This window comes from Coregonus lavaretus, assembly GCF_964263955.1.
Source record: "Coregonus lavaretus genome assembly, chromosome: 17".
Classification (NCBI taxonomy): Eukaryota; Metazoa; Chordata; class Actinopteri; order Salmoniformes; family Salmonidae; genus Coregonus; species Coregonus lavaretus.
The window spans coordinates 21,424,053-21,495,872 of NC_140004.1; the positions used below are offsets into that span (position 1 = coordinate 21,424,053).

The 71,820-nt window shown below is 42.7% G+C and overlaps 3 protein-coding genes and 1 long non-coding RNA gene across 4 annotated transcripts; all 4 read left to right on the forward strand.

Annotated features, from left to right (window-relative positions):
- Window positions 1-18,985: 18,985 nt before the first annotated feature.
- Window positions 18,986-23,150, forward strand: LOC311144478 (beta-centractin-like). The gene is made up of 11 exons (XM_084180502.1): window positions 18,986-19,154; window positions 20,045-20,109; window positions 20,229-20,304; window positions 20,469-20,594; window positions 20,771-20,895; window positions 21,162-21,378; window positions 21,517-21,609; window positions 21,746-21,920; window positions 22,053-22,114; window positions 22,251-22,291; window positions 22,397-23,150. Exons 1-11 carry the CDS (start codon window positions 19,107-19,109, stop codon window positions 22,497-22,499), a joined length of 1,131 nt encoding a protein of 376 aa, XP_084036628.1. The 5' UTR covers window positions 18,986-19,106; the 3' UTR covers window positions 22,500-23,150.
- A 5,741-nt stretch (window positions 23,151-28,891) lies between these two features.
- On the forward strand, window positions 28,892-35,877 carry LOC311145108 (BTB/POZ domain-containing protein KCTD9-like). Its single transcript, XM_084181294.1, has 12 exons — window positions 28,892-29,031; window positions 31,915-32,036; window positions 32,140-32,183; window positions 32,275-32,371; window positions 32,503-32,561; window positions 32,660-32,788; window positions 32,952-33,019; window positions 33,096-33,191; window positions 33,297-33,446; window positions 33,556-33,661; window positions 33,765-33,898; window positions 34,133-35,877. Exons 1-12 carry the CDS (start codon window positions 28,984-28,986, stop codon window positions 34,247-34,249), a joined length of 1,170 nt encoding a protein of 389 aa, XP_084037420.1. The 5' UTR covers window positions 28,892-28,983; the 3' UTR covers window positions 34,250-35,877.
- A 325-nt stretch (window positions 35,878-36,202) lies between these two features.
- LOC311144704 lies at window positions 36,203-36,927 on the forward strand. Its single transcript, XR_014614524.1, has 3 exons — window positions 36,203-36,342; window positions 36,484-36,579; window positions 36,762-36,927. It is a non-coding gene; the product is annotated as an uncharacterized lncRNA (long non-coding RNA).
- A 412-nt stretch (window positions 36,928-37,339) lies between these two features.
- ankrd39 (ankyrin repeat domain 39) lies at window positions 37,340-53,402 on the forward strand. Its single transcript, XM_084180196.1, has 4 exons — window positions 37,340-37,522; window positions 37,640-37,743; window positions 37,856-38,059; window positions 52,309-53,402. Exons 1-4 carry the CDS (start codon window positions 37,429-37,431, stop codon window positions 52,453-52,455), a joined length of 549 nt encoding a protein of 182 aa, XP_084036322.1. The 5' UTR covers window positions 37,340-37,428; the 3' UTR covers window positions 52,456-53,402.
- The last annotated feature ends 18,418 nt before the right edge of the window (window positions 53,403-71,820 follow it).

The following is a 71,820-nucleotide window of genomic DNA, read 5'->3' on the forward strand; positions in this document are numbered from 1 at the left end:
TTTTGTACATAGTCCCACCATTTTAGGGGACCAAACGTATTGGGCCCAAATTCACTTATTTGTGTATTAAAGTCATAAAAAGTTAAGCATTTGGTCCCATATCCATAGCACGCAATGACTACATCAAGCTTGTGACTCTACACAGTTGATGGATGCATTTGCTGTTTGTTTTGGTTGTGTTTCATCTTACTTAGTGCCCAATAGAAACAAATGGTAAATAATGTATTGCTTCATTTTGGAGTCACTTTTACTGTAAATAAGAATATAATGTTTCTAAACACTTCATTAATGTGGATGCTACCATAATTTCGGATCATTCTGAATTAATCATGAATAATGAAGAGTGAGAAAGTTGCAGAGACAACTTCTCACCCCCCCCCCCCCCCCACAGTTTGTGACAAAACTATCTCTAGAGTTGAAAATGTGATGGAAACACATTGAACATAAGATTTTTTATTCGGCCTACATCATCATGCACTGATTTTTATCCACAACAAGTCAGTTTGGTGGAAACACACCAGTAGCTAGGTTTACATCCAATTTGCAACAGATTTTCATGTGAGTATTCTAAAACTCTGCATAAAACAGTATGTGCATTTCTCCACCAGAGATGTGTTTCCATTAAACTGACTTTTATGGGGATAAAAGGCTGTGCGTGATTACATAGTGCACACAAAAATAACTTTTGCCATTAAATTCCCATGTACTGAATGAAAAATACAAGTTAAATCGGTTTCCATCGCATTTTCAACTCTACTGATGGTTTTGACACAGAAACTGTTGCGTTATATAGCAAACGTGCCCACTCTGGTCTTGAGACATGCACTGTAGCAACAGCTCACAGATACACTGCGCGTAGGCTACCTACAGTATATTATGAGATTATTATGGATAAGAGCAATATTATTTGTATTTGTCAAATGGCAGCCAAGCATCGATCATCATGTCACCAGAATAAGACCCTTGATATGTATTGGAAAGGCACCCTGTGAAGTTAATCATAATTTATTTAATCTGTAGGCTAATAAACTGCATGCTTTCCCGAGTCATAGTGGGAGGACTACACAACATATAATCACGTGACTCCTACTTCGATATGATGGTTATTATATCAATATTTGCGCATAAAGGTGTTTCCACCGCCATTTCAAATCAAATCAAATAATATTTGTCACATGCGTCGAATACAATAGGTGTAGACCTTACCGTGAAATGCTTACTTATGATCCCTTAACCAACAACGCAGAGTTTTTAAAAAGTTAGTAAGAAAAATTAGCCAAATAAACAAAAGGAAAAATAGTAACACAATAAAATAAGCCCGACAGGATGCTCTCAATTGTGCATCTGTAAAAGTTTGTGAGGGTTTTAGGTGACAGGCCAAATTTCTTCAGCCTCCTGAGGTTGAAGAGATGCTGTTGCGCCTTCTTCACCACACTGTCTGTGTGGGTGGACCATTTCAGTTTGTCAGTGATATGTACGCCGAGGAACTTACAACTTTAAACCTTCTCCACTGCTGTCCCGTCGATGTGGATAGGGGGGGTACTCCCTCTGCTCTCTCCTGAAGTCCACGATGCTCCTTTGTTTTTTTGACGTTGAGTGAGAGGTTATTTTCCTGACACCACACTCCGAGAGCCCTCACCTCCTCCGTGTAGGCTGTCTCATCATTGTTGGTAATCAAGCCTACTCCTGTTGTGTCGTCTGCAAACTTGATGATCGAGTTGGAGGCGTGCATGGCTAAGCAGTCATTGGTGAACAGGGAGTACAGGAGGGGGCTGAACACACACGCTTGTGGGGCCCCAGTGTTGAGGATCAGCGAAGTAGAGATGTTGTTTCCTACCTTCACCACCTGGGGGCGGCCCGTCAGGAAGTCCAGGACGGGGTTGACCCAGGGCCTCAAGCTTGATGATGAGCTTGGAGGGTACTATGGTGTTGAATGCTGAGCTATAGTCAATGAACAGCATTCTTACATAGGTATTCCTCTTGTCCAGATGGGATAGGGCATCTGTGGATATATTGGGGCAGTATGCAAATTGAAGTGGGTCTAGGGTGACAGGTAAGGTGGAGGTGATATGATCCTTGACTAGTCTCTCAAAGCAATTCATGATGACAGAAGTGAGTGCTACGGGGCGATAGTCATTTAGTTCAGTTACCTTTGCATTCTTGGGTACAGGAACAATGGTGGCCATCTTGAAGCATGTGGGGACAGCAGACTGGGATAGGGAGAGATTGAATATGTCCGTAAACACACCAGCCAGCTGGTCTGCGCATGCTCTGAGGACGCGGCTAGGAATGCCGTCTGGTGGGCAAAGAACTTGTTTAGCTTGTCTGGCAGCAAGACGTCGGTGTCCGCGACATGGCTGGTTTTGCTGTTGTAGTCCGTGATTGTCTGTAGACCCTGCCACATACGTCTCGTGTCTGTTTGATGAACTGTTCAGCAGTCTTATGGCTTGTTAAGGAGCCTTTTGGTCCCAGACTTGCCGCTCCGGTACCACTTGCTGTGCAGTGGCAGAGAGAACAGTCTATGACTTGGATGGCTGGAGTCTTTGACAATTTGTAGGGCCTTCCTCTGACACCGCCTGGTATAGAGGTCCTGGATGGCGGGAAGCTCCGCCCCAGTGATGTACTGGGTCGTACGCACTACCCTCTGTAGTGCCTTGCAGTCGGATGCCGAGCGGTTGCCATACCAAGCGGTGATGCAACCAGTCAGGATGCTCTCAATGGTGCAGCTGTATAACTTTTTGAGGATCTGAGGGCCCATGACAAATATTTTCAGCCTCCTGAGGGGGAATAGGAGTTGCTGTGCCCTCTTCACGACTGTCTTGGTGTGTTTGGACCATGATAGGTCCTTAGTGATGTGGACACATAATACATTTTACAGACACAAAAAGATCCCACCATGTCTAACCAGATGCGATTTTAGCATGTAAATGTTGGTGGGGCAAACATTTCTTTGGGGGGGATGCATGCCAGCAAAGCCATTACACAACACAACACAACACTAAACAATACATTAATTGCACTGTAACGGTGACAAACAGTGCCCACAAACTGAAAGTCAGAAAATACACAGCATACACTTATAGTGCCTTGCAAAAGTATTCATCCGCCTTGGCATTTTTTCCTATTTTGTTGCAGTACAACCTGTAATTTAAATTGATTTTTATTATGATTTCATGTAATGGACATACACAAAATAGTCCAAATTGTTGAAGTGAAATGAAAAAAATAACTTGTTTAAAAAAAAAAAATCAATAACAGAAATGTGGTGCGTGCATATGTATTCACCCCCTTTGCTATGAAGCCCCTAAATAAGATCTGGTGCAACCAATTACATTCAGAAGTCACATAATTAGTTAGATTGCACACAGGTGGACTTTATGTAAGTGTCACATGATCTGTCACATGATCTCAGTTCTGAAAGGCTCCAGAGTCTGCAACACCACTAAGCAAGGGGCACCACCAAGCAAGCGGAACCATGAAGACCAAGGAGCTCTCCATACAGGTTAGGGACAAAGTTGTGGAGAAGTACAGATCAGGGTTGGGTTATAAAAAAAGATCCGAAACTTGAACATCCCACGGAGCACCATTAAATCCATTATTAAAAAATTGAAAGAATATGGCACCACAACAAACCTGCCAAGAGAGGGCCGCCCACCAAAACTCACGGACCAGGCAGGGAGGGCATTAATCAGAGAGGCAACAAAGAGACCAAAGATAACCCTGAAGGAGCTGCAAATCTTCACAGCGGAGATTGGAGTATCTGTCCATAGGACCATTTTAAGCTGTACACTCCACAGAGCAGGGCTTTACGGAACAGTGGCCAGAAAAAAGCCATTGCTTAAAGAAAAAAATAAGCAAACACGTTTGGTGTTCGCCAAAAGGTACTCTGGTCAGATGAGACTAAGATTGAGCTTTTTGGCCATCAAGGAAAACGTCTGGCGCCAACCCAACACCTCTCATCGGCAGGGACTGGGAAACTCGTCAGAATTGAAGGAATGATGGATGGCGCTAAATACAGGGAAATTCTTGAGGGAAATCTGTTTCAGTCTTCCAGAGATTTGAGACTGGGACGGAGGTTCACCTTCCAGCAGGACAATGACCCTAAGCATACTGCTAAAGCAACACTTGAGTGGTTTAAGGGGAAACATTTAAATGTCTTGGAATGGCCTAGTCAAAGCCCAGACCTCAATCCAATTGAGAATCTGTGGTATGACTTAAAGATTGCTGTACACCAGCAGAACCCATCCAACTTGAAGGAGCTGGAGCAGTTTTGCCTTGAAGAATGGGAAAAAAAATCTCAGTGGCTAGATGTGCCAAGCTTATGGAGACAAGCTTATAGAGACGGGAGGCCAGTATGAAAAATAAAATAACAAATAATGTATGCACTCACTAACTGTGTGCACTCACTAACTGTAAGTCGCTCTGGATAAGAGCGTCTGCTAAATGACTAAAATGTAAATCCCAAGAGACTTGCAGCTGTAATTACTGCAAAATGTGGCTCTACAAAGTATTGACTTTGGGGGGGTGAATAGTTATGCACGCTCAGGTTTTCTGTTTTTTTTTGGTCTTATTTCTTGTTTGTTTCACACAAAAAAAGATTTTGCATCTTCAAAGTGGTAGGTATGTTGTGTAAATCAAATGATACAACCCCACCAAAAAATGCCAAGGGGGTGAATACTTTCGCAAGCCACCGTAGTACTACTTTCTTGGCTACAGTATACATATCTCCCTGGCATATTACATCATTTATGCAGCAGCATACAATACATCTTTGGACTCAACTTGTTGTGCTGTGCTCACTTGAACAGCAACGTGGCGCGGCGGTCCTTCTTGTTTGTTTCTAGAAAGAGGCCCGAAATCCCAACTTGGAATTCCGAGGTGAATTATTTCCCGTATTTTCCCAGTCGGAGCTAGTTTAATCCGAGTTCCAAGTTGTCTTGAACTCACTGAATTCTGAGATTTCCCAGTTCCGAGTTTCCAGTTGTTTTGAACGCAGCAGAAGTCATGCTGGATTGACAGCATGGCCAATGTATTCAAACTTTTCTGGCCCATGGCGTTACCCCCTTTTTCGTGATATCCAATTCGTAGTTACGATCTCGTCTCATCGCTGCAACTCCCCTAAGGACTCTGCGAAAGTCGAGAGCCAAGCCGCACTGCTTCTTGACACACTGCTCACTTAACCCGGAAGCCAAGACAGTCGTGAAGAGGGCACGACAACACCTTTCCCCCCTCAGGAGACTGAAAAGATTTGGCATGGGTCCCCAGATCCTCAAAAAGTTATACAGATGCACCATCGAGAGCATCCTGACCGGTTGCATCACCGCCTGGTATGGCAACTGCTCGGCAGCCGACCGTAAAGCGCTACAGAGGGTAATGTGTATGGCCCAGTACATCACTGGGGCCAAGCTTCCTGCCATCCAGGACCTATATGCTAGGCGGTGTCAGAAGAAGGGCCAAATAATTGTCAAAGACTTCAGTCACCCAAGTCATAGACTGTTCTCTCTGCTACCGCACGGCAAGCGGTACTGGAGCGCCAAGTCTAGGTCCAAAAGGTTCCTTAACAGCTTCTACCCCCAAGCCATAAGACTGCTGAACAAATAATCAAATGGGCACGCGGACTATTTACATTGACACCCCACCCCTCTTTTTACACATCGACTAACCTGTACCCCTGTATATAGCCTCGCTATTTTATTGTGTTATTATTTTAAAAAAATTGTACGGAAGCCACTCCTCAGTAAAATGCACATGACAGCCCGCTTGGAGTTTGCCAAAAGGCACCTAAAGGACTCTCCGACCATGAGAAACAAGGTTATCTGGTCTGATGAAACCAAGATTGAACTCTTTGGCCTGAATGCCAAGTGTCACGTCTGGAGGAAACCTGGCACCATCCCTACGGGGCGAAGACTGGGGCGAAGGTTCACCTTCCAACAGGACAACGACCCTAAGCACACAGCCAAAACAACGCATGCAGGAGCGGCATCGGGACAAGTCTCTGAATGTCCTTGAGTGGCCCAGCCAGAACCCGGTCTTGAACCCGATCTAACATCTTTGGAGAGACCTGAAAATAGCTGTGCAGCGACGCTCCCCATCCAACCTGACAGAGCTTGAGAGGATCTCCAGAGAAGAATGGGAGAAACTCCCCAAACACAGGTGTGCCAAGCTTGTAGCGTCATACCCAAGAAGACTCAAGGCTGTAATCGCTGCCATAGGTGCTTCAACAAAGTACTGAGTAAAGGGTCTGAATACTTATGTAAATGTATTATTTAAGTTTTTCTAAAAACCTGTTTTTCCTTTGTCACTATGGGGTATTGTGTATGGATTGATGAGGGGAAAAAGCAATTTAATCAATTTTAGAATAAAGCTGTAACGTAATGTCGTATATGAAGATTATGACTTTGTTAATGTTTTTAAGTGGAATCTGAGAGGATGTTTATTTGTCAGAGGGAACGTTTGTAGTGTGACACCCCAGATACAACAGACAGGAAGTGTGTGTTGTAGACAGGGGATTGGACAGTAGAGGGAGCCACCCATATCTTGGGAAGATTATATATACTGGGTAAAAAGGAAGAAGAGGTTAGAGCGGCCATTGCAATCTGGGACGCCATTCTCCGGGTGTCATGACATCTGTAAACTCATGCTGAAAGCTTGTGATATGAATAAAACTTATGATCAAGGTTCAGTATGAGCGGACTCCTTTGTTTATCAGCAATGACTAGCAACATTTACTCGATACTACAAATGGCGTCACGAAAAGGGAGGGTCTGCATCTCTTCTTTGTTCCATTCAAGCGCCAAGCTAACTCGTTCTGAAGTCATGGCCAGATAAGGGTGAGTTTTTTTTTTCTCACCGCTTTGGGAGTTTGTTAGTTTGGATGCTATTTGGGTGTGCACTGGAGAGATGTACCGTTAGGACCGATGTGGGTGGCTCGTGTTGCTTTATTGCTGAGAACTGGGGGTCTGGCTAATCATTATAAATTTCTTTGCACTGGTAGACAGTGCAAAAGGGGGGAGAGTAGGCTTGGAATTTTAAAGCAATCGATGGTAGTGAATAAGGCAGAGATGTACAAGGCAGATATAACAAGGCAGATATAACAAGGCAGATATACGTATACATTAGGGCATTGCAATCTTGTAAAGACCTCAGGGAGGCGACCTATAGGGTGGGCCTAAAATCCTGATAACGCATTCGGTGTGATTAGGTGGGTTCTGGGAACTCGAGACGATGGAATAGATTTGATTGTACGTTACTGCTCATCTTTTATCCGACGGGGTATCTGCTTGGGGGAACCTCTCGTTAGATATCCATTGAACCCACGGCAGCATAAAAGGTAGAGAATAAGACAAAAAGGGCAATGCAGGTTACATTGTTACATGTTGCACGCCACATGGTACATATATGCTAAGGCTAAATGCTAATGCTGAATGCTAATTGTGTTACATGCTACATGCTAACATGTGACCTTAGAGGGCCATTGCGATGGAATAAAGCCTCTTAAATTATGTTTGTGTGTGTAGAATTGAGGTTCTATGCGTTGTGAGCTCTGTTAAATGTTGTTTGACTATGAGGAGAGAACGGAGTTACAGCAGGACTGTTAACTGTCTGTTTGGGGTGGGGAGACAGCTGAGAATCTCCCTTCCACGGTGAAATCGTATGGTTAAATGTATTGCGCATGTGTTTGATTTTACTACACTAGGTTACGACACGTGGGATTTTACGGCACGAGATTATGACACGTTTGATTTTACGGTACTAAACTACAACACGGGGGATTTTACTAAAACTACAACACGGGGGATTTTGGGTAAATCGGTCATACTTCTGTTGGACTGTGCTGCGGGGAGAGACAGACACAGACGAACGTAGAGATTTGAAAACGAATGGAATGTTCTAGTTGTTACGTCGGCTGTTGTTTGAAAATGAAACTATTTGTTGAGATCTATTGAATTTATAAATTAGATATATGTTGATGGATTAAGATAAATAAAATAAAATGACGGATTAAAATAAATAAAAATGTTATTGAGCTATTTATTCCTGAGTTAATTCTTAGAGCGAATGTGAGTGGAGGAATATTGAATGCTGGAAATAACTCAGTGAGTGTATAAACTCTAAATTCTTGTCTGTTTCTATGCTCTTTTGTCATATGAGAGGAAATAGGAACAATGGGACGAGAGGAGAGAGAAAGAAAGAGAGGTGCTGACGTGACATCACGTGACAAGGGGTGACGCGACAGAGGAGTCAAAAGGTTTTGGTGCTGTTCTGTTTACAAAATCTTCCCCTACAGGATATTTGATGTTATGACAATTTCACAGAGACTTGGCAAAATACTGATTCATAAAAAATTGCATTTTGGAGTTTCTATGCATGAGTGGGTTTGATTACAGTTGTGTTGGGAATCGAGTACTGACATTATTCTGTAAAATTAAGATAATTGGGTGCTTATAAAGCAAGGGGGTTTATGGGTATTGTAGTGTTGTAGGATTGGAAGTCTTTATTTTTGGATTGCTCTGAAGTTGACTACTTGCATTTACTTTCCTGATGGGATGTGGTAAGATAGCCACTAATTGATAAATTGGTAAAATAGGATATAGAAATAAAAAATGGTTTTTGATTATTCATAATTTTTAATTGATTTTTAAATTGATTTTTTATTTTAATTAAAAATATTTTTTTGAATAAAAATTTTTAATTGATTTTTTTTTAAATATTCATATTTTTATTGATTGATTATATTCCTTTATTGTTTAGTTTATATTAATAATTAAAGGGGGGAAGCCATAGGCTATATAGTCTGAAATAAAATAATTCACAATAAAGGAATATAAAAGAGTTGGTACAATGGGAAAAAGATATCAGGACTATGAAGGTAATTACACCTGTTGGTATAGTACAAAATAGTAATCCTTTAACTAAAGTATTGCTAGGTTATCCGGCAAATGAAACAAAAGTTGGCCTGACATTGAACAAACCATAGCTAGTAGAGGGAATCTTAACCCTGACGTCATCAACATAATGAAAGTGCTTCTGTCAATTCATAAAGCAGCTCAAAAGAAGGGAAAAAGGGAACAACGTAAAGAAAAGAGACAGAGAACTGGGTGTTCTTAAGTTGCCCTTCATTCTCAAACAAAAACTGATAAAAGATTCCAGCGATAAGATAAACAAAGGTATAGAGAAAATTGTGAAACAAGGAAAGGCGACAGAAAAACTAATGGCAGAAGTTAGTACACCTTTCTCACATACGGATTCAGCAAAAAGACCCCCACCTTATGAGGAAGAAGTAGAGCTTAGGGACATTTATCCTCAGCTTCCGGTGATCATCCAGGAAAAAAGGCCACTAGTAAGAAGATGATGGAAGATGATATTTCGAGGACAGAACTTAGAATATAAGCTGTGGAAGAATCCTGATATGTCAACAACAAGAAAGAACAGGACGAAGAAACTCTCAGAAAACTCAATCAAATACAACTGGTGGAGAAGAAGAAGGAGAAGAGAAGCTTTGGTTATGAAGAATCAGAGTGAACCAAATCAACAATCACTGCTACAGCTTCAACTGAACAAGGTCAAATGCAATTGTACCAGCCACCAAGGGCGGTACCAGTTATTCCATATCCACAGCCAGTTTCTGGACAGACACAGAATTGGAGAGGAAGAGGACGAGAAGGCTTAGAAAGAGGAGGAAGATTTCAGCTACACTTCCAGCAACTTTCAGAAGAGTGTTATAATTGTGGACAGGTTGGTTACTTTACCTGTGAGTGCAATGCGCCAGGAGGAAACAACAGAGGAAATTTCTGAGGAAGATAAAGGAGCAAGTGAAGATCACCTGTTCTCCAGGTGAACCCTCAAAGGAGCAAGGATTCTAGAGTGCCTAGAAGATACGAAGGGGGGTGTCAGCTGATAGCACCGATCAGGGAGAAGAACAAAAATATCCAACAATTGAAGTGAAAATAAAAAGGACTAGGAGAAGGAATAGAGGAAAAGCTTTTATCTGTGTTGAGCCTAAAGAGGTTAAACATCTCACTATGTAAAATTAACTAATTAGGATAGGATTTGAGGGAGTAAAACAGCTAATTACTCTTAAGGAACCAATTGAGCTCTGCTATAAAAATCAAAGATAAATTAAAATAGACATACTAATATTAGAACATATACCTATTGCATTGTTGGGAAGAGATGCATTGTGTAAATTGAACTGTACAATAAGATGTACACTAGACGGCTGTCTGGTAGAAGATTTTAAAGAGTAGGGTTTTTGGGAATCATATTTGCTTAAAAAGATAATATCATAGGAAGGATGATAATCTATTAGACTGCCTATTAGACAATCTGTCTGAAAAATAAAGTTAAAAGGGGTGACTGTTATTCTTGGTTACATTCCTACACCAAGAGGGGAAAGAAATTTCAAACTAGGCTAAAAGGTGTTTGATCGTTTGCCAAGTCTGTGTGTAAAGAAGTCAGAAGCAGGTGGGGACTTCCCAATCACATATTCTAAAAATTGGTGGTAAAGGATTTTGTGAATAAATCAGTGGAAAAGGTTTTTAAAGGTTAGGAGAAAAGATTAGATTTTTAAAAAAAGTTAGGAGAACTAGGGTTGAAGGAACTCTAAGACAGTAAACTAAGTTTCAAAGTTAGTAGTAAGAGAGAGAGAACAGTGGTGAAGGACATTTTAGAGTTTAGTGGGAAGATATATATGGTAGGAGTTTAGATCTGTTAGGAGCAGATGCATTGAGAAAGTATGCGTTGCTGAATGATAAGAGAAGATTGAGGGTGATTGAGTATCTATATTTACAGTTCCCAGCAGGAAGATCAAGGTAATTGTAGGTGTATTTTTTTTATAATCAAAAGTTTGAAATTGAGGGATTACAGTTAGGGCTGAGAGTTGATGTAGTGACACTAGTGGTGATAGATGGAAGTACAAGTAAAGAGTTCAAAGCTTTGGGGAAACTAGATGAAACAACGACAATGACATCAACACTTCAGTCTATTATAACAACAGTAGTAAGAATAAGAACAGCAATACTTTGATGGTGGAAGATCAGATTTTGCCTGACAATGTGACTATTGGGAATTTTAGAGATATTTGGAGGGTTTGTGGTGATAAAGCGTATATATTCTTACCCTATGGATGGACAGGATGTGTTACATGTCAACGTTGAAGCTTCCATATGAGGTTTCTACCATTAAAAGAGGGGTAGCACCGGACACAGATAAATCTGAATCTAGGTTTGGAAGTAGGGTGAAAAGGGACATGGCGACATTTCATAGTCTTGAAGCCTACCATTGGAGGATAAGTCTAGGAGAGAAGTGGGGACTGGGACTTTTTCCATGGTATGGGGTAACATTTTTGGCAGATCATATTGATAATATTACCTATACTTTGCAGGGGTTTGCGAATGAAACAATAAGAGGGTTTAACCTTCTGTCAAATACTCAAAGAAGTCACAGACTGACGCTGTTGAAACATGACATGGCTCTTGACTATATTTTAGCAAAACAAGGTGGCTTATGTTTGGCTATGAATCTGACGGGGGATGATTGTTATACTTTGATCCCAGATAGTTCCGATAATATCACGAGTGTTATAGATGCGTTGAAGAATATAAGGGATGCGTTTGGTAGATCTGAAGGAGCTGGATGGTCAGCGAAGACTTGGTTGCAAGATCAGTTAGGCCCAGTAGGAGCAGTGATGGTTCAGATTTTAGTTGCAGCTCTGATAGCGCTGTGTGTGATGTTTTGCTTTTGTACTTTGTTACGGACCTTTGCGAAAGCTATGATATTAAGATGGGTTGGAGTTGTGATGCCTGGAGACAACACTCAGATGCCGTTGTTGAATGTTCCTGATCTGGAGGAAGATGGACAAGTGGGACTGGATGGAGTATTGATGGATAAATATCCTTTTTGATTATTTTTCAATTTTTTTCAATATTAGTGTGATTTTAGTATGATGTTATGAATCAAAGGGGGGAAATAGGGTAATGTGATTCATACATCATTTATATATAATTTTTATATTCTTAGTTGATATTGATGTTTAATTTGAAAGTGTTGTTTTGCAAAAGATACTGTTTGGTCTTTTCTTTTCTTCCAGAAGCATATGGGGGAATATGTAGAGATTGAAAAACGCAAACAAGGACAATATGAAGGGACAATATGAAAGGAGAATGACTGGAGGAGATGGAACAAGGAAGGTGTGGAAATGTTCCCATTCCATCATCGAAGATGCATTGGAAGTCGAGACTACGGAGGAGATGAAGTGTAGTGGACTACATTCCAGTGTCTGCAATGAAATATAGACATATTTGCATGTGTAATACATAATGTGTGTCATATTCTTAGGTATTAATTTTTGTAGAATGATATTTGATGATTATTGGATACATGTGGGGATCTTAGATGTTTTTGTTTATTTCGTGAATGATTAGGGACAGGGAGTCTAGGCAGGGATAGAGATCCACTGTAGGGTCCGATGGGTCGACCAGCCTGAGTGGACATTTTTTGGATAGTATTTTGTTTGCAGGGGCTTACATGTGTATTTAATTGCATCATAGTTTCAAATGCATTGATAAAGATTTATGAATTCATCGGGAGTACCTAGGTGGTTGCCTGGGGCAGAGGGACCGTGAGAGAATTTTACTGTCTTGATTGATGGATGGATATTTGGAACGAAGGCTGCCAGACAGTTTTTCGCTCTCACACTCCATAAAGATTTGTTCATATTTCATAGTAATGTATTCACACTTCATAAAGATTTGTTCATATTTCATAGAAAGGTATTTACACTCCAGAGGGAAATGTTTTTGGTTTAATGTTAAAGATACTCAATAAGATAAATTGTTACTTGTCATAAGCCTATTCTGTTTGTTTTCGAGACTTTTTAGTCTCGAAGGGGGGAATGTCGTATATGAAGATTATGACTTTGTTAATGTTTTTAAGTGGAATCTGAGAGGATGTTTATTTGTCAGAGGGAATGTTTGTAGTGTGACACCCCAGATACAACAGACAGGAAGTGTGTGTTGTAGACAGGGGATTGGACAGTAGAGGGAGCCACCCATATCTTGGGAAGATTATATATACTGGGTAAAAAGGAAGAAGAGGTTAGAGCGGCCATTGCAATCTGGGACGCCGTTCTCCGGGTGTCATGACATCTGTAAACTCATGCTGAAAGCTTGTGATATGAATAAAACTTATGATCAAGGTTCAGTATGAGCGGACTCCTTTGTTTATCAGCAATGACTAGCAACATTTACTCGATACTACAGTAACAATGTGGAAAAAGTCAAGGGGTCTGAATACTTCCCGAATGCACTGTACACATTGGACTGTACAGACTTACCTATAGGGTGTGCACCCATGAAATGGGGTATCAGCTAGGATTTAGCAGGAACCAGGTTACCAAGATTTACCGGGATTTCCCACGCAAACCCACCACCTTTTCCCGGTATTAATATTTGCGAGAAACCGGTAAATTATAATAAATTATTTATATGAACAGTAGTGATGGGGGGGAAGTCTATACAGATACATATCACAATATTATTTTTGGACAATATTATATCGATATTTGACTACAAATATCGGTTTGTAAAAATATATTTCAAAAATAAGGCAGAGTTCGCTAACGCTAGTTGGAGGCAACATGTTTTCAGCACTTTTATTTCCCTGACTGATCAAAACTTATTTTCTCTTGCTCTCGCTTGTCTCTCTGCAGCAGACATTTAGTTAGCAATATGTTTGGAACATCAAAACGCAGTATCGAATCGCAATATGTATAGAATCGTGAGAATCGCAATACATATCGTATCGGCACCTAAGTATCATGATAATATTGTATAGTGAGGTCCCTGGCAATTCCCGGCCGTAAGGAACAGTGTGACGTGAAATGGAACTGTTAAATTATATGCAATGTCTAAATCTGTCTCATACTTCATACTGTCTTCTCTGCTCTGCTATCTGCATGATCAATAATCAATGCTCAGGGTGTGTGTGCGTTGTTGTAGCCTACCGTATTTACTCATACAAATCGCCATAAATTCAAAGCACATGCATTGTTTATCCTGAAACTGTACATGCGACCTTGAAATGCAGTTAATAATACAGTAGAAAAAAATGGCTCCAACTTTTAAGCCACTGCTAGGCCGACCTGCTTTTATTAATTCAAACAATGTCGTCTGTGTGGCAAAGCTTTACTAAAATGAATGCCAATGAGACCGAATGCAAAACCGAACTGCTGAAAATCCTGTCTAAGGAATTAAGCCTTTTTGATGCAACAAACAGGTCACAATACTTGCAGCACCTTGTTTGAGGCGCTCGCCAAGATCCAGGTCACATCCGTGGAGGCGGAGAGTCTGTGGCCAATTTGTGAAGCATTGATGCACAGTGCTTTTTGAGAGCCCACTTCAGCAGAAAAAAAAAAACTAGTTAAACAGGTACAGCCCATAGTCTATGCAATTATTGTGTTTGTTTGTTTGCTACAGGGTAGGCCTACCAGGTGATTTGACTTAGCCTATAGCCTAAGTTTGTGTGTAGAATGTTTTTCCCCATTTGTTTGGCTGGATCTTGAGAATCAGTCAGCTACAATTACAGTTAGGCTACCTACAATTATAGTTACTCTGTTTCTGACCAAGTATGTTTTTAATGTTGAAAAATAATGCAAGAACCGGGTGTCTTTTAATTAACTCGAATTCTAGGAGTTTTATGAAAAGTTTTGTTTGTTTTTCTGACTTGAATAAAAGTAATAATGGAAAGTAAAATGCCAGAAGGCTCACGTTTAATGAATTTGATGCTGTGACTAAATAAACATTTAAAAACAAAACCTTGAGAGAGGATGCACACTATAGGTAAGGCTGTACAGTCCAATATGTATGTTCAATAAGCACAATAGGTTGACTGGTGAGCTAATGTGGCTCATTTCACAGTGGATTCAGAGTCTTGTAATAAGAGCTATGACGCTAATATGTGTGTAAACTCTACAGTGCCCTCCACTATTATTGGCACCCCTGTTTAAGATGTGGTCGAGGACTTCAAAAAATTCTCCTTTTTTTTTTTAAACCACATAGAACCCAAATGCAAAAAAAGAGAAAAATCCAACCTTTTATTTAAGTACATTACTTTGGTGGTAAAAAAAAAAAATCACACATTTAGAAAAAAAATAACTTGAAATCATGTGTCCCACAATTATTGGCACCCCTAACAATTCCGCTGAAAATTTTAATAGATTTTTTTTTTTTAATATATTTTTCTGTAGTTGCTAAAGTTGGTCAGGGTATCTAGGAACTTTTAATTAGTAATTCATGACTTCCTGTTTCCCTGGGGTATAAATATGACGTGACACAGAGGCCTAATTCTCTTACCCATTTGTCAACATGGCAAAGACAAGAGAACACACCATTCAAGTAAGGCAGATTTGTGTCGACCTTCATAAGTCAGGCAATGGCTACAAGAAAATAGCCACTCGCCTTAACTTGCCCGTATCTACAGTCAGAGGAATCATTAAGAAGTTTAAAACAACTGGAACAGTGACAAACAAGGCTGGAAGAGGTCCCAAGTTTATCTTGCCACAACGCACAGTGAGGAGGATGGTAAGAGAAGTAAAAAAAAGTCCTAAGCTCACTGTCACAGAATTGCATCAAAGAGTGGCATCTTGGGGTCACAAAGTCTCCAAAACAACCATCAGACGCTCTCTACATGCCAACAAGCTGTTTGGGAGGCATGCAAGGAAAAAGCCTTTTCTCACTAACACTCACAAACGTAAACGTCTGGAGTTTGCTAAGCGGCACTGGGACTTCAACTGGGATCGTGTGCTTTGGTCAGATGAGACTAAGATTGACCTTTTTGGCAACAAACACTCTAAGTGGGTCTGGCGTAAAACAAAAGATGAGTATGCCGAAAAGCACCTCATGCCCACCGTGAAGTATGGTGGAGGATCTGTGATGCTGTGGGCCTGTTTCTCTTCCAAAGGCCCTGGGAACCTTGTTAGGGTGCATGGCATTATGAACGCTTTGAACTACCAGGACATTTTAAATAAAAACCTGATGGCCTCTGCCAGAAAGCTGAAGATGGGTCGTCATTGGGTCTTTCAGCAGGATAATGATCCAAAACATGTGGCAAAATCTACACAAAAATGGTTCAGCAGTCACAAACTCAAGGTCCTCCCATGGCCATCTCAGTCCCCAGACCTCAACCCAATCGAAAACCTGTGGGGCGAGCTAAAGAGGAGAGTGCATAAGAGAGGACCCAGGACACTGGATGATCTAGAAAGATTGTGCAAAGAAGAATGGTCAAAGATCCCTCTCTCTGTGTTCTCCAATCTTGTGAAATGTTATAGGAGGAGATTAAGTGCTGTCTTGTTGGCAAAAGGGGGTTGTACAATGTATTAACATCAGGGGTGCCAATAATTGTGGGACACATGATTTCAAGTTATTTTTTTTCTAAATGTGTGATTTTAATTTTTTACACCAAAGTAATGTGCTTAAATAAAAGGTTGGATTTTTCTCTTTTTTTAAATTTGGGTTCTATGTTGTTTAAAAAAAAAGGAGAATTTTTGGAAGTCCTCGACCACATCTTAAACAGGGGTGCCAATAATTGTGGAGGGCACTGTACATAGTTGTGTTTTGTGGGTGCCACTGAGTAGACTGATACCCCATTTCATGGGTAAGACTGTACAGTCTAATAATATATGTTCAATACATACAGTGGGGAGAACAAGTATTTGATACACTGCCGATTTTGCAGGTTTTCCTACTTACAAAGCATGTAAAGGTCTGTCATTTCTATTATAGGTACACTTCAACTGTGAGAGACGGAATCTAAAACAAAAATCCAGAAAATCACATTATATGATTTTTTAAGTAATTAATTTGCATTTTATTGCATGACATAAGTATTTGATCACCTACCAACCAGTAATAATTCCGGCTCTCACAGACCTGTTAGTTTTTCTTTAAGAAGCCCTCCTGTTCTCCACTCATTACCTGTATTAACTGCACCTGTTTGAACTCGTTACCTGTATAAAAGACACCTGTCCACACACTCAAACAAACAGACTCCAACCTCTCCACAATGGCCAAGACCAGAGAGCTGTGTAAGGACATCAGGGATAAAATTGTAGACCTGCACAAGGCTGGGATGGGCTACAGGACAATAGGCAAGTAGCTTGGTGAGAAGGCAACAACTGTTGGCGCAATTATTAGAAAATTGAAGAAGTTCAAGATGACGGTCAGTCACCCTCGGTCTGGGGCTCCATGCAAGATCTCACCTCGTGGGGCATCAATGATCATGACGAAGGTGAGGGATCAGCCCAGAACTACACGGCAGGACCTGGCCAATGACCTGAAGAGAGCTGGGACCACAGTCTCAAAGAAAACCATTAGTAACACACTACGCCGTCATGGATTAAAATCCTGCAGCGCACACAAGGTCCCCCTGCTCAAGCCAGCGCAAGTCCAGGCCCGTCTGAAGTTTGCCAATGACCATCTGGATGATCCAGAGGAGGAATGGGAGAAGGTCATGTGGTCTGATGAGACAAAAATATAGCTTTTTGGTCTAAACTCCACTCGCCGTGTTTGGAGGAAGAAGAAGGATGAGTACAAACCCAAGAACACCATCCCAACCGTGAAGCATGGAGGTGGAAACATCATTCTTTGGGGATGCTTTTCTGCAAAGGGGACAGGACGACTGCACCGTATTGAGGGGAGGATGGATGGGGCCATGTATCGCGAGATCTTGGCCAACAACCTTCTTCCCTCAGTAAGAGCATTGAAGATGGGGTCGTGGCTGGGTCTTCCAGCATGACAACGACCCGAAACACACAGCCAGGGCAACTAAGGAGTGGCTCCGTAAGAAGCATCTCAAGGTCCTGGAATGGCCTAGCCAGTCTCCAGACCTGAACCCAATAGAAAATCTTTGGAGGGAGCTGAAAGTCCGTATTGCCCAGCGACAGCCCCGAAACCTGAAGGATCTGGAGAAGGTCTGTATGGAGGAGTGGGCCAAAATCCATGCTGCAGTGTGTGCAAACCTGGTCAAGACCTACAGGAAACGTATGATCTCTGTAATTGCAAACAAAGGTTTCTGTACCAAATATTAAGTTCTGCTTTTCTGATGTATCAAATACTTATGTCATGCAAAAAAATGCAAATTAATTACTTAAAAATCATACAATGTGATTTTCTGGATTTTTGTTTTAGATTCCATCTCACACAGTTGAAGTGTACCTATGATAAAAATTACAGACCTCTACATGCTTTGTAAGTAGGAAAACCTGCAAAATCGGCAGTGTATCAAATACTTGTTCTCCCCACTGTATAATAGACTAACTGGGGAGGTGGTTTGCCACCTCAAAGTACCGCAATAAGAACAATGACTAATATTTGTGTAAACTCTTTGGAATAGTTGTGTTTTGTGGGTGTCACTGAGTAGGCTGATATCCCATTTCATGGGTGCACACTCCATAGATAACGCTGTACAGTCCAATATGAATGTCCAATACACACAATAGACTGACTGGGGAAGGGATTTGCATTAAGAGCTATGACCTTAATATTTGTGTAAACTCTTTGGAATTGTAATCTGTGGGTGTCACCTAGTAGGTAGGCTGGCTGTACAGTGCACATATGTATGCCTCCAATGCAATTATGCAGTCTAATACATCCACAGAGGGATCTCAAGTTTTTTTTTTTTACTGTTGGTCAAATTAATTATTATTGCATTCCTTTTTAAGTTATGTAACAACATTCCAACCTCGTTTAACATAATCTAGTGGTCAAAATATGGCATTATTCCACTACTTGTATCTGTTTCAGTTTCAAATGGGGAACTTTTATTTTGAAGGCAAACCGAAAGTTCCACAATGTGGCTAGCTAAACTTCACCCGTCACCGTTTCACTTCCAATGACTTGCGATTGGGTTACTTCCAATGGCTTGCGATTGGCTTGTGTGGCTGTACGTTGACAACATGGCAAAAACAACGCTCAACTGTTAATCGCCCACTCTATCTAGCTAGCGATACATTTCTTTCTGCAGCGTTGCGCCACACAACAAGGCAGAATCAGCTAGCTACAATGCTAGGAAAAAGAGATTCATAAAGGACGGATATCTGTAATTTTATCACCATGGAGTCCTACGATATAATAGCAAATCAGCCTGTGGTTATTGATAATGTAAGTAGCCAAAGTTAGCTAGCGCGCCAACATCATTTGTAAATGTAACGGTAACTGAATTAGTCGAAAAGAAACGCATCATTCGCTAATGTTAGTTTGCTTTTCAATATGTGGTGGTCGTTGTCTTGTTTATTGCTAACGTTAGCTAGCTAGCTAGCTGATTAGCCAGTAGTATGCTTTTGCTAACCCTCTTTTATAGGCCAGATAGTTAACTAACAAGATTAGCTAGCTAAAGCCACATAGATCAAATATCTTTGCTAAAGCCACTGACTGGCATTGCGAATCAGTCAGTAGTAGCTAGTTAGTTACCTGCCATAGCGTTGTGAGATGGGAAGGGTAACAACAAGCTAACCTTAGATGGTTGCATCCCCAACCAATCCATCAGTATGCTAACTATGGGGAGCTCAGAGTAAAACAAATTATCTTATCTAGCTATTAAATAAGAAGTCTAGCCAACGTTAATTATGAAAGAAATGACATGAATGAGGAAACTAACTCATCATCTAGGCTAGATTATTAACAGCCTTTCTCTTCAGGCTACTTGATATCAGCATCATTGTGAAATAAAAGAAAGCATAATTTACTTATGCATCATTGTACTGCTGATCCTAATCAATACAAGGCATTAGAGTACAATAATTGATGAACACCAGGAAGGAACAGCATGTTTTTACTACTGATATTGGGGTCTGATACAGTAGTTTACAATAGGAGGCCGGCGTGCTGGTGTTTTGCCCCTCAGCACTGTCTCATGAATACTGACTGATATCACTTTACAAACAGGATGAACAGATGGGGCCAGAGACACCCCCAGTCCCTATAATAAAATAATTAATTTATGTAGCCGACATTGCAAGGACCTACATTTTCTTACTTCTCTTCTCTTTCAGGGCTCCGGTGTTGTTAAAGCTGGTTTTGCAGGAGACCAGATCCCCAAATACTGCTTCCCAAACTAGTAAGATCTAACACTTCAGCCATCTCAACACTTTAATATGAAATACTTAATGTATATGACTGAAATGCTTTGTTTGAATGAAAAGTGTATGTAAAATTATCCATGTGTTTACCTTCTAGTGTGGGTCGTCCAAAGCATGTTCGGGTGATGGCAGGTGCTCTGGAAGGAGATCTCTTCATTGGCCCAAAAGCGGAGGTACAGTGCTCTACTAAGACTGATGCCTGTGGCACTGATAATGTAAAAGGCTTTATGGTGTATGCCTATATGTAGGCTGTTATTACACTAAATCTGTATTTTTAACAAAATAGAGTACTTTGGCCGCTATTCCCAAGACTGTTGATCTCTCCATGTGGTTGTAGGAACACAGGGGGCTACTTTCTGTGCGGTACCCTATGGAGCATGGTATTGTGAAGGACTGGAATGATATGGAGCGCATCTGGCAATATGTGTACTCTAAGGAGCAACTACAGACCTTCTCTGAAGAGGTATTTTTGTCTGGTTTCTGTGACACACGCTTATTCTGGGTACTTTTAATTTGACCATGAGAGCTGGTGTTTTCTCTCAGGGCTTCTTGAAGTGAATATGTATGTGATTGTGGGGTTTTAGTTTTTTTACTGTTTCACTGCATTTACTTTTTTGCATTTCTCCTAATATCCTTTAGCATCCTGTGCTGCTAACAGAGGCCCCCTTGAACCCAAGTAAAAACCGGGAGCGTGCAGCAGAGGTGTTCTTTGAGACCTTCAATGTACCAGCGCTCTTCATCTCCATGCAGGCAGTATTAAGCTTGTGAGTTTGTCTGTCTCTTGTTTGCCAGCGTAATGTTGGGCATACCGGTACATTAAAAGATTTCACCCCCAGAGGAGGAAAATGGTCGTTAATAGTTACCACAGCCACATAATCATAAAACCCCTCCTATGGATGTGGTAACTAGTGACAACTAAGGAAAACCTAGACTAATATGACATGTAATACATTAGTAACTGTAGAGATATGAAAATGATAATTAGCATAAACACTGTGTTAACAGTTTTGAATGTCTCTGGATATTGCAGATATGCCACAGGCCGGACAACAGGAGTGGTGCTGGATGCTGGTGATGGGGTCACCCATGCTGTGCCCATCTATGAAGGCTTTGCCATCCCTCACTCTATCATGCGGGTGGACATTGCTGGGCGTGATGTCTCACGCTACCTACGCCTGCTCCTGCGCAAGGAAGGCTATGACTTCCACACTTCAGCTGAGTTTGAGGTCGTGCGCACTATCAAAGAGGTATGGATTAGGAAATTGTGTTGCATTTTTGATGGGGTCAAAAATAGTTTTATAAATTCACAAGACACTATCAGTCCTGTTATTTGTTTCATTCTTTGTCCTTGACACCTGTCACCCTCATTTTGTTTACCTCTGCAGAGAGCATGTTACCTATCTCTGAACCCACAAAAAGATGAGACCTTGGAGACAGAGAAGGCGCAGTACACTCTTCCTGATGGCAGCACATTGGATGTGAGTCATATTGGATGCATTCTCAAAATGTTTCTAAGATTTAGTGTTCTGGAAGTTAAATATTACTACTTTGACATTAACATATAAGCTGTTGTATTTATACTGAAGCATTGAGAACTTGTTATCCCCTGTGTAGATTGGCCCTGCTCGGTTCCGAGCCCCAGAGCTCCTCTTCCGTCCAGACCTGATAGGGGACGAGAGTGAAGGAATTCACGAGGTTCTGGCTTTTGCTATCCAGAAGTCCGACATGGACCTGCGACGTACACTCTTTTCCAACATTGTCCTCTCTGGGGGCTCCACACTCATCAAAGGTATGGACTAGAGTTCTGTCCCACCAATTACATATTGAGGACTGCAGCAAACAAACTTCTCACTCCACTCCTTCAGCATTGGCTAATTGTATTAATCTCAATCTGTTTACTTTCTTTTTTTTTGTCCAAAAGGTTTTGGTGACCGGTTGTTAAGTGAAGTGAAAAAGTTGGCACCTAAAGATGTGAAAATAAAGGTATTATCTGCCTTAACCTTGGGGCCTTATTTACCTATGTATGAGCACTGAGCAGCAATTTCAATGTAGTAAATGTTTAATGTTGGTGCAACATACTTTCTGAACTAGTTTATTTCCCTGTTTTACTCTTTGTTAGATCTCTGCACCTCAAGAACGACTCTACTCCACGTGGATAGGGTAAGTAACGTCATGTGATCAGCCACACTCCGATTAAACAGATTAGTCTCTGTTTGTTTCCAGAGTAATGGACAGGAATGATCCTCTCTTGTTGCATGCTTTAAGGGGCTCCATCCTTGCGTCACTGGACACCTTCAAGAAGATGTGGGTTTCAAAGAAGGAGTATGAGGAAGACCGAGCACGTGCCATCCATCGGAAGACCTTCTGAAGAGGCTGGCGTTGCTCCTATTCTGCCAAAAAAAAAAAAAACTGTCTCAAGTCCACCAACTACTCCACTACACCCCCTTCCCCATATGATGGGGAGAGCCCATGGCATGCCTTCTACTGACTCCCCTACACACGCCATATGACGGGGAAACTGGCCAGGACTGGCAAAGTGTTGGCCAGCATTTACCAGACAGACCAGAACCTGTCCCAATGACAAGGCTTTAAGTTCCATCTCTTGATATTGGGGATTATTATTATTTTTTGCATCAAGCTGCATTGCTTGATGCAAATACTGTATTTATTCTAGTGTGTGTTATGCCCCATATGAAATGGATAATAAAATCCATCACTTAAATTACAATGAAGGTGAACATTCTGCTTTACGTTGATAGATTCAGTTAAGACTTTTGTTTTTACCTTTTGGGCATAGTTACTGTGGCACATTAAACGGAGTGTGCAAAGATACCTTAAGAGCTTGTTGGTATAAAGTTATTGTTTCCTTATTTCCCACAGTCTTAAAATATGACCCAGTGTACTGTAACTTACACCTCTCGACTCCATTTGGGTACATTGAAGTGTTGCTTCATATTCAGCTGTTGAAAGATGAAAGACACAGATGGATAAATAAATAAGAAAAGTGCAGATGTTGCAATTTCTGACCAGAACTTTCCCTTATTTCAAACCCAAGTGGATGTAAATTGTATTGAAAATATTTGATGATCGGTTTATCACATTTAACTCAACATTGTAAGGGGACTAACATCAAGTCTTGAGTGGACCATATGGTTAAAAGCACTTTCAGTGTCAGATTGATGGAGAATATTCGGACTGAATTTGTATCCAAACTGGTATGGTTTGCTTCATCTAATTAATTTAACTGCACCGAAAGGAATACTGACATGACAATGGGTGGGTTGTCATGTTTTCTGCAGGATATTTGCAATCTAAACTGAATTGATTACTGACTTCATTTTAGATCAAAATATGTATTGTTTTAGTTTCAAGAGGAACCCTGTGACCATATCTTGCTGGTATAATGACTCCTATAGGCAAATACTAACACCAAAATTAACAGTAATGCAAAAAAAAAAAAAGCCTTTCATTACAATACAGTTGTTCACTCTGCTGGGATGTGGTTATTTTTGTTATGCTGAATACATTAGCAACGCTGATGTAACTTAAGATTTTGAATAAAATTGCAAAATAATATAAATTTGCACTACATTTGATCAGTTTCTTTGGTGGAAAATACTTCAGGTGGCTCCTTGGAGATGTCGAGCTCTGACATCACCCCATTGAAGTTAATGTAATCAAATCAAATGTTAAGTCACATGTACTGAATACAACAGGTGTAGACCTATAAATATCACATTTACATAAGTACACTGCTCAAAAAAATAAAGGGAACACTTAAACAACACAATGTAACTCCAAGTCAATCACACTTCTGTGAAATCAAACTGTCCACTTAGGAAGCAACACTGATTACATTTACATTTTAGTCATTTAGCAGACGCTCTTATCCAGAGCGACTTACAGTTAGTGAGTGAATACATTTTATATATATTTTTATAATTTTTTTCATACTGGCCCCCCGTGGGAATCGAACCCACAACCCTGGCGTTGCAAACGCCATGCTCTACAAACATCCCTGCCGGCCATTCCCTCCCCTACCCTGGACGACGCTGGGCCAATTGTGCGCCGCCCCATGGGTCTCCCGGTCGCGGCCAGCTACGACAGAGCCTGGATTCGAACCAGGATCTCTAGTGGCACAGCTAGCACTGCAATGCAGTGCCTTAGACCACTGCGCCACTCGGGAGACTAATTGATTGACAACAAATTTCACATGCTGTTGTGCAAATGGAATAGACAACCAACAGGTGGAAATTATAGGCAATTAGCAAGACACCCCCAATAAAGGACTGGTTTTGCAGGTGGTGACCACAGACCACTTCTCAGTTCCTATGCTTCCTGGCTGATGTTTTGGTCACTTTTGAATGCTGGCGGTGCTTTCACTCTAGTGGTAGCATGAGACGGAGTCTACAACCCACACAAGTGGCTCAGGTAGTGCAGCTCATCCAGGATGGCACATCAATGCGAGCTGTGGCAAGAAGGTTTGCTGTGTCTGTCAGCGTAGTGTCCAGAGCATGGAGGCGCTACCTGGAGACAGGCCAGTACATCAGGAGACGTGGAGGAGGCCGTAGGAGGGCAACAACCCAGCAGCAGGACTGCTACCTCCGCCTTTGTGCAAGGAGGAGCACTGCCAGAGCCCTGCAAAATGACCTCCAGCAGGCCACAAATGTGCATGTGTCCGCTCAAACGGTCAGAAACAGACTCCATGAGGCTGGTATGAGGGCCCGACGTCCACAGGTGGGGGTTGTGCTTACAGGCCAACACCGTGCAGGACGTTTGGCATTTGCCAGAGAACACCAAGATTGGCAAATTCGCCACTGGCGCCCTGTGCTCTTCACAGATGAAAGCAGGTTCACACTGAGCACATGTGACAGACGTGACAGAGTCTGGAGACGCCGTGGAGAACGTTCTGCTGCCTGCAACATCCTCCAGCATGACCGGTTTGGCGGTGGGTCAGTCATGGTGTGGGGTGGCATTGCTTTGGGGGGCCGCACAGCCCTCCATGTGCTCGCCAGAGGTAGCCTGACTGCCATTAGGTACCGAGATGAGATCCTCAGACCCCTTGTGAGACCATATGCTGGTGCGGTTGGCCCTGGGTTCCTCCTAATGCAAGACAATGCTAGACCTCATGTGGCTGGAGTGTGTCAGCAGTTCCTGCAAGAGGAAGGCATTGATGCTATGGACTGGCCCGCCCGTTCCCCAGACCTGAATCCAATTGAGCACATCTGGGACATCATGTCTCACTCCATCCACCAACGCCACGTTGCACCACAGACTGTCCAGGAGTTGGCGGTTGCTTTAGTCCAGGTCTGGGAGGAGATCCCTCAGGAGACCATCAGCCACCTCATCAGGAGCATGCCCAGGCATTGTAGGGAGGTCATACAGGCACGTGGAGGCCACACACACTACTGAGCCTCATTTTGACTTGTTTTAAGGACATTACATCAAAATTGGATCAGCCTGTAGTGTGGTTTTCCACTTTAATTTTGAGGGTGACTCCAAATCCAGACCTCCATGGGTTGATAAATTTGATTTCCATTGATAATTTTTGTGTGATTTTGTTGTCAGCACATTCAACTATGTAAAGAAAAAAGTATTTAATAAGATTATTTCATTCATTCAGATCTAGGATGTGTTATTTTAGTGTTCCCTTTATTTTTTTGAGCAGTGTATTTAGACCCTTTACTCAGTACTTTGTTGAAGCACCTTTGGCAGCGATTACAGCCTTGAGTCTTCTTGGGTATGACGCTACAAGCTTGGCACACCTGTATTTGTGGTCCTCTGTAGCTCAGCTGGTAGAGCACAGTGCTTGTAACGCCAAGGTAGTGGGTTCGATCCCCGGGACCACCCATACACAAAAATGTATGCACGCATGACTGTAAGTCGCTTTGGATAAAAGCGTCTGCTAAATGGCATATTATTATTATTATTATTATTATTTGGGGAGTTTCTCCCATTCTTCTCTGCAGCTTCTCTCAAGCTCTGTCAGGTTGGATGGGGAGCGTCGCTGCACAACTATTTTAAGGTCACTCCAGAGATGTCAGATCGGGTTCAAGTCTGGGCTCTGGCTGGGCCACTCAAGGACATTCAGAGACCAAATCCACTCCTGCGTTGTCTTGGCTGTGTGCGTAGGGTCGTTGTCCTGTTGGAAGGTGAACCTTCACCTCAGTCTGAGGTCCTGAGCGCTCTGGAGCAGGTCCCAGGGTTGTGGGTTCGATTCCCACGGGGGTCCTGTATGAAAATATATGCACTCACTAACTGTAAGTCGCTCTGGATAAGAGCGTCTGCTAAATGACTAAAATGTTTTCATCAAGGAGCTCTCTGTACTTTGCTCGGTTTGTCTTTCCCTCGATCCTGGCTAGTCTCCCAGTCCCTGCCACTGAAAAACATCCCCACAGCATGATGCTGCCACCACATGCTTCACCGTAGGGATGGTGCCAGGTTTCCTCCTGACAAGACGCTTGGCATTCAGGCCAAAGAGTTCAATCTTGGTTTCATCAGACCAGAGAATCTTGTTTCTCATGGTCGGAGAGTCCTTTAGGGTGCCTTTTGGCATACTCCGAGCTGGCTGTCATGTGCCTTTTACTGAGGAGTAGCTTCCGTCTGGCCACTCTACTATAAAGGTCTGATTGGTGGAGTGCTGCAGAGATGGTTGTCCTTCTGGAAGATTCTCCCATCTCAACAGAGGAACTCGAGCTCTGTCAGTGACCATTGGGTTCTTGGTCACCTCCCTGACCAAGGCCCTTCTCCCCCGATTGCTCAGTTTGGCCGGGCGGCCAGCTCGGTACCCTTCCCCAGATCTGTGCCTCGACACAATCCTGTCTCTGAGCTCTATGGACAATTCCTTCGACATGATGGCTTGGTTTTTGCGCTGACATGCACTGTCAACTGTGGGACCTTTATATAGACAGGTGTATGCCTTTCCAAATCATGTCCAATCAATTGAATTTACCACAGGTGGACTCCAATCAAGTTGAAGAAACATCTCAAGGATGATCAATGGAAACAGGATGCAGCGGAGCAAAAATTTGAGTCTCATAGCAAAGGGTCTGAATACTTAAGTAAATAAGGTATTTGTTTAGTTTTTTTCATAAATTTGCAAAAATTTCTAAAAACCTGTTTTCGCTATGTCATTGAGAGTAGGTTGATGAGGAAAAACATTAATTTAATCCATTTTAGAATAAGGCTGTAGCGTAACAAAATGTGGAAAAAGGGAAGGGGTGTGAATACTTTCCGAATGCACTGTATATACAGGGGGTACGTGTACCGAGTCAATGTGCGGGGGTACAGGTTAGTCGAGGTAACATGTATATATACACACTACATGACCAAAAGTATGTGGACCCCTACTATTCCAACATCTCATTCCAAAATCATGGGCATTAATCCCCTGCGGGGACTTGCTTCCATTCATCCACAAGAACATTAGTGAGATTGGGCTCGCAGTCAGTGTTCCAATTCATCCCAAAAGTGTTCGAAGGGGTTGAGGTCAGGGCTCTGTACAGGCCAGTCAAGTTCTTCCACACTGATCTTGACAAACTGTTTCTGTATGGACCTCGCTTTGTGCACAGAGGCATTGTCATGCTGAAACAGGAAAGGGCCTTCCCCAAACTGTTGCCACAAAGTTGGAAGCACAGAATAATTTACATTTACATCATTTAGCAGAATGTCATTGTATGCTGTAGCGTTAAGATTTCCCTTCACTGGAACTAAGGGGCCAAGCCCGAACCATGAAAATAGATCATAAATAGCTAGTAGCAGCAGCGTAATAAAAATGTGGTCTATGCAAATAGTCTGGGTAGCCATTTTATTAATTGTTCAGCAGTCTTATGGCTTGGGGGTAGAAGCTGTTAAGGAGCCTTTTGGACCTAGACTTGGCGCTCCGGTACTGCTTGCCGTGGGGTAGCAGAGAGAACAGTCTATGACTAGGGTGGCTGGAGTCTTTGACAATTTTTTGGGCCTTTCTCTGACACTGCCTAGTATAGAGGTCCTGGATGGCAGGAAGCTTGGCCCCAGTGATGTACTGGACCGTACGCATCACCTTCTGTCGCGCCTTACGGTCGGATGCCGAGCAGTTGCCATACCAGGCGGTGATGCAAACAGGTAGGATGCTCTTGATGGTGAGCTGTATAACTTTCTGAGGATCTGGGGACCCATGTCAAATCTTTTTAGTGTCCTGAGTCTTCTGTCTTCTTCGGCTCTTCAGTCTTAGTCCAGTCGCTGAAGATAGCATCCCCTCTTATAGGGGCACCTGTACTCCTATTGGCTGCAGGTGTGTGCATAATTTTGTCTCAGGCTGTTCGCTGCCTAGGCAGCGGGGTAAACCAATAGGAGCAGATCTCCCCTATGGGGCGGAGCTCCACGATATAGAACAGCTAGTTTTCAGTTTCCCATCCCCACTCACACCACTCCCAGACAGTCTTAGCAAAATTATTGCTTGAGAAATTGCTCTTTGCTAGGAATCTATTTTTGTTTCTTTAACATTTTTTTTTGAAAACTATCACAGTAAGGTACTTCATTTTTACCCAGAAATTATTTGATATTGAGATAAAACCGGCTGCATTGGACCTTTAAAGTATTACTGACGGCACACACCGGCTTGCAAAACGAGTACATCCAATGATGGCCCCTGATTGGCTCAACTACTTTCTGATTCAAAATGTGATTGGTGTGAGGCTGAATTCCTAAGTAATATGCCCATTCCATTGGTTGGTTGGAGTTAACCAATGCTCAAGGTTGTCTTCTTGCGGTTTCGTCCCACTGTCAAGTCTGCTAGCTAGCTACCTCTGGAGCATCCTACTGGGGCTCATTGTTCTAGGAGTAGTATTATTAGTATTAGCTTATTACAAAGAATGAGAAGAGTTACGCTTTTTGTGAACGGGACGTCCAAAAATGGCAAGGTGCGTACAGTTAGCTTAGCTATGGAGGTAACGTTAGTTAGACTAGCTAGCTAGCTAATTTAATGCGGCCTTAGAGTCGACGCAACTAAGCGACTCTAACAGCCAAATGTCCTAACAAACTGGTTTAGTTGCGTCGAAGCTATGCGGCCTATAGAATTTGTGTAGGTAGCTAATGTCAGTAGTGGAAAAAGTACCCAATCGTCATACTTTAGTAAAAGTAAAAGATACCTTAATAGAAAAAAATGACTCAAGTAAAAGTCACCCAGTAAAATACTACTTGAGTAAAAGTATTTTTGTTTTAAATATACTTAAGTATCAAAAGTCAAAGTATAAATCATTTAAAATTCCTTATATTAAGAAAACCAGACGGCACCATTCTTGTTTTATTTATAGATAGCCAGGGGCACGCTCCAACACTCAGACATCATTTACAAACGAAGCATGTGTTTAGTGAGTCCGCCAGATCAGATGCAGTAGGGATGACCAGGGATGTTCTCTTGATAAGTGAATTAGACACTTTTCCTTTCCTGCTAAGCATTCAAAATGTAACGAGTACTTTTGGGTGTCAGGGAAAATTAATGGAGTAAAAAGTAAAATGTTCTTTAGGAATGTAGTTAAGAAAAAGTTGTCAAAGATATAAATAGTAAAGTACAGATAACCCCAAAAACTACTTAAGTAGTACTTTCAAGTATTTTTACTTAAGTACTTTACACCACTGGCTAACGTTACGAGCTAATGCTAGCTAGTTAGTTGTTATCGTTTGTTTGGCATTGAGAACACGAACAAACGTAGTTAACTCATTTCCCAGTTGCTAGCTAGCTTGCTATCTGGCTACATTAAAGGTAGACAAAACAATATGACATCATCATTCAAAATGGGGCCACTTCCTGCTTACAGACGTCAACAACAGTGTTTTGAAACCAACAACATTTAAACCTGCCACCCACCATTGTCTCTTCCCAATGTTGGTATGTCTCAAGGGAGGGGGCACATTTGGAAGAACAGAGGGGTATCCTACAATGCAAGCTAGATCTACTAAGGGTTTTCTAAAGCTAACCAGCCTCAGTTAGGTTCACATTCCATCTCAGGCTTCATCCATACTACGATGGTGGATATTGCTTGTCGCCAACTCTAGCAGGCTTGTAACTGCGAGTGCATTTCGCACATGGCTAGTCGAACACTAGCCCTTGATCATGACTCTGTTCCATTACATTACACAAATCATTGGATTAAGGCGTTTTCTATACAGGGGAGTTTTGTTAAGCGCCCCAAACGCTCAATCTGAACATTAACATGTGTCGCTTGCGGTACGGTTTTTGGAAGCCTTATTTTACATATCAGCAAGAAATAATAATTTTTAAAAATGGTTAAATTGATACCTTGATAGGGTTAGTGTTCCCTCACGGCCATGTCTCCATGTTGCAGGGCTTGTTTGCGGAAAACAGACGGATGACGAGGTTTCCACCTGTGCTAATTAAGCAATAAGGCCTGAGGGGGTGTGGTATATGGCAATATGCCACAGCTAAGGGCTGTTCTTAAGCATGACGCAACACAGAGTTCCTGGATACAGCCCTTAGCCATGGTATATTGGCCATATACCACAAACCCCAGAGGTGCCTTATTGCTATTATAAACTGGTTACCAATGTAATTAGAGCAGTATAAAGAAATGTTTTGTCATACCCGTGGTATATGGTCAGATGTACCACGGCTGTCAGCCAATCAGCATTCAGGGCTTGAACCACCCAGTTTATAATTAGCTATATAGCATGCGCCGAACACCTGTGTGTAAGCGTAACTCGGGAAGTGTAGCGGAAGTGTAGTTTCGACAGATAGGGGCACCCATAGCTGTATGGATCTGTGCAAAAATTCTACTGTAAGTGTATCTTTTTTATTTGAAGGATTCTTTCTCGCTGATGAAAGATAAGGGCCATATGTTTCGGAAACCGTAGCGCAAGCGATGATTATTGACGTTTCTAAACCTTAAAACACAGCGTCGGGATTGTAGTTCACGTGAGCCAGTCGTTGGCGACGCAAATGGCTGAAAACTGTAGGGAGAAGGCAGAATGCCGCCTAGAGTTTTCTCTCGAATGACAAATTCTTCATTGAGACAATGCTGAAACATCAATCCATGGGTGAGTCAATGCCACATTTTCATTTGTTCCAAAATCAAAATGAAAGAAAAGTTGTCTTGCAAATTCAGCAGGTTATGGCTTTTAGAAGTTCCGTCTTTATTTTATTACTTATTATTTTATTACTTATTATTATCGTTAATGCCGTCTTTGGTGTGCTTTGCACAAGCATCTTTTTCCCCACTCCTATCGATATTTATTTTTTATTTAGTCATACAAAAGTGTTACATTGTGTGAAGTTTACTAAATGTGTAATGTGCTATATTTTAACATGGCTATTTTTAACACACAATATTTTTTTAAATTAATAAAATATTTAATCTGTTGTCTTCCTCAAATGAAGGGGATGATGACTCTTTGCAAGAGGGAGGGAATCTGATTTCATTGGTCCTTAAACTCACAGCTCAGTAATTTCATTCAGAGTAAGTAGAGTTATCCGTGATTTAGGCTGCCCCGGAGCATGTTAGTTCTGAAGGATTCGTTGCCATAGAAATTTACCTGGCTAAAAGGTGAGCCACTTTCGTATAACCGGTTATCCCGAGTTGAACTCAGAGTTGACCAAAGATAAATCGCTAACTCCTGGCAGTCTTGGTTGATTTGAACTTTGTTGTTGTTATCTTTCTATAAGCAGTGATCCAGCTGTGTATCATCATGTCATATTGCTAAGTTTACCTTTAAGTGTGCTAGCAAGAAATAAAGGGTTTGCCCAAATCAGTCTGTTTTGTGACAATAACTCTGTTTTCCTTTATTAGGTTGTAGCTGTGTATGGGACCTTGGCCGACCTGTTATCTGTAGCAAGCAATAAGTTGGGAATCAAAGCCTGTAATTTATACAATGGAAAAGGTGGTCTTATAGATGACATAGCGCTCATCAGGTATTGTTAATTTCCTTAAACACTTTGTAGTTTCATGCACTTGGAAGGTCCTTACTCCTGCCAATATTGCATATTAATTTCTCTACTATTCCTTCTTATATAGGGATGATGATGTTTTGTATGTCTCAGAGGGAGACCCCTTTTTTGGTGAGTTTGTGTCAAATTCTTTCCTTGCAAACCATTTAGTTCTGAGGAATGAGGTGGTGAGTTATCCCTCTGAATACTGTTATTATCTTAGACCCACAGAATGATGTCAGGGCTACAGACGATCGGCCTGGGGCACACACCGATTGGCTGACGCTTAATATTGGAGGGCGTCTCTTCACCACCACACGGTAAGCAATGGAGGAGTTATTTCCATGGTCTATGAACATCAAAAGTCACAAATGAACATCTCTGTCAGTATTATTGATATCCACTTTATTCTTTGGTCACTCCTTTCCTCACAAACTAATATTTTTTACAGGAGCACCTTGGTCAGCAAGGAGCCGGAGAGCATGCTCGCTCACATGTTTCGGGAGAAGGGTAAAAATAATTAAGTCTGTCACATCTACCACTAACTCTGCTACCTTTTTCTTTTGTGATTTACCCATAATGATGGCCCCTCTATCCTTGCTCTGCAGATGTATGGGGTAACAAGCAGGATGAATGTGGGGCTTACCTTATTGATCGCAGCCCAGAATACTTCGAGCCTATTCTTAATTACCTGCGACATGGCCAGCTCATTATCAATGAAGGAATCAATTTGCTTGGTAAGTATGGCATTTACAGCCAGAACAGTCATTACCTTTATTCTACGATACTGCTCACAGATTAATGAGAACACTTCAGTTGTGCATGTTGAATACAGTATGTAGATTTCTGAAATCTTGACAATATATTGCCTAAAATCAGTAAATACAATTTGTGTTTCAGGGGTTTTGGAGGAGGCCCGTTTCTTTGGAATTGAGCTGCTTGCTGAGCAGTTGGAAGTAGCAATAAAGGTGAAGAACTCAAGCTACATATTTCAAATTATTTATTTAATTTCATCACAGCGTATTGATCCATGCTTTTCTCCAGAATAACCAGCCACCTGAGGACCACTCTCCCATCTCTCGCAAGGAGTTTGTTCGGTTTCTGCTGGCTACACCCACCAAATCAGAGCTCCGCTGTCAGGTAAAACGCAACACATTTGCAACAAGCACAACGCACTGTTGAACATTAGATGCAGTCTAACTAACATGACACGTGAAACTGACAAATAATACCTCTATCCACAAGGGACTTAATTTCAGTGGTGCTGATCTCTCTCGCCTCGACTTGCGCTACATCAACTTCAAGATGGCCAACCTGAGTCGCTGCAACCTGACACATGCCAACCTATGCTCTTCAAACCTGGAGCGCGCTGACCTCTCTGGGGCCAACCTCGATGTGAGCCCATAGCTCCTTTATTAGCCTATGAAACCTACCTGTTACAGCGTGTCAACATTTCAGAAATGTGCAGTATTTTGTAGGGACTGATTTTGTCTTTCTGATTTAGGGTGCTAACTTGCAGGGTGTGAAGATGCTCTGTTCAAATGCTGAGGGGGCGTCTCTCAAAGGATGCAATTTTGAGGACCCATCTGGACTAAAGGCCAACTTAGAGGGCAAGCTTTCTAATGTATTTGTATGATAAGAGGAATGACAAATATGGAACTGATAACACTTGTATAACCTCTGGTGTTGAACATCTAATTTCTGTCTTATTAGGTGCCAATCTGAAAGGGGTTGACATGGAGGGAAGTCAGATGACGGGAATTAACCTGCGTGTGGCCACTCTCAAAAATGCTAAGCTGAAGAACTGTAACCTACGGGGTGCCACTTTGGCAGGAACCGATCTTGAGGTAACCTGAGGGCATTTAAGAGGATTAACCTTGAGACAAAAAAATTAAGTCAATCTGAACAAATGGCATTAGACAGCTCTTGTAATCATTTTATGTTTGTTGTTGAAGGTTTGTCAGTTAGATACCATGAAGTTGTCCATCCTAAGATAACTGTATTATTGCAGTTTTATTACCGTGACATCTAAGGTCAGTACCAAGAATACTGACTGTTGAGTTTGGTTTTACTCCTCACAGAACTGTGATCTGTCTGGCTGCGACCTACAAGAGGCCAACTTGAGAGGGTCCAATGTGAAGGGGGCCATTTTTGAAGAGATGCTGACTGCATTGCACATGTCTCAGAGTGTTAGATAACTCTCCTGCACATTCCACCTGGGTTCAGGCTGGTTAATCTCATGGATGCCTGGCAACGGTCTTCATTTGCCAGCCAATCCCACCCACCCCTACTATCAAGCTTCTTGGACCCTTATGCAATACAGGTAGTTTTCTGTACATCCCTGGCATTCCAGCTCATATACTAGCTTTAAATAATTTGCACTAGAGCACATTCAGGGATATTTGTTTCCGTTATGTAGTGGAAGCTTTTACGTGTCTATCTCTCTTTCCTTATTTTTCCCCAAAACCAAAATATTTAATGTTTTTATGTATGTTTACTATTATGTCTGGATTCAATCCTACCTTATTACTATTCTTTTTAATTCTGGATGTATACACACTTTCTTGATTATTTAACGCAATGTTTCTGAAAGTCAAAGATTATCAAACTATAAGTGCATGAAGGTTTTAAGTAACAATATAAGGGCCTCAATCAAGACTGTGGCATAGCAGAAGTGGGAGGTGGCATGGTGTGACTGTACATTCTTATCAATGTACTTCGTTTTATGCCAGATATGCTTTATGATTAGGAGAATGTTAATTTTCTAAGCCAAAGCCATACCGTAGCATGATCAAAATGGCAAAATAGTTTGTTGTTATTGCACCACCTAATTATGCTGTGGATTTTCTTATAATACTGTGGCTGTTGAAACAGTATTCAACAGAATTTCAAGTATGCAATGTACTCTTCCTTGAATATCACTGAAGTCAAAAGCTGCCTGTCGTTTTGTTTGGATGTTCTCTGTGAATCTACCTCCTTATTGTTTTTACCCCTTTCTGATGTATCTCTAGTTGCATGCATTTCACAGTGGTTTTTGCTTCTTGTATGAAATCCATTATTCATCATATCCAAATATGATAAGCAAATAATCAAAGTGAATAAGATGTTTTTTTAATAGTGTTACTGTCATGTTCAAGCTTGTGGATCACCTAGTTGTACGAGGAAGATAGTTGTATAACAACACTCCCCTCACAATGAATTGCATATAATTCAATCATGTTTTGAAATTATACTTTGCACAAATCTGTCTTAAATTAAAAATGTTGTTCACCGTCTTCTGTTATACTCACTCGCAGGTCACCAACAAGTAGAATGTGGTTCTTGTAACAATGTTTTTTATTTTTTTTAATCCAGTGCTTCCAAAACGTGTAAATTATTAGGATAGCAAAACATTATCACTGCTGGACTGTGATTTTAACAATCTCATGTCAGTTTGTTTAAGAAAATGTCTGCATGTTTAAAGACTGTATTTTACCAGTCTTCGACTGGTGAATTTCCTCTAGGTGTATCTTTTTGAGATGCAATATTCTCTCTCTATACTCTATTCCACAGTAGGTACTCTTCTGTCGCAATAATGAAGGCAATCATAAAGAATATTGCACCTTGAGTGTGGAGATCGTCAATATCAGAACCTTGTAGAAAAGAACAATGGTTATTTATTTTGATATAACATATTGAAGAAATATGGAATGAAAGTTAGTTAAAGACTGGGTGTGTTTCTCTTCCTCCCCTGTCTATAATTATTGCACTCAAGCACAAAATTGTATTTCAATAAATTACTGTTCTCAATAAACAAAAGCCACTGTGTAATTACTTGTGCAAATGAAATACTGGTATCCTTTCACTAACTTCCCAGAAGAACACCAAGACCCTGTGCCTAATTCATTTCATTGTTGCTGCTGTAAAAGTGCACAATCGTTCCCAAAGTATTGTTAAGCTTTTAAAAGGCTCTTTGCGGTGCCTGAAGTGGAGGTGCTTAGTGCTGCTCTGTAATATATTTTTGAGTGGAGCCTTTTTCTGTAATCCACTTTGTAACCTCCTGCAACTAGGTGATGGGGCTGGGGGGTGGGGCACATGGGAACCAAGCTGCCTATAAAACCTCAAAGACACATGAGTTGCTCAGCTAGAGTAATAAGGCTGACTTTGCAGAATGGAAGAGAAAAAGGTCCTGTTGTTGCTGCTGCTTTTGGTGGTGGCTCTAGTGTCACAGGGTTGCTGTCAACATTGGTCCTATGGCATGAACCCAGGGGGGAAAAGAGCGACTGGCAGCCTGTCTGACACCCAGGACAATGTAAGTACTTTACCTATTCATAATGTGGAAGCAGAACTAGCTAGGTCTATTTACTAAAGGTTGAGATGGTAAAGTATACAATGATGGAAGGGATGTTCCTATATTTGCATAGTATAATCTGGCTAAATGACAATTCTACAGATGGCTGAAGACCTTCTGAAGATAGACCCTTGCAGTTTGTTTGGCTGTGCTGATGTCTCACCTCATGCCAAAATGTACAGGCTGAGGGCATTACTTGTGAGTGACATTTACAATTTTGCATATACATTTCCCTTCAAGAAGCTACCCAGAAGTTGAATATAAAGCGAAATTGTGTTGGTAGTTCAATATTGCTACTTTATTTAATGTATGTGTTTTTTCTAAATTTCTTCAATTTTTATCCAAATTGTAAATTATGTTTTTCCTTTACTTTTTTGTAGGCAAGCCTCGCTGACAGACAAAGTGGACTCAATAATATATAGCAAATGTATGCTAGCTAACTCAATGAAACATTGCAGTGCCATCATTGTGTTTTATGGTGGTCTTTGTTGGGGGTCCCATTTTTGTTGGTTTGCATATTACATAGTATGGCTTTAAAACAGTGGAACACGATGTCAAAATAAAAGTGCCAACACATGATTGCGAGAATGAGTTACGTTGTCGACTCTTGTAGCAAACCTTTATTTTGAAAATGTCGACAGCATGGCTTTTATGTCGAGTTCATGTGTCTACATGTTCATCACGGGTTATATAAGTATTTGTGTTCATTCTGTGGTGGTTGTTCATTATTAGAATTTCCACTGAATTAGCTAAATAGCTCAACTCGAGCTCAGTTGCTTTGAGGAGCACGTTTCCAGACAATCGTCCGGTTTTGCTAGCAGCTGTGTTAGCTAGTTATGAGAGCTAGCTAGCTAGCTGTAGCTAACAACATTAGCTAGCTAGGTACAACAGTGGGACTTGGAAGCCAGCTACTGAGTGCAATGTTTCGTGATAGCATTACAAACTTCGGCAGACATCGAGACATACGAAATAAGAAATACCACATTTGTTTTTCAAATGCGTATTTTTTTTTTTACAAGAACATAAAGAACTGCACTGCAGACTGCAATGTCGTCTGGAGGCCATCAATGTAGATGCTGTTCCCACCAACTTGCGTCCCCCAGTGCGCACCAAACATTGGATGAAATGGACTTCGAAAGAGGTAGCTAGATTATAACTTATATTTGGTACTTTCATACTCATGAACAGTTTCCCTGATTTAAATGGATCACACAACACATATGGAGCTGTAATGACTCACATGTGTGTGATATTACAGGTATCTGGTCTGCTGCAATGGATGGAGACTTGGAGAGGGTCAAATCACTTCTCAAGAAGGGTACAGACCCTAACCTAAGAGACTCAGCCAATTACACTGCTCTGGTGAGGATGTCTCCCAAGGCTAGAATGATAATTTCACCTATATTTTGTAACACATTTTGGCTGAGTTGAACTGATCTTCCTAACTATGTGGAATGGTTGTGATTTATTTAAGCACTATGCCAGCCGCAGTGGGCAGGAGTCTGTATGTAAGTTCCTTCTTGAGAGCGGGGCATGTGCCAACCCTCAGACGCCGGGTGGGGCCACTCCTCTTCACCGATCTGCCTACTGTGGACAGCTGGATGTGGTCCAGCTGCTGCTTCACCATGGGGCAGATCCCCAGCTATGTGATGGTGATGGATCCTCCCCATTACATAAGGTGCAGTACTAGTCAATGGCAATACAAGGAAAATAATACAAAAACAATAACTGCAGCATTATATTGTAAGGCAATACTGTAAATCAGGGATGAGCAACTTTTTAGATATACACAGTTGCAGCCAAATATATTGGCACCCTTGCACTTTACTTGAATGATTCCCTATTTCTTCTCAAGTAAGTTGAAATTAAAAACAAGAACTTTTAGTCACCACACGTTGTTATTGGATTTTCAACATTGCAGAACCAATTTTATTTTTGTATTAAAACTTAAGTTTACAATTTTAATTGAGAAAATAAAGACAAATAGCATGGACAGAATTATTGGCACCCCGGAGCTAGTGCTTGGTTGCACAGCCTTTGGACAAGATAAACAAACGCTTCTTGTAGCCATCAATGAGCTTGGTGCACCTTTCTACTGGCAATTTGGCCAACTTTTCAACAGCAAACTGCTCTAATTCTTCAACTGCTATTTTAAGATCTCGCCATAGGTTTTGGATGTGATTCAGATCTGGACTCTTCGCTGGCCTCTCCAGAACAGTCCAGCAGTTGGTGGAGGGACAACTCAAACATTGAAGAATTAGAGCAGCTTGCTGCTGAAGAGTAGGCCAAATTGCCAGTAGAGAGGTGCAGCAAGCTCTTTGATGGCTACAAGAAGCATTTGTTGTCAGTTATCTTGGCCAAAGGCTGTGCAACCAAGTACTAGCTCCGGGGTGGCAATAATGTTGTCCATGCCATTTCGTCTTTATTTTCTAAATAAAAATTGTAAACTTAAGTTGACAAAAATATAATTGGTTCTGCAATATTGCAAATCCAATGTGTGAAGACCAAATTTGGTTGTGCATCAGCAGTTTTTCTCTTGTTATGTCAGTCGCTGACTAATCTCGGTTACCCAGAAGTAAAATTCTCGCGAAAGTTGTCTGTCCACGAGAGATTAATCATTGACAGACAGTCAATTAGCCCATGTCAGCAAACATGTTTTAGATTGGTAAGTTAGTCTAGCCATGGCTTAGCAGATAATATGAAAAGAATAACAATATTTACCTGGCTCAAAGAGAAGGAATATAATAGCTATTCAACAATTCTAGATGAAATTGTGTGGAAAAAGAACTGGGGGGGTGAAATATGGCCAAAATATACTTCTCCCATGGGCAAAGAACCTCAAAAGGGGTGATGATATTAATTAACAGTAATTTTGATCCGAATGTGCAAATTGTCCAAACAGATCCGCAAGGTAGATGGATGATTTTAAATATGTTATTGGACCATAAACAGATATAGCTCATTAACCTGTGGTCCTCTGTAGCTCAGCTGGTAGAGCACGGCGCTTGTAACGCCAAGGTAGTGGGTTCGATCCCCGGGACCACCCATACACAAAAAAAAAATGTATGCACGCATGACTGTAAGTCGCTTTGGATAAAAGCGTCTGCTAAATGGCATATTATATTATTATTATTTTATTATTATTATTATTATAATATTATTATTATTATATTATAACCTTTACGGACCAAATAATGATGATCCACGCTTCTTTGAAAATATATATAATAAATTATCAACCCTGCAAGCAATACAAGACTCTATTATTATGTTTTAAATAGCTCAATGGATTGTAAAGGAAATCACACTACAAACTATCACTCTCTTAAGGAAATCATGAATGTCATGGATACATTAGAACTAGTGGATATATGGAGGCTTAAATATCCTGACCTAGTGAGATATACAGTGGGGAAAAAAAGTATTTAGTCAGCCACCAATTGTGCAAGTTCTCCCACTTAAAAAGATGAGAGAGGCCTGTAATTTTCATCATAGGTACACGTCAACTATGACAGACAAATTGAGAAATAAATATCCAGAAAATCACATTGTAGGATTTTTAATGAATTTATTTGCAAATTATGGTGGAAAATAAGTATTTGGTCACCTACAAACAAGCAAGATTTCTGGCTCTCACAGACCTGTAACTTCTTCTTGAAGAGGCTCCTCTGTCCTCCACTCGTTACCTGTATTAATGGCACCTGTTTGAACTTGTTATCAGTATAAAAGACACCTGTCCACAACCTCAAACAGTCACACTCCAAACTCCACTATGGCCAAGATCAAAGAGCTGTCAAAGGACACCAGAAACAAAATTGTAGACCTGCACCAGGCTGGGAAGACTGAATCTGCAATAGGTAAGCAGCCTGGTTTGAAGAAATCAACTGTGGGGGCAATTATTAGGAAATGGAAGACATACAAGACCACTGATAATCACCCTCGATCTGGGGCTCCACGCAAGATCTCACCCTGTGGGGTCAAAATGATCACAAGAACGGTGAGCAAAAATCCCAGAACCACACGGGGGGACCTAGTGAATGACCTGCAGAGAGCTGGGACCAAAGTAACAAAGCCTACCATCAGTAACACCTACGCCGCCAGGGACTCAAATCCTGCAGTGCAAGACGTGTCCCCCTGCTTAAGCCAGTACATGTCCAGGCCCGTCTGAAGTTTGCTAGAGTGCATTTGGATGATCCAGAAGAGGATTGGGAGAATGTCATATGGTCAGATGAAACCAAAATATAACTTTTTGGTAAAAACTCAACTCGTCGTGTTTGGAGGACAAAGAATGCTGAGTTGGATCCAAAGAACACCATACCTACTGTGAAGCATGGGGGTGGAAACATCATGCTTTGGGGCTGTTTTTCTGCAAAGGGACCAGGACGACTGATCCGTGTAAAGGAAAGAATGAATGAGGCCATGTATCGTGAGATTTTGAGTGAAAACCTCAGCAAGGGCATTGAAGATGAAACGTGGCTGGGTCTTTCAGCATGACAATGATCCCAAACACACCGCCCGGGCAACGAAGGAGTGGCTTCGTAAGAAGCATTTCAAGGTCCTGGAGTGGCATAGCCAGTCTCCAGATCTCAACCCCATAGAAAATCTTTGGAGGGAGTTGAAAGTCCGTGTTGCCCAGCGACAGCCCCAAAACATCACTGCTCTAGAGGAGACCTGCATGGAGGAATGGGCCAAAATACCAGCAACAGTGTGTGAAAACCTTGTGAAGACTTACAGAAAACGTTTGACCTGTGTCATTGCCAACAAAGGTTATATAACAAAGTATTGAGAAACTTTTGTTATTGACCAAATACTTATTTTCCACCATAATTTGCAAATAAATTCATTAAAAATCCTACAATGTGATTTTCTGGAATTTTTTTCCTCATTTTGTCTGTCATAGTTGACATGTACCTATGATGAAAAGTACAGGCCTCTCTCATCTTTTTAAGTGGGAGAACTTGCACAATTGGTGGCTGACTAAATACTTTTTTTCCCCACTGTACATGGCGGAGACTCAATCAAGCTAGTCGTCTTGACTTCTTTCTTATGTCATTCTCGTTGGCACCAAAAGTTTAAAAAGTGTTGATAGGGGACAGAATGCTGTCGGACCATCATATAATTGGCATATACATTACTCTTACTGAATTTCCACGTGGGCGAGGATATTGGAAATTTAATCAAAGCCTATTGGATGATAACTTGTTTTTAACTAGGACAGAGGAATTTATAACTTAATATTATAGCATAGGTACAGCAAATCCCCTTATTGTATGGGACACTTTTAAATGTGCCTTTAGAGGCCATGCAATTCAGTACTCATCTCAAAAAACAAAAGCAATTTAGGTCAAAAGAGTCCATACTAACAAAGGAAATAGAAGGTCTAACAGAACAGATAGATAGCAATAAAAACAGTAACATAGAGGCTCAGAATAAATTAGAGAAAAAACTAAAAGAAATGGAGGAACTTATTCAAGAAAGATCAAGTGCAATATATTATAAAAATAAAGTAAACTGGATGGAATATGGGGGAAAATGCACCAAATTATTTTTAAATCTTCAACATAGAAATGCTACCGATGATTCACCAAATGATATTTTGAAGGAAGAAGCAAAGTACTTTAAGCGTATGTTTTTGTTTCAGTCGCCTCCATCTCCTCTACCTGAAGCTAATTGTATGGATTGTTTTTCTATTGATAATGTAAAATTAACAGCCATACAGAAATAATCATGTGAAGGTGAAATTACAGAGGAGGAACTTCTGGATGCAATTAAAGACTTTAAGTCCGGGAAAACTCCAGGGTTGGATGGCATACCAGTTGAAGTATACCAAACCTTTTTTGATATGCTCAGAGGACCGTTATTAGCATGTTTTAACCACTCCTATGTAAATGGTAGATTATCAGACACTCAAGAAACAGGTCTGATTTCATTATTACTGAAACAGGATACAAGTGGGAAATATAAAGATCCAGTCCATTAAAAAAAATTGGAGGCCCCTTACACTTCAGTGTTGTGATGCAAAAATTCTAGCAAAATGTATAGCGCATAGAATTAAAAAGGTATTGTCTGACATTATTCATTCTAATCAGACAGGTTTTTTACATGGACAAAACATTGGAGATAATCTAAGGCAAATACTGGAAACAATAGAACACTATGAAAAATCAGGAAAACCAGGCCTGCTACTCATAGCTGACTTTGAAAAGGCTTTTGATAAAGTAAGACTGGAGTTTTTTTGGAGAATCTCTTATAAAATGGGTTAAAATCATGTATAGTAACCCTAGGTGTAAAATAGTAAATAATGGCTATTTCTCAAAATTTTAAACGGTCAAGAGGTGTAAAACAAGGTTGTCCACTATCGGCATATCTATTTATTATGGCCATCGAAATGTTAGCTATTAAAATCAGATCCAACAATAATATCAAGGGATTAGAAATCCGGGGGTTAATAATAAAGGTGTCATTGTACACTTATGATTCATATTTTCTTTTAAATCCACAACTTGAATCCCTCCACAGCCTCATAGAGGCTCTAGATACATTTTCTAACCTCTCTGGATTACAACCAAATTATGATACATTTACTATCTTACTTATTGGATCATTAAAAATTAAAGATTTTACATTACCGTGTAGTTTACCAATAAAATGGTCTGATGATGATGTGGATATAAAATGCAACTTAATTACCTAAAAATCATACAATGTGATTTTCTGGATTTTTGTTTTAGATTCCGTCTCTCACAGTTGAAGTGTACCTATGATAAAAATTACAGACCTCTACATGCTTTGTAAGTAGGAAAACCTGCAAAATCGGCAGTGTATCAAATACTTGTTCTCCCCACTGTATATACACCTGTTCTGAAAGGCCCCAGAGTCTGCAACACCACTAAGCAAGGGGCACCACCAAGCAAGCGGCACCATGAAGACCACGGAACTCTCCAAACAACAGGTCAGGGACAAAGTTGTGGAGAAGTACAAATCAGGGTTGGGTTATAAAAAAATATCAGAAACTTGAACATCCCACGGAGCAGCATTAAATCCATTATTAAAAAATGGAAAGAATATGGCACCACAACAAACCTGCCAAGAGAGGGCTGCCCACCAAAACTCACGGACCAGGCAAGGAGGGCATTAATCAGAGAGGCAACAAAGAGACCAAAGATAACCCTGAAGGAGCTGCAAAGCTCCACAGCGGAGATTGGAGTATCTGTCCATAGGACCACTTTAAGCCGTACACTCCACAGAGCTGGGCTTTACGGAAGAGTGGCCAGAAAAAAATAAGCAAACACTTTTTGGCCATCAAGGAAAACGCTATGTCTGGCGCAAACCCAACACCTCTCATCACCCCGAGAACACCATCCCCACAGTGAAGCGTGGTGGCAGCATCATGCTGTGGGGATGTTTTTCATCGGCTGGGACTGGGAAACTGGTCAGAATTTAAGGAATAATGGATGCCGCTAAATACAAGGAAATTCTTTTTTTTTTTTATAATATGTTTATTATTTTCCAATAAAAATAAAGTAAAAGAGACAGCAATACAAACAATGACATTCATTGTACTGTTGGATGGGATGGCCAGTTTAGAGGACAAAACAAAAGTTAACTCACACATACACAAAATAAAACAAAATCCTATTAGGTGGTACGTGTATAAGAAGACAGCATATAGTCATTACAAGCAGTGTAGTTCAGCCAAAAATAAATATTGAGTGGAGTACAGCACAGAGTAGCAGCAGATCGTCAGCCCAGTTATGAAGCGGGACTAGACCATTTATCCAGTATCGGCTGCCATATTTTGTAAAACAATGGACTTCTATTGGAGGTGTTGTATCGAATCTTTTCCATATGGATTACATTCCCTAAATCCCGTAACCACATTTCAAAGGTAGGTACAGTCTCCAATTTCCAAAATTGCAATATGAGCCTTTTGGCTAATAGAGTACAAAGAGAGACAGCTTTCCCCTCCTGGTTATTCCCATCAACTGTACCAAACAGAGCGATCAATGGGTCTGGGGCTAGAACTCTATCAAAGGCCTTAGATAAGTAATCAAAAATGAGAGCCCAGTAAGCCTGTAATTTAGGGCATGTCCAGAATAAGTGGGACAACGTCCCCTCCTCCTGCTTGCACCTCTCACACAGTGGTGAGGTGTCCGGGAATATTTTATGCAGTTTTACTTTTGAGTAGTGTAACCTGTGTATCACCTTAAACTGTACAAGGTTGTGTCTGGCATTCACTGAGCTGTGGTTTATATTCCTGAGAGCTTCTATCCAGTCCTCATTTGAGATTTCTGAACCAAGTTCTTGTTCCCAAGCCCTTTTAATGGTGTCTGTGGATACCTCTATGTGGGCCTGTAGCACATCATACAGTCTGGAGACCGACCCTTTTGAATGGGGTTTGACAAGGATCAAGCTATCTAATGTAGGACTATTTGGCTTCATGCCATACTGTGGGATGTGTGTCCTTAAGAAATTCCTGATTTGGAGGTATCTGAAAAAATGTGTTGTTGGCATGTTGAACTTTGCCTGTAGTTGTTGAAATGAAGCTAACTGACCATCTATGTATAGATTACCAATTGTTGTGAGCCCCTTCTCCCTCCACTGTGAAAACACCACATCATCCATTGCAGGGTGGAAAGCATGATTCCGGCTAATCGGGCTGTCTATGTACACAGTGGGTATGTTAAGAAAATCCCTAATCTGTTTCCAGATCCTAAGAGTATGACAAATGACTGGATTGGAGTCATAAGTGGCTTTTTTCACATATGATGGGCTATTAACAAGTGCAGGGAGTGAGGAACGTTGACAGGAGGCCTGCTCAATCAATAGCCATGAAGGCATATCCTTCCGTCTCATCTCAGGTAAACTTTCCCTCCAGAAAGACACAATGTTCAGATTAGCAGCCCAATAATACAGTTTGAAGTGAGGAAGGCCAAAGCCCCCCTCTATCTTGTACTTGCATAAATGCTTCTTTGCAATTCTGGCTGCCTTGTTATCCCATAAAAATGGAGTTACTATTGAATCCAGTTTCTTAAAATAGCTTTGTGGTATGAAATTGGGTAGACATTGGAAGAGGTAAAGAAACCTGGGTAGGACAACCATTTTAATAGCGTTTATACGACCAACCAAGGAGATAGGCAGAGTTTTCCAGAAATCTATATTTTGTTTAAGCTGATATATTTTCATGTCCCAATTCACTTTCAATAGCTGGTCAAGGTCTCTTGTCACTACAATGCCAAGGCTTGTGAACTTGTCCCTCACTGTTCTAAGCGGGGTAGATTGCAGAAATTGCATATCCACAGGCCGTGATATTGGCATCATCTCACTTTTTTGCCAGTTTATCTTGTAGCCAGAGAAGGAGCCGAATGTGTTTATCAAGTTAAGTAATGGTGGAATAGACGTTTTAGGCTTGGACAAAAACAAAAGAACATCGTCTGCATATAGGGAAATTTTGTGCTGTGTGTCTTTTATTTTAACAGAAGCTATATCGGCACATGCCCGAATGCGCGTAGCAAGGGGTTCCATGGCTATAGCGAAGAGAGCAGGCGAAATAGGGCACCCCTGTCGGCACCCCTTGAACAGGCGGAATGACTGCGACATTTCCTGATTGGTCACCACGGACGCCATTGGGTGTGCATAAATAATTCTTATCCAATTAATAAATTCCTTTCCAAATCCGAAATGCTCCAGAACCGACATCATATACTTCCACTCAATCTGATCAAACGCCTTCTCTGCATCAAGAGCTATTACCACTGCCTCAACTTTATGATCATGATACATTACGTTGAAAAGGCGTCTCAAATTGTAGTATATATGTCGGCCCGGGATAAAACCTGTCTGGTCAGGGTGTATGATGTCGGAAATATATTTTTTCAATCGGTTTGCCAATATCTTTGTCAACACCTTGTTTTCTATGGGGAGTAACGACACGGGGCGATACGACGACATCTCCATGGAATCTCTATCTTTTTTCAAGATCAGGGCTATTGTAGCCTCATACAGTGTTTGCGGGAGTTTGGTATTTTCTTTGGATTGTTGAAACATTCGCAGCATAAGTGGAGATAGACTAGCGCAGTACTTCTTATAGAATTCTATTACATATCCATCGGGCCCAGGGGCCTTGCTGTTTGGAAATTGTGCTATCGCTGTGTTAATTTCATCTAAGGTTATCCCTGCATCAAGTGCGGCAGCTGCCCCCCTGTCTAGTTTAGGAAGTTCACAATCAGCGAGAAAGCGTTCCATAGTTTGTGGATCAGTAGCATCGCATTTTGATTGGTATAGCTCTGAGTAAAACTGTGCAAAGCATTTATTAATGTCCTGCGGATCTGTTACTATTTTACCCTTCTTGTCTTTTATTTTGTGAATAGCTCTAGATGCTTGTACATGCCTTAGCTGTCTTGCTAATAATTTATGTGGTTTGTCCCCCAGTTCAAAATAACTTTGTTGCGTTCTAGCAAGTAAAGAGCCCACCCGTTTCGAAAGGATGGTATTGTATTCATACTTTAACTTTGTGATCTTCTCAAGGACTGTATACGAGGAATTTGTCCTAAAAACGTTCTCCTGTTCCCCTAACTCTCTTTCAATTTCTCTCAGCCTAGTATTGGCACGTTTCTTCCTCTCTGATGTATAAGAAATAATGTAACCTCTAATCACAGCCTTTAGAGATTCCCAAAGGGTGGAGTCGTCAACATCCCCCGTGTCGTTAGTACTGAGGAAAAAGGCAATCTGCTCCTCCAAATACTGACAGAAAGCCTCATCTTTCAACAGGTATGCGTCTAAGCGCCACGGTCGCCGACCTGTCGACATATTGTCGAGTTTCAGCACCATGGACAGAGGAGAGTGGTCCGTAATTAGAATGGGGTGATAGGTAACCGACTCAGCTGCTGAGATTAGTTTGGAGTCCAACAAAAAATAGTCAATTCTGGAATATGATTTATGAACTGATGAGAAGAAAGAATAATCCCTGTCTGTTGGGTGCGTCAGTCTCCAAATATCGACAATGTTAAGGTTTGTCATCAATGTATTTAGACAGACACTGGCATTTGATTGTTGAAGTGACCTTGATAGCTGTTTATCTAAAAGAGGGTCTAACGTACAGTTAAAGTCACCTCCAACAATAACACTTGTATCCGAGATATTTGGTATGGCCTTAAATACCCTTTGAAAAAATACTGGATCATCGAAGTTGGGTCCATATAAATTGACCAAGGTTATTGGTTTTGAATTCAGTGTACCAGCCACAATAATATACCGACCATTAGGATCTGAAATCGAGGATGAGTAAACAAAAGGAATGTTTTTCCTTATCAGGATTGCTACCCCTCTCGCTTTTGCATCAAAGTTAGACTGGTATATCTGACCGATCCAGCCGACTCGTAGCTTGGCCTGCGCGGGGCGTTTAATATGAGTTTCTTGAAGAAGCACTATGTCAGCACCCAGTGATTTAAGATGAGAAAAAACCTTAGCTCGTTTCACGACATGCCCTAATCCATTACAGTTCCAGCTGACTATCTTTATTCCACCTGGTCTACTCTGTGCTCGGTCACTATGTGGCATTTCTTATTTTAAAGCAAATTGCTGCTGTCATACAAAACCCAGAAGAAAAACGTCCCGCCGTGCGGGAGCTTGTCATGCCACCTGTACTAATAAACGTGAACATAAAACACAGACCCCAACCCCCCTCCCGTCCCTTTACTGAGTGACTTCCCCAAACGAAGCACTCCTTGGCTAACACACAAACGTTAGGGTGTCTAGACATAAAGCTTGAACTAACTCGTCGTCTATAGATGCTCCGCATATAAACTAATATTAAATAACACTTAACTTAACTCTCATGTTAGGGGGTGAGTGGCGCTAAAACATGACATGCCAAACAATGCTATATTAGCCACAACATCTCACCTATCCTATAAGTCCCAATTTCTGATCTTCTGATCGAAAAGACATAGGCCGGAAATTCAATTCACACACATTCCTGGCCTGTATTTGGCCATTTAGCCTGCTGGCACAGCCGTTCTGTATCCTCAGCCGGGGAGCTTGCTTGTCAAGAACAGATCTGCCTCTTTTGCGTTGTCAAACGTACGTGTTGATCCCTCGACTGTCACCTTAAACCGGGCTGGGAAGAGGAATCCATATCGGATGTTGGCCGCCCTGCATTTGTTGCGTACCTCATCATACTCTTTCCGTTGGTTCCTCACCTCCAAGGTAAGATCTGGGTAGAAAGACACCCTGGCTCCGTTGTAGTTAAGGGGGAACTTTTGACTAGCCAGCTTGAGGATGAGATCCCTGGTGTGGGGATAGTGCAGCCTTACAATGAATGGCCTTGGTGGCCCGCCCTTGGCCGGCTTCGTTGCCTGTGCTCTGTGTGCGCGGTCGATCAGGATGGCCGTTTTGAAGTGTTCACTCCCCAGCAATGCCGGTATCAGCTCCGAGACAAATTCAGTGGGTTTCCCTTTCTCCGTGTCCTCCTGGATCCCACATATTCGGATGTTCTGGCGTCTTGAATGCGACTCGAGCATTTCCAGTCGGGCCTTCAGGGTTTTGTTGTCATTTTTGAACGTTGCGCACTGTTTCTCTATGTCCTGTAGCCTGGCCTCGTGATCGATTGTCGTCTGCTCAACCTCGTGCACCCTTCCCTTAGTTGCCTTCACAGTTTCGGCCAAAGTCCCAATACTCTTTGAGATATCAGCCAACCTTGTGTCCACCTTCTTGCTTAGTGCGTTTATGGCAGCCAGTATGTCACTTTGAGTAGGATCTGTGGGGAACTCTTGGAAGCTAGCCTCTTCAGCTAGCTCCTCGTGGGTCGGCGACGTTGAAATTGGTTCGTTGTCTATCTCATTCCAATTATCTTGTTTAGCGCCCCCTTTTTTGTTGCCTTTTCCCTTTGTCATATTTGTTTGAAGTTATAGGTTGTGAGAGGTTAAGATAAATATTAATTTGTTTCAAAATTGAGCGGAGCTCTAGCAATGCACGTCTACTCCATAGCACGCTCTCTAGCGCCCCCCACAAGGAAATTCTTGAGGGAAACCTGTTTGTCTTCCAGAGATTTGAGACTGGGATGGAGGTTCACCTTCCTAAGCATACTGCTAAAGCAACACTTGAGTGGTTTAAGGGGAAACATTTAAATGTCTTGGAATGGCCTAGTCAAAGCCCAGACCTCAATCCAATTGAGAATCTGTGGTATGACTTAAAGATTGTTGTACGCCAGCGGAACCCATCCAACTTGAAGGAGCTGGAGCAGTTTTGCCTTGAAGAATGGGCAAAAATCCCAGTGGCTAGATGTGCCAAGCTGATAGAGACATACCCCAAGAGACTTGCAGCTGTAATTGCTGCAAAAGGTGGCTCTACAAAGTATTGACTTTGGGGGGAGGGGTGAATAGTTATGCACGCCGAAGTTTTCAGTTTTTTTGTCTTATTTCTTTTTTGTTTCACAAGAAAAAATATTTAACAAAGTGGTAGGCATGTTGTGTAAATCAAATGATACAACCCCCCCAAAAAATCTATTTTAATTCCAGGTTGTAAGGCAACAAAATAGGAAAAATGCCAAGGGGGTGAAAACTTTCGCAAGCCACTGTATATATATATATATATATACAGTGAGGGAAAAAAGAATTTGATCCCCTGCTGATTTTGTACGTTTGCCCACTGACAAAGACATGATCAGTCTATAATTTTAATGGTAGGTTTATTTGAACAGTGAGAGACAGAATAACAACAACAAAATCCAGAAAAATGCATGTCAAAAATGTTATAAATTGATTTGCATTTTAATGAGGGAAATAAGTATTTGACCCTTCTGGAAAACATGACTTAGTATTTGGTGGCAAAACCCTTGTTGGCAATCACAGAGGTCAGACGTTTCTTGTAGTTGGCCACCAGGTTTGCACACATCTCAGGAGGGATTTTGTTCCACTCCTCTTTGCAGATCTTCTCCAAGTCATTAAGATTTCGAGGCTGACGTATGGCAACTCGAACCTTCAGCTCCCTCCACAGATTTTCTATGGGATTAAGGTCTGGAGACTGGCTAGGCCACTCCAGGACCTTAATGTGCTTCTTCTTGAGCCACTCCTTTGTTGCCTTGGCCGTGTGTTTTGGGTCATTGCCATGCTGGAATACCCATCCACGACCCATTTTCAATGCCCTGGCTGAGGTAAGGAGGTTCTCACCCAAGATTTGACGGTACATGGCCCCGTCCATCGTCCCTTTGATGCGGTGAAGATGTCCTGTCCCCTTAGCAGAAAAACACCCCCAAAGCATAATGTTTCCACCTCCATGTTTGACGGTGGGGATGGTGTTCTTGGGGTCATAGGCAGCATTCCTCCTCCTCCAAACACGGCGAGTTGAGTTGATGCCAAAGAGCTCGATTTTGGTCTCATCTGACCACAACACTTTCACCCAGTACTCCTCTGAATCATTCAGATGTTCATTGGCAAACTTCAGACGGGCCTGTATATGTGCTTTCTTGAGCAGGGGGACCTTGCGGGCGATGCAGGATTTCAGTCCTTCACGGCGTAGTGTGTTACCAATTGTTTTCTTGGTGACTATGGTCCCAGCTGCCTTGAGATCATTGACAAGATCCTCCCGTGTAGTTCTGGGCTGATTCCTCACCGTTCTCATGATCATTGCAACTCCACGAGGTGAGATCTTGCATGGAGCCCCAGGCCGAGGGAGATTGACAGGTCTTTTGTGTTTCTTCCATTTGCGAATAATCGCACCAACTGTTGTCACCTTCTCACCAAGCTGCTTGGCGATGGTCTTGTAGCCCATTCCAGCCTTGTGTAGGTCTACAATCTTGTCCCTGACATCCTTGGAGAGCTCTTTGGTCTTGGCCATGGTGGAGAGTTTGGAATCTGATTGATTGATTGCTTCTGTGGACAGGTGTCTTTTATACAGGTAACAAGCTGAGATTAGGAGCACTCCCTTTAAGAGTGTGCTCCTAATCTCAGCTCGTTACCTGTATAAAAGACACCTGGGAGCCAGAAATCTTTCTGATTGAGAGGGGGTCAAATACTTATTTCCCTCATTAAAATGCAAATCAATTCATAACATTTTTGACATGTGTTTTTCTGGATTTTTGTTGTTGTTATTCTGTCTCTCACTGTTCAAATAAACCTACCACTAAAATTATAGACTGATCATTACATTTTACATTTACATTTTAGTCATTTAGCAGACGCTCTTATCCAGAGCGACTTACAGAAGCAATTAGGGTTAAGTGCCTTGCTCAAGGGCACATCGACAGATTTTTCACCTAGTCGGCTCGGGGATTAGAACCAGCGACCTTTCGGTTACTGGCACAACGCTCTTACCCACTAAGCTACCTGCCGCCCCATGTCTTTGTCAGTGGGCAAACGTACAAAATCAGCAGAGGATCAAATACTTTTTTCCCTCACTGTATATATTTATTTATTTGCTGAAAAAAAAAACATATGGGGGATTGGAAGTGATGCAGACAATTACATTGATGGAAGTTACAATCTGTCTGCAATATTAACGCTGATCTACCCCCTAAAAAAAAGTACAAAAAATATAACCAAAAAATAAATACAAAAATATAAAATTAAAACAATTTTAAAATATGAAAAAAAGTTTGTCTATCCAACTATTACCGACTGGGGGGCCGCCATTGATTTTATTAGTCACTCTCACTCAGATATCATATTAAGAACTGCAAATATGGCAAAATATGTAGAATTGCACGAAATTTGCTGTAAAACAAAAAATAATTCTCTCCGTGCCAACTAAATGTAACTTAGGGCTGGCTCTGACTGCATGTGTGGGTATGGATGTGGGTACACAGACCCGCGAGCCACTGCGGCCCCTCATGATGAGTTCAGATCTTTTGTGGCCCACACCCCCATCAATGTTGCCCATCCCTGCTGTAATTGTATCACTTACAATGGTATGTGTTGACGAATGGAGCAGGCTGCAGAGCAGGGCCATGAAGAGGTCTGCAGACTCCTTCTCCAGTGCTGTCCCTCCCTCCGGAGCCACACAAACAAGAAGTCCCAGGTACCTTACCAGCTAGCACCAGATGGACATCTGAAGAAGCTCCTGGAACCCCCACAATAACACAGGGACACCCAGCTTAACCAAAGTCAACACAACACTTTACCTATCTGGTTTACTAGAAGCTTATCAGTGAGGCAGTCACTTGAGTTCAGCATGTCTGTGTTTGTTTTCTTAAGGTCCCCACCTAAACTGGCTGGTAAGAGATTGATGTTATCTGTTGTATTTCTTTCTCAACCAGCAGGGGGAGCAAGTCTACCAGCAATTGGTTTACTTTGTCTCTGAACGTTCACTCTCACAAAATGCCATGGCACGCTGATCCTGACATCCTGGCCCTGAATTTGTTAGGTCTGGATGACCCTTGGATAACTGCAGTAGCAGACGCCTGTTTGTCTGTACTAGCTGCTTTGAGCCATAGAGCAAGTGCACGTCTGTGAAAAAGATGTACTGGAAAACTGATGACTGGGTAAAAAATGAATCTGGCAGTAGTTTGCTTCTTGTTCTTCTGTTTTTTCATAGAAGGTTGTGAAGCTGAAGAGGCTTTACATATGGTGGGAGTGCATTCCATATGGCGTGAGACTGAAATGTGTATGAGTGTGTTGTAGAGTGTAAGTAATTCTGCAGCCTATGGATTTTCCTTGGACAAAGGAAATAGCACCAGCCTCAACAAAAATAGGATTAATCAAGCAAATTAGTTGGCTTTAGTTTGACAACAAATACATTATTTATATAATGAAAAACCTCTCAACATTTTGTCTGTTCAGTTACGATGTGTAAGACTTGTATAATGTGTAAATGAATGGATTTATTGTCTTGATAATGGATCTTGTTTTATTGGATCAAGTCTATAACATTTGTGGTTACGGACACCAGAGGAAAAATTACATCTTATATGTCTGGACTTGGCAGTAGCAACTTGGCCAACATCCTTGCCTTTCAATAATTAGCTAAATATATGGTTTAGAGTTCAACTTTTTGCTGTCTCTCTCTTGTTAGTATTAATTAAACTGAATAAATAAAAAACTCCAAACATATTCTCTTTATATTACTACCATCTTTACAACACCTTTCACTGCACCTATCCAGTGTATGTGACAATAAAACATATATATATATAGTGTGTGTGTGTGTGTGTGTGTGTATATATATATATCAGTACCAGTCAAAAGTTTGGACACACCTACTCATTCAAGGGTTTTTCTTTATAAAAAAAAAACTATTTTCTACATTGTAGAATAATAGTGAAGACATCAAAACTATGAAATAACACACATGGAATCATGTAGTAAACAAAAAAAGTGTTAAACAAATCAAAATATATTTTATATTTGAGATTCTTCAAAGTAGCCACCCTTTGCCTTGATGACAGCTTTGCACACTCTTGGCATTCTCTCAACCAGCTTCACCTGAAATGCTTTTCCAACAGTCTTGAAGGAGTTCAACCATCTCAATTGGGTTGACACTGTCTGTGATTTATTTAGAATTCAAGGCACACTTAACCAGCATGGCTACCACAGCATTCTGCAGCGATACGCCATCCCATCTGGTTTGCGCTTAGTGGGACTATCATTTGTTTTTCAACAGGACAATGACCCAGCACACCTCCAGGCTGTGTAAGGGCTATTTGACCAAGAAGGAGAGTGATGGAGTGCTGCATCAGATGACCTGGCCTCCACAATCCCCCGACCTCAACCAAATTGAGATGGTTTGGGATGAGTCGGACAGCAGAATGAAGGAAAAGCAGCCAACAAGTGCTCAGCGTATGTGGGAACTCCTTCAAGACTGTTGGAAAAGCATTCCTGGTGAAGCTGGTTGAGAGTATGCCAAGAGTGTGCAAAGCTGTCATCAAGGCAAAGGGTGGCTATTTTGAAGAATCTCAAATATAAAATATTTGTTTTACACTTTTTTGGTTACTACATGACTCCATATGTGTTATTTCATAGTTTTGATGTCTTCACTATTATTCTACATTGTAGAAAATAGTAAAAATAAAGAAAAACCCTTGAATGAGTAGGTGTTCTAAAACTTTTGACCGGTTGTGTATATATTAGATAATTGACTGGTTCCATTATTAAGAACAGCTTCTTTTTTAAACGGGACAGTTCTCCGAGGTCCTTGATGTGATATTACTCATGAAGAGGAGGCTGGATGGCTTGAAGGTGTTTGACGCAATGCCTACAGTAACAGCTGTGAAGTGTGGGAGGCTCAACATTATGCCTCTGCTCTGTCTGCTGTCTGTTCAGGCTGACTAGATGTCACCTCATGGCGTTCCTAATGTGATGCTAACTATCACTTTCTCTCTCAATCTGGCACACCACCTTCACCCTCCCCAATCTCTAGTCTCCACCTTCATGCCCTTCCTCTGCTTCCTATAGTCTACTTCTAGCTTACTTTGAGCTTTGTTTTGGCTCTAATTCTTTCATTTTATCCTGTCCCTACCTAGTGGTCTTTCTGTAATTATCTTCCCTGCTCTGCTGTTCTCTCCCAACAGGCTCAGTGTAAATATGGACACATTACATAAACCACATACTGGAGTCTGGGGAACTTGGACCCTTTTCTTACCACTACGGGATATGAAGGACTGTCTGAGGAGCGGGGTGGCGAACAAGATTTATACCACATACTGTCTTTGATTCTACTATTCAATTCACATTACATCCTTGCCTTAACTTTCATTGTGGCTGGCAATGCGTCACTCTAATCTTCCTCAGCAGCTCAAATTGACTTTAAATATCACAGTAGGCACTAGCCAGTAAGCACAAACTATTCAACAATGACAAACTTTTCTTCTAAAACATATTACACTATTGAAATATGCAACCAAACCATATTACACTCTTGAATAATTCAACAATTCACAAGCATATGTGCAGACAAATAAAAGGGTTTATTTTCTCATCTGTAGGCTACACATAACATTTTAGCTTCAAGATAAAAGCACAGTGTTGCTATAACAGCATGTCTTTATCAAGTAATGTTTGCCTATCAAAAATGAATGGTTAACCCTCTCACACAAATATAAAAGCACAGTAGGCCTACCTTATAACATTACAACAAACCAGGTTTCGTCTTTATAAATATCATGCAAGTCATTGCATGTGGTAAAAGCAAATTGCGACTGAAAACGTAGGTATAATTGAATTTACCACGACAAGCTGTTTTATATGGAAGCTCATACCTGCCACCCAAAAAAATAAAGTAAAATGCGTCATGATTTGTCACAATTAGTCTGTGCTTCAGTCTGATCAACTGTAGCCTACTGATAACAACCACAGCTGCAGATAGCCTGGAGAAGCCAATGAGCTCTGATCCCATCTGGGCCAGGGGAAATATAACATCATGTTTTCATAGCCTAAGCTATGTATTTATAGCCTAAAATAGCCCATTTATTTGTGTTCTGAGAAAATGTGAATGTGATCAAATTTGATTTATATTCACACTTTGGGTGGCTAAGCTTCCTAGGCCTTTTTAATAAAAAAATATTGACTGGAATTAATCAATCAACACAATAGTGATGACATACTGTATGAGTATCTTTTTATTTACAGATGCAAAGGCCTCCACGATGCAACCCTGCATACAGCGAGCTCAGCCCTGTTAGTTTTGTTGTACATTTTTGTGCAATCGCAGTTGTCTCTTTGTCTGTGTAAAGGCTTTTAATGTTTTCATCCTCCCTAGAGTAAAAAAAATTAAAACATATCACGTGATAAAAAAATGATCTGCTCCTATCATAGCCCATGTCATAGCCCATATATAACTGTTTTTTACAGCTGGTTTATTACTATGTCATATGCTACAACTAGGGTCCAGAGTTGGTTAGGTTAGCCTACTACCAGATCAGGAAAAACTCTGGGCCCCAGGAAAACAATTCCCCCCACCACTCTAGGACCTGTGGTGCCACCTCTGAAATCACCACACAATATTACAAATAAAAAAACATATCCTGTTTGTATGATCTACATTTTACATGGTTTTGGTGGTGGGGGTTGACTTCCATAGTTTTACATGGCTCAGTGCAGCCGGCAGCTACTGCAACAATTTCAGAATGTAACAGGTTGATACTGCAATTTCAGGTAAAAATTAAATAAAACCACCTGCGTAGCACACACCCCAGAAGCCCCTGCAGGGCGGGGGGGCTCACAAGCTTTGTGAAATTTATTTTGCGTGACCCCAACAAAATGCATATAGAAATGTGAGTTACAGTGGGGGAAAAAAGTATTTAGTCAGCCACCAAATGGTCAGATGAAACCAAAATATAACTTTTTGGTAAAAACTCAACTCGTCGTGTTTGGAGGACAAAGAATGCTGAGTTGCATCCAAAGAACACCATACCTACTGTGAAGCATGGGGGTGGAAACATCATGCTTTGGGGCTGTTTTTCTGCAAAGGGACCAGGACGACTGATCCGTGTAAAGGAAAGAATGAATGGGGCCATGTATCGTGAGATTTTGAGTGAAAACCTCCTTCCATCAGCAAGGGCATTGAAGATGAAACGTGGCTGGGTCTTTCAGCATGACAATGATCCCAAACACACCGCCCGGGCAACGAAGGAGTGGCTTCGTAAGAAGCATTTCAAGGTCCTGGAGTGGCCTAGTCAGTCTCCAGATCTCAACCCCATAGAAAATCTTTGGAGGGAGTTGAAAGTCTGTGTTGCCCAGCGACAGCCCCAAAACATCACTGCTCTAGAGGAGATCTGCATGGAGGAATGGGCCAAAATACCAGCAACAGTGTGTGAAAACCTTGTGAAGACTTACAGAAAACGTTTGACCTGTGTCATTGCCAACAAAGGTTATATAACAAAGTATTGAGAAACTTTTGTTATTGACCAAATACTTCTTTTCCACCATAATTTGCAAATAAATTCATTAAAAATTCTACAATGTGATTTTCTGGATTTTTTTCTCCTAATTTTGTCTGTCATAGTTGACGTGTACCTATGATGAAAATTACAGGCCAACTCATCTTTTTAAGTGGGAGAACTTGCACAATTGGTGGCTGACTAAATACTTTTTTCCCCCACTGTATAGATCTGTCATACTCATCGAAAGCAAGTCTAAGAAGCGGTAGATATGTTCTATGTGTGCTATTTCTATGCTTTTGTAAGTTTAGTTTTTGCGTCTTTTACTTTCGGTTTTGTACACCAGCTTCAAACAGCTGAATATACAATATTTTTGGTTATGGAAAATATATTAAACAGCGGTTTAGATGGTACAATGATTCTCTACACTATACTTGCTTGTTTTGTCACATAAACTGAAATTAGGCAAACTATTAGAATTTTAGCAACCAGGAAATGGCGGAGCGATTTCTGCTTAGTGCATCTTTAACTGTGTCATTGTAGGAGCTGTCCCATGCTGAAAATGATTCCAGAATATATGCTATAAAGAGTTGTCTGTAGCTCTTAAATTATTTATGGCTGTTCAAATTCATCTTCTTTAATTATTTTTAATTTGACAAAATACAGTTTTTCCATCAAGAGAATAAATGTTCTTTAGCCTATTGTGTATTTAAGTGTTTGTATTATATGTTTGCCGTGTTATGTATTCTAAGGGTTTTCTCGTGCTATTTTGTATTTAATGTTTGATTATGTAAATTCTGCATTCAGTTTGTCTAAACTGTGAGCAAGAATGAATGAAGCCAAAGTCAGTCGCTTTTGAAAATATCAATGTGACCTAAAAATAGGATATGATGACAAAGGTTTTCGAAATTGCTCAACAAATCATTGTAGGGTAATGGCAGGCAGGAATTGAGCTTCAGGTAGGCCTACAGATATTCTACAATTAAATAATTTAAATAATTAAACATGAAGTAGCAAGTTAAGCAATGTTGCCATATACCTAATATGTTGACCTTTATGTTATTGGTTAGGCTACAGTGAAATGTGTGAGCTTTTAGATATAGGCCTAATAGATACTAATATTGAAGCGGCTCAGATGTAGCCTAATGGCTTAATACTAGATAGGTCTATTTATTGCACATACACTGAGTGTACAGAACATTAAGGACACCTTCCTAATATTGGGTTGCACCCGCCCCCCTTTTGCCCTCAGAACAGCCTCAATTCATCGGGGCATAGACTCTACAAGGTGTCGAAAGCGTTCCACAGAGATGGTGGCTAATGTTGACTCCAATGCTTCCCACAGTTGTGTCAAGTTGGCTGGATGTCCTTTCGGTGGTGGACCATACCCCGTTCAAAGGCACTTCAATCTTTTGTCTTGCCCCTTCACCCTCTGAATGGCACATATACATACAGTGAGGGAAAAAAGTATTTGATCCCCTGCTGATTTTGTACGTTTGCCCACTGACAAAGAAATGATCAGTCTATAATTTTAATGGTAGGTTTATTTGAACAGTGAGAGACAGAATAACAACAACAAAATCCAGAAAAACGCATGTCAAAAATGTTATAAATTGATTTGCATTTTAATGAGGGAAATAAGTATTTGACCCCCTCTCAATCAGAAAGATTTCTGGCTCCCAGGTGTCTTTTATACAGGTAACGAGCTGAGATTAGGAGCACACTCTTAAAGGGAGTGCTCCTAATCTCAGTTTGTTACCTGTATAAAAGAACCTGTACACAGAAGCAATCAGTCAATCAGATTCCAAACTCTCCACCATGGCCAAGACCAAAGAGCTCTCCAAGGATGTCAGGGACAAGATTGTAGACCTACACAAGGCTGGAATGGGCTACAAAACCATCGGCAAGCAGCTTGGTGAGAAGGTGACAACAGTTGGTGCGATTATTCGCAAATGGAAGAAACACAAAATAACTGTCTATCTCCCTCTGCCTGGGGCTCCATGCAAGATCTCACCTCGTGGAGTTGCAATGATCATGAGAACGGTGAGGAATCAGCCCAGAACTACACGGGAGGATCTTGTCAATGATCTCAAGGCAGCTGGGACCATAGTCACCAAGAAAACAATTGGTAACACACTACGCCGTGAAGGACTGAAATCCTGCAGCACCCGCAAGGTCCCCCTGCTCAAGAAAGCACATATACAGGCCCGTCTGAAGTTTGCCAATGAACATCTGAATGATTCAGAGGAGAACTGGTTGAAAGTGTTGTGGTCAGATGAGACCAAAATCGAGCTCTTTGGCATCAACTCAACTCGCCATGTTTGGAGGAGGAGGAATGCTGCCTATGACCTCAAGAACACCATCCCCACCGTCAAACATGGAGGTGGAAACATTATGCTTTGTGGGTGTTTTTCTGCTAAGGGGACAGGACAACTTCACCGCATCAAAGGGACGATGGACGGGGCCATGTACCGTCAACTCTTGGGTAAGAACCTCCTTCCCTCAGCCAGGGCATTCAAAATGGGTCGGGGATGGGTATTCCAGCATGACAATGACCCAAAACACACGGACAAGGCAACAAAGGAGTGGCTCAAGAAGAAGCACATTAAGGTCCTGGAGTGGCCTAGCCAGTCTCCAGACCTTAATCACATAGAAAATCTGTGGAGGGAGCTGAAGGTTCGAGTTGCCAAACGTCAGCCTCGAAACCTTAATGACTTGGAGAAGATCTGCAAAGAGGAGTGGGACAAAATCCCTCCTGAGATGTGTGCAAACCTGGTATCCAACTACAAAAAACGTCTGACCTCTGTGATTGCCAACAAGGGTTTTGCCACCAAGTACTAAGTCATGTTTTGCAGAGGGGTCAAATACTTATTTCCCTCATTAAAATGCAAATCAATTTATAACATTTTTGACATGCGTTTCTCTGGATTTTTGTTGTTGTTATTCTGTCTCTCACTGTTCAAATAAACCTACCATTAAAATTATAGACTGATCATGTCTTTGTCAGTGGGCAAACATACAAAATCAGCAGGGGATCAAATACTTTTTTCCCTCACTGTAATCCATGTCTCAATTGTCTCAAGGCTTAAAAATCCTTATTTAACCTGTGACATCAATAAGTGACATCAATAAGGGATCATAGCTTTTACCTGGATTCACCTTGTCAGTCTATGTCATAGAAAGAGCAGGTATCCTTAATGTTTTGTACACTCAGTGTACATGAAAGTGATGTCAATATTCAGCCTAATAATCTAGATATTATATAATTTGGTTATCTCGGTTTTCATACAAATAAATATGTCCTTACTTCGCTTGTTTATAACATTGTGAACTTTTTAGTCTATTTATATTCAACAAATACGTTTTCGGTGGTCACAGAGAGACAGATAAACATCTTCATTCTATGTTTAGCAGAGATTTTCTGTGAGTAAAGTGACACGGGAGGGCAAACGGTGATCTAACAACTCACTTATCTGTTCTACGAGTGGTCTGAGGCAGGCATTATATTACAAGCAATTGCAACGTTAATAAGGACGGTTTTGGGAAACGGCTCAGAAATTTAAAGATGCTCCTACGAAGGTTCTAATGATGAACTTAGCCTTAAGATGCTTTTGTGAAACCGAGCCCAAGACCAAAGCCAGGTCCCAGGTCGGTACGATAGGCTTAAACACTGGTCTGAGCCGACGGAAGCCTTTCAGGAACCGCACCACCAGAGGATGAGACCCCGGGGTAGAGCCATCAATCCCTATATGACACGGCGATATGGCTGCCACATTAACTTTCAATGTAAAAAAAGAAAAGCCAGGCTCAAAAAGCTCTTGCAAGAACATCAAAATGTCCACCAAAGAGCTCTGAAAAGAAGAAGCTCCTTTAATCTGACACCAACCCTCAAACGCGTCACTTATACGTATTCAACCCCCTCGTAGAGGTTGCTCGTGCTGACTGTATAGTCGTAATCATGTTCGAGGGTAAACCCCTAGCCGTGAATTTCAGCCTTTCAGGGGCCAAACCCACAGATTCTGCAACAGGAAATGCGCACTGCTCCCTATGAGCAGATAAAGGGTAAAGTTCAAGAGAGATAGAGACCACGTCTTCCCCTGCCTGTTGATGTACACCACCGACATCCTGTTGTCAGACCTTACCAACACATGGTGGGCCAACAATATCAGAAGAAAATGCCTCAGCGCCAGCAAAACAGCCAGTAGCTCCAGGTAATTGATATGCAGCACCCTTAGCGTTGTCAACCAAACCCCCCTTTCCAAGTATCCCACACACATTCGTGATCACCTGGCCCATGGGAACCCCTTAGGGCATGGTCGGAGGTTCAAATACGGTTGGTTAGCCGTTTTGAGCTTACTCTTACCACTAGCCATCTTACTCAAGCAAGGAAGCACAAGCAGAGCAGAAGTGGTAGGCTTTTAGCAAATACAAATCCTACCCAAGCAAGGAAGCATTAGCTACACAAGCAGAGCAGAAATTAGTTCGCTTTTAGCAAACACAAAAACTGATAATGAGACCCAAACCTCGCAACATCTAGGGGGACGAGTACTCTCTCCCCACTAACAGACACCTAAGTCGGAGCCGAATCCAGTAGTCTTTGTGTGCTTGTAAATTGCGTGACACGTTCTCCTTCAGGTGAGCTGAAGAGCAAAGAATTTAGGAAATTAATGCAAGCCCCGGTGTTATAGCAGGGCTTTCGAGGGCACACTCTGCATTCATTGACCCGTTGGGCGTTTTTTGTTTTCTTCAGGTGAATATGATTGGTTGTTGACTTCCCATAGTATGTTATACAGAGTGACCGACTGAAAGGGAACTGCCGATTTTTCTCTCTGCCCCATGGCAAAAAAAAAGAATCCCCCCAAAAATAAATCAATAAAAATTCTCGGACCTTGTGTGGGGGGGGGAACTGCGCTACGCCACTGAATAAAACAAGTCTCAAATATTAGGAAAATGTCTATACATTTCAGCTGTTACAAAAACATTGCTCTGCTATTAACATTTATACTGTAGGAGTGTTAGCTCAACGAGACAAGTCTGTTTACACTGCCCTGCTTCAAGGGGGGCAACTGTCGAGACGTAGCAAGTACGCAAGCTTACATTTGAGTAATATGTGTAGTCAACGGTATTTTTATGAAAAGTGTAGTAAGTGTGAAGAGGCTCTTTCATTGGGCCCTGCTGGTAGGCGGTGTTTCCATTGCGCTCTTCAAACCACATCCAGTGCCGTAACTGGAGGGGTGCCAGGCCACATCTGGAGCTCATTGCAGCTGACGGCACGCTGCACTAGGGGAGAGAGAGGGGGTGAATGTCATGCTGGCTAACCAGGCCAAGTGAGCCGTTAACCTTCAGTGACAAGAATGTCCTTCCACATTGTGTTGTGATTGTGACTTCAGCATACAGTACATGCGATAACACCTCATGTTGCTGTGATGCACAGAGTTGGGATGTCCTTTGGCTGTTAGCCTCTGCCGCGGCCCCAACAACCTGATGTTCCGTTTTTCAGGTGAAATGGAAAGAGAGCCTGTGACACAACTTTCGCTTTGGACGTTAACAAGGCAACACTCCAGCTTAACTCCCCCTCCACGTTTACTGGATTGGTTGAACAGTGCAGAAGAGAACCTCCCCCGACAGTTATTTTTCTTCTCGTCAAGACCAGTATGTAGGGCATCTAGTTTCAGGCATTTTATTTACGCCTGCTACATCAAGTTGTTTGGCCATTGGAGGATATGGGCAGATATTTGGGAAAAAAATATTATGGGTCCCATGGAAAATAAATAATAATATGCCACATAAGTGAGTCGGTTCTGGACGACTGTGTGATCACACTCTCCGTAGCCGTTGTGAGTAAGACCTTTACACAGGTCAACGTTCACAAGGCCAACTGGCAAGTGTCTTCACTGACATTTTCAACCTGTCCCTGACTGAGTCTGTAATACCAACATGTTTCAAGCAGACCATAGTCCATGTGCCCAAGAACACTAAGATAACCTGCCTAAATGACTACCGACCCGTAGAACTTACGTCTGTAGCCATGAAGTGCTTTGAAAGGCTGGTCATGGCTCACATCAACACCATTATCCCAGAAACCCTAGACCCACTCCAATTTGCATACCGCCCCAATAGATCCACAGATGAGATGATGCAATCTCTATTGCACTCCACACTGCCCTTTCCCACCTGGACAAAAGGAACACGTACGTGAGAATGCTATTCGTTGACTACAGCTCAGCGTTCAACACCATAGTGCCCTCAAAGCTCATCACTAAGCTAAGGACCCTGGGAATAAACACCTCCCTCAGCAACTGGATCCTGGACTTCCAGACGGGCCGCCCCCATGTGGTAAGGGTAGGTAACCACATCTGCCACGCTGATCCTCAACTCGGGGACCCCTCAGGGGTGCGTGCTCAGTCCCCTCCTGTACTCCATGTTCACCCATGACTGCATGGCCAGGCACGACTCCAACACCATCATTAAGTTTGCTGACGACACAACAGTGGTAGGCCTGATCACAGACAATGATGAGACAGCCTATAGGGAGGAGGTCAGAGACCTGGCCGTGTGGAGCCAGGATAACAACCTCTCTCTCAACGTGATCAAGACAAAGGAGATGATTGTGGACTACAGGAAAAGGAGGACCGAGCACGCCCCCATTCTCATCGACGGGGCTGTAGTGGAGCAGGTTGAGAGCTTCAAGTTTCTTGGTGTCCACATCACCAACAAACTATCGTGGTCCAAACACACCAAGAACGTTGTGAAGAGGGCACGACAAAGCCTATTCCCCCTCAAGAGACTGAAAAGATTTGGCATGGGTCCTCAGATCCTCAAAAAGTTATACAGCTGCACCATCGAGAGCATCCTGACTGGATGCATCACCGCCTGGTATGGCAACTGCTCTGCCTCAACCGCAAGGCACTACAGAGGGTAGTGCGTACGACCCAGTATATCACTGGGGCCAAACTTCCTGCCATCCAGGACCTCTATACAAGGCAGTGTCAGAGGAAGGCCCTCACAATTGCCAAAGACTCCAGCCACCCTAGTCATAGACTGTTCTCTCTGCTACCGCACAGCAAGCGGTACCGGAGCGCCAAGTCTAGGTCCAAAAGGCTTCTTAACAGCTTCTACCCTCAAGCCATAAGACTCCTGAACAGCTAATCAAATGGCTACCCGAACTATTTGCATTGTCCTCTTTTTACGCTGCTGCTACTCTCTGTTAATTATCTATGCATAGTCACTTTACCTCTACCTACATGTACATATTACCTCAATGACCTCGAATAACCTGTGCCCCCGCACATTGACTCTGTACCGGTACCCCCTGTATATAGCCTCGCTACCGCTATTTTACTGCTGCTCTTTAATTATTTGTTATTTTTCTATTTTCTTCTTATTTTTTTCTTTTGACTTATCTTTTTTTTACTGAACACTTATTTTTCTTAAAACTGCATTGTTGGTTAAGGGCTTGTAAGTAAGCATTTCACTGTAAGGTCTACACCTGTTGTATTCAGCGCATGTGACAAATACAATTTGATTAGATTTTTTTGATTCATTTCCGATGGCACACAGATAATCATAGCTAATCATGGCGGCCTATCTGATTATATCTTTGCCAGATTTTGGGAAAGACAAACAATCACTCTAAAAAGTTGATGGTGTCTCGCGTTTGCCAATGAGCGAGCTAATGAAAACCTTATGTGGCATTGAGGGAAATGGAGGAATATTAAAGGCTTTCTCATTCCTTTTTGATATGTTTTCATGTGTCGGCTTGTATTGGAGAATTGCTTGCTCTTTGATGTGAGAAACACATCAAAGAGAAAGCAATTGTAATGGGTACAAATCTACTCTTGAACTGTGTTGAGAATAATAAACATATTGCTGAACAATAATGCAACTTTGCTACCCATGTTATATGTACTTAAAAAACACAGATCAAAATGTAATTTGCACTAATACGCTTTTCTCAAGGTTTCAAAGCCTTTTACAGATAGTGGCAACTCATCTCATTCACAATGTTACTATACAGTAGATGAATGGATTGATTTTCACAAATCCCACATTTTGATTATTTCTGTATACATCTGCATACCTGAAAGTGTAAACAATACGGATGATTCACTGAAAAAGGTAACTTCACTGTAAAGAGCATGTGCTATTCCCCTCAAAGAATGTTCCTCTCTCGCTCTCTCTCTCTCTATCGCCCTCTCTCCTCTCTCTTGCTTTCTCTTTCTCTCTGTCTCTCTCTTTGAAACTATCTTCTCCTTATGTGAAAACTAGAGGAGGACTTCACAAGACGAGGAATTTGGATACAGCTCTATTTAGTGGGATTTATTTGGAAAGCAATTAAACTTCCCTTGGCCCTAGAACCCACTTCCTCGATAATGAAACCAAGTTAAGCCAGGACTGGATGTTATTCCCCTCAGAAATAGAAGGTGGTCTGAAAACGCTGGTTTTCGAGAACTTTAGTGCAGGAGCTACATATAAACAGGGCCTGCTGTGGCCAGAGGAGTAGAAAGACTGGATTGTGTGCATATTTGTAGAACATGTCTGCTCCCTGTTGCCTTCTGTAAACTTTGGCAAACAGGCAAGGACATAAACAGAGCTGAAGGCTTTACACCTCTGGTAAAGTTGAATCAATCAAAACTGGGTCTGAATTAATGTTATTGCACTACAATAAATAATGTTTTGATGCATGAACTGAACTGTGTTTACCATGTTAAATAAATTGCCTCCCGGAAACGTTACAATTCCATTGAATAGGGCCCCTAGTTTTGCTGGATTTTAGACTCAGTGACAGCATATACTGTAGGTAATTGAATGAGAAAATATAAAAAATAACATTCTCATTTCTTTTTTACTTTAAGAAAAATGTATTAAGGAAATATATACAGTATATACAGTATATATTTCATATTTTTTCACTGCAACCGCCAACAACAGGAAGACTCAGGAGCCCACTCTCAAGGAGTATAGACAGCCTGCTTCTGCCTGCTGCCGCTCTGCTAATCATCAGATGGGGGGAGGAGAGGAGGTAGGGGGCCCACGTGGGTAACTGGTGGGCCCTGCCTTGATTGGGTAACTGACTAATAAAAGATGTGTTTTTTTACTGCGTAATAAATAAATGTGACTGGTCAATTGTGTGAGTCAGGGGCTATGCCCAAGACCGTAGGGCAGGACTGCCCAACCCTGTTCCTGGAGAGCTACCGTCTGTCACGGTTTCGGCCGAGGCTGCCTCTCTCCCTTGTTCGGGCAGGTTTCGGCGTTCGTCGTCTCCGGAATTCTAGCTGCCACCGTTGTATGTTCCATGTTTCCTGTTTGATTAGTTTTGTCTGTTAGCCACACCTGTCTTGTGTTATGTCTCATTAAGCACCCTATTTAGTTTCCTTGTTGTTAGTGTAGTGTTGTGTGTAATTGTTTCGTGTCAGGTGTTTGTGCGTGACCCGTGTTTCGGTACGCCAGTTTCGATTAGCTTCCTCCTCGGTTGAGGAGAGTTTTTGCGCCCTGTGTTTGTGCGCTCGTGTTTGACGCCTGTGTGCGTCTGTTTGGCCTCAGGCCGTTTTTGGATTATTTTGCTCACTAGTAAAGTCTTGTTGGACTGTACATCTGCTTCTGCGCCTGATTCCACACCACACCATTTAAACACCGTGACAGAATTACACACCCGACATGGAATCAGCAGGAGCCGAAGCAGCCCCGACGAGACTGGAGGTCCAGGTTCGGGAACAACAGGACCAGATACAGCAGATGGGGACCGCCCTGCAGGAGGTGATCACCACGCTCCGAGGCTGGGGAGCGCCTCCACCACCTCCCTCACTGCCAGCGCCATCGGCCAGTCCGCCCATTCCAGCGCCAGAACCCCGAGGAATCCGACTCTCTCTCCCGAGGGCCTACGACGGAACCGCGGCTGGGTGTCAGGGATTCCTCCTCCAGGTGGAGCTGTACCTGGCCACCGTACACCCGGCACCCTCGGGGCATGAGAGCGTGTCCGCCCTGATCTCCTGCCTGTCCGGGAAGGCGTTGGAATGGGCCAACGCGGAGTGGAGGAAGATCGACGCCGAGACAATCACCTACAACGAGTTCTCCCGCCGCTTCAGGGCGGTGTTTGACCATCCCCCGGAGGGGAAAGCGGCGGGGGAGCGTCTGGTCTTCCTCCGGCAGGGGAGGAGGAGTACCCAAGAATTCGCTCTTGAATTCCGTACTCTAGCGGCAGATGCAGGGTGGAATGAGCGGGCCCTCGTCGATCTATACAGATGTAGCCTACGAGAGGACGTCCGTCGGGAGCTGGCTTGTAGGGACACCAGTCTCTCTTTCGACCAGCTGGTCGACATGTCCATCAGGCTGGATACCCTATTGGCCACCCGCGGACGTCCTGAGGGGGGTCCGTCCATTTCACCTTCCAGCGCCTCCGAGCCGTGTCCTATGGAGCTCGGGGGCGCTGGCGCTAGAGAGAGGAGGAGTCGGTTGGTTAGGGGGTCCATCCACTGCACCAACTGTGGTCGGGGAGGACACACCGCGGCTAGGTGCTGGGGATGGCCTCCTAGGGAGGATGACGACAGGTCCCGCACTGGGGATTCCCTCCAGGTGAGTAGGCGCCCCACTCACCCAGAGCTCACTGTTGCCCATTTTTGGATGCCTGTGCGTTTTCCACAGGTAGCACCTCATTCCCAGCATAAGGCGCTGGTAGATTCAGGCGCGGCTGGGAATTTTATTGATAAAAAGTTTTGTTTAGCGTTAGGGATTCCCCTTATTCCTGTTGATGTTCCTTTCCCCGTTCATGCCCTAGATAGTCGTCCGTTGGGTACGGGCTTAATCAGGGAGGTCACGGCACCACTTAGGATGTGTGCGCAGGGGGATCATCAGGAGATGATTCAGCTGTTCCTGATTGACTCTCCTGCGTATCCGGTGGTGCTGGGCATGCCCTGGTTGAGTACCCATAACCCAGCTATTTCGTGGCAGGAGAGGGCTCTGATGGAGTGGTCTGCTCAGTGTGTGGGTAGATGTTTGGGCATTTCCGTAGGGGCTACCTCGGTGGAGAGTCCAAACCAGGTGCCCGCATTGCACGTTCCCCCTGAGTATGGGGATTTGGCCATTGCGTTTAGTAAGGCGAGGGCGACGCGGTTGCCACCCCATAGGCAGGGAGATTGTGCGATAGACCTCCAGGCAGGAGCTGCGCTCCCACGGAGCCATGTGTATCCTCTGTCTCAGGAGGAGAAGAAAGCTATGGAGATTTACATAGACGAATCTCTGAGACAAGGATACATACGGCCTTCCACTTCCCCTGCGTCCTCGAGTTTCTTTTTTGTGAAGAAAAAGGATGGTGGTTTGCGCCCGTGCATCGATTACCGTGGTCTCAATCAGAGTACGGTGAAGTACAGTTATCCACTCCCGCTGATTGCGACCATGACTGAGTCGTTGCATGGGGCGCGTTTCTTCACGAAATTAGATCTCAGGAGCGCGTACAACTTGGTGCGCATCAGGGAGGGTGATGAATGGAAGACAGCCTTTAGTACCACCTCGGGCCATTACGAGTATCTGGTCATGCCATACGGGTTGATGAACGCTCCGTCAGTTTTCCAATCCTTCGTGGATGAGATCTTCAGGGACATGCAGGGGCAGGGGGTGGTTGTGTACATTGATGACATTCTCGTGTACTCGCCTACCCGTGTCGAGCATGTGGCCCTGGTGCGTAGAGTGTTGCGGAGGCTGGTGGAGCACGACCTGTATGTGTCACGGTTCAGACAGACGACCAGAGGACCACAATTGCGTCACACCAGAAAGTTTATTACACTTAAGGGAAAAGGGAAGTAGGGAGTGAATAAGGCTCCAGGGGTAACAGGGATCCCGTCCAATGCGCTGGGTCTGTGCCCCCCCCAGTGGCAGCGATGCGTCCTATGAAGCCGGTGGTGGGTGGTCCAGAAATCCTGGGGGGGGGAGACACAGACACAACAGGGCGGAATGAAACCAGGCAGCAGTACAGTTCAAGGGAAATCCAAAAACGTAGTAGCAAGGCAGAAGGCTGGTCAGAGTTACCGGGATTGAAGAGTAGTCAGGAGTCGTAATGGCAGAAGCAGGTCTGGATCTCCTGAGGCAGAAGAGTATCCAAAAAAACAGGCAGGTCCGGGGTCACAAAACCAGGGTGAGCCAGAAGCGCGAGCAAACAGGTTCCGGGTGTGAGCTTTGCAGACGATCTGACACCGGAGAGCTGAAAGACAGGGCCTTAAATACTGGGAGAGGTAGTGGGTAATGCAGCGCAGCTGGCAGAGTAATTAGAGCAGAGCAGAGCAGGGACAGGTGGAGCTAGTTAGGCTGAGTAGAGAGAGTGGTGAGCAGAGTGGAAGAAAATTAAGGTGGTAACCCGGTGGAGTGAGAGGCCCATGACAGAACCCCCCCCCCAAGGGACGGCCCCAGAAGTCCCAAGAGCAACACCACGCCGGGCGGGAGGAGGGGAGCCGGAGGAGGGCTAGAACTCCTCCGAACGGTCCGAGTGAACGTCCTCATCCTCGGAGGAAGCCGGAGGGCCGTGGTCGGGAGATGGGACAGGTCCCGAGACAGGATCAGGCACAGGACAGGAAGCCGAGCGGGCCGGACGGTTAGGGACCCCTCTGGGGCGGCCCCTACGGATTGCAGGTTGATCAGGATGCCGTTGGTGGAAAGCGGTGATGAGAGTCCTATCCACAATCCGACTAGCTGGCACCCAGGTCCTCTCCTCAGGTCCATAGCCCTCCCAGTCAATGAGGTACTGGAGACCCCTACCCCTCCGTCTGGACCGAAGCAGGCGGCGGACGGTGTAAACCAGACCACCATCGACGAGCCGTGGAGGAGGAGGACCAGGCGCAGCAGGGACCAGCGGACTCTCATGGATGGGCTTAATCTTAGACACATGGAAAGTGGGGTGCACCCTCAGGGAATTAGGCAGTTGGAGCCGGACAGCAGTTGGGCTAATCACTCTTATGATAGGGAATGGGCCAATGAACCGAGGTGCCAGCTTCTGCGACTCCACCCTGAGTGGCAGGTTCTTCGATGACAACCACACCCTTTGACCAACATGGTAGGTGGGAGCAGGAATTCTCCGACGGTTGGCCCCGGTAGTGTAGCTGGCAACGGATCTGAGGAGTGTGGCTCGGGCTTGTGACCAGGTGCGGCGACATCGACGGGCAAAAGCAAGTGCAGATGGGCAAGTAACCTCCTCTTCCTGGCTGGCAAACAGAGGAGGCTGGTATCCATAAACACATTGGAAAGGGGACATACCGATGGCAGAGCAGGTCAGAGAATTGTGTGCGTACTCCACCCATGTCAATTGCTGCGACCAGGAGTGGGGGTTGCGTGAAGTCATGCATCGCAGTGCCTTCTCGAGCTCCTGATTAGCCCGCTCTGACTGCCCATTGGATTGGGGATGGAATCCGGAAGTCAGACTGACTGTGGCTCCCAGCAGGTGACAGAACTCCTTCCAAAAAGCGGAGGAGAATTGTGGACCACGGTCAGAAACTACATCCTTTGGCAGTCCGTGGATCCGGAAGACGTGTTCCAGGACCACCTGGGCGGTCTCCTTGGCGGTTGGGAGCTTGGGGAGGGGAATGAAGTGTGCCATCTTGCTGAAACGGTCAACGATGGTGAGAATGACGGTCATGCCACTTGAAGGGGGCAGCCCCGTGACAAAGTCAAGGGCGATGTGAGACCAGGGACGTCTGGGCACAGGCAGGGGCTGCAGCAATCCGGCTGGGGGCTGGCAGGACGACTTGTGTTGGTTGCAGATGGGGCAGGCTTGGACGAATTCCCGTACATCCTTCCTCAGAGAGGGCCACCAGAACCTCTGGGCGAGCAGGTTGTAAGTGCGGGTGGAGCCAGGGTGACAAGCTAGGCGGGAGTCATGTCCCCACTGAACGACCTGGGACCTCAGGTCTTCGGGGACAAAAAGGCGGTCAGCTGGGCAAGTGCTGGGACCTGGCTGGTTACGGAGAGCCTCCAGCACCTGTTCCTCAACAGCCCAGGTCAGAGCTGCAACGATGCAGGGACTTGGCAGAATCGACACAGGGTCCTTGGAGGGGGTGTCATCCTTCTGGAATTGACGGGAGAGGGCGTCTGGCTTGGTGTTGCGTGATCCAGGCCGGTATGACAGAGTGAAATTAAACCTGGTGAAGAACAGGGCCCAGCGGGACTGCCTGGAGTTCAACCGTTTGGCCGTGCGGATGTACTCCAAGTTCTTATGATCGGTCCAAACGAGAAATGGAATGGTGGACCCCTCCAGCCAGTGACGCCACTCCTCCAAGGCAAGCTTCACAGCCAGCAGCTCACGGTTCCCTATGTCGTAATTGCACTCAGAGGGGGACAACCGACGTGAGAAAAAGGCACAGGGATGGAGCTTCCTATCCTCCGCAGCCCACTGAGAAATCACAGCACCAACTCCCACATCCGAGGCGTCCACCTCCACAATGAATTGCCGGTCCACATCAGGCATCTGGAGGATGGGAGCGGAGGTGAACCTCACCTTGAGGGTACTGAAGGCTTTGTCGGCTGCTGGGGTCCAGGTGAAGGGTTGCTTGGTGCTGGTTAGAGCAGTGAGAGGGGCAGCAACGGTACTGTAGTTCCGGATAAACTTCCTATAGAAGTTAGCAAACCCCAGAAACTGTTGCAGCTTCTTT

What these genes read in the sequence shown, in the direction of transcription:
- ankrd39 (XM_084180196.1), top strand. Translation starts at nt 37,429, where the DNA reads ATGTCGTCTGGAGGCCATCAATGTAGATGCTGTTCCCACCAACTTGCG. An exon ending in TGAAATGGACTTCGAAAGAG is followed by an intron (nt 37,523 to 37,639) that starts GTAGCTAGATTA and finishes GTGATATTACAG; the next exon opens with GTATCTGGTCTGCTGCAATG. An exon ending in GATCCTCCCCATTACATAAG is followed by an intron (nt 38,060 to 52,308) that starts GTGCAGTACTAG and finishes CGAATGGAGCAG; the next exon opens with GCTGCAGAGCAGGGCCATGA.
- LOC311145108 (XM_084181294.1), top strand. Translation starts at nt 28,984, where the DNA reads ATGAGAAGAGTTACGCTTTTTGTGAACGGGACGTCCAAAAATGGCAAG. An exon ending in GGACGTCCAAAAATGGCAAG is followed by an intron (nt 29,032 to 31,914) that starts GTGCGTACAGTT and finishes TTCCTTTATTAG; the next exon opens with GTTGTAGCTGTGTATGGGAC. An exon ending in TCTCTGGGGCCAACCTCGAT is followed by an intron (nt 33,447 to 33,555) that starts GTGAGCCCATAG and finishes TTTCTGATTTAG; the next exon opens with GGTGCTAACTTGCAGGGTGT.
- LOC311144478 (XM_084180502.1), top strand. Translation starts at nt 19,107, where the DNA reads ATGGAGTCCTACGATATAATAGCAAATCAGCCTGTGGTTATTGATAAT. An exon ending in CTGATGGCAGCACATTGGAT is followed by an intron (nt 21,610 to 21,745) that starts GTGAGTCATATT and finishes TCCCCTGTGTAG; the next exon opens with ATTGGCCCTGCTCGGTTCCG. An exon ending in GGGCTCCACACTCATCAAAG is followed by an intron (nt 21,921 to 22,052) that starts GTATGGACTAGA and finishes TTTGTCCAAAAG; the next exon opens with GTTTTGGTGACCGGTTGTTA.